The sequence below is a fragment of the Aegilops tauschii genome, chromosome 4 (assembly GCF_002575655.3).
Source record: "Aegilops tauschii subsp. strangulata cultivar AL8/78 chromosome 4, Aet v6.0, whole genome shotgun sequence".
NCBI classification, from domain to species: Eukaryota; Viridiplantae; Streptophyta; class Magnoliopsida; order Poales; family Poaceae; genus Aegilops; species Aegilops tauschii.
The window spans coordinates 137,535,610-137,606,776 of record NC_053038.3 but is presented as its reverse complement, the minus strand read 5'-3'; the positions used below and the strand labels follow the sequence as shown (position 1 = coordinate 137,606,776).

The 71,167-nt window shown below is 47.1% G+C and overlaps 3 protein-coding genes and 1 long non-coding RNA gene across 8 annotated transcripts; all 4 read right to left on the bottom strand.

Moving 5' to 3' along the window:
• Window positions 1–10,087: 10,087 nt before the first annotated feature.
• On the bottom strand, window positions 10,088–16,615 carry LOC109740442 (kinesin-like protein KIN-14P). Its single transcript, XM_020299505.4, has 19 exons — window positions 16,263–16,615; window positions 15,324–15,490; window positions 15,101–15,244; window positions 14,657–14,911; window positions 14,389–14,460; window positions 14,237–14,305; window positions 14,040–14,144; window positions 13,680–13,901; window positions 13,513–13,594; window positions 13,322–13,417; window positions 13,041–13,217; window positions 12,840–12,946; window positions 12,589–12,764; window positions 12,304–12,465; window positions 11,951–12,204; window positions 11,701–11,864; window positions 11,453–11,605; window positions 10,726–11,111; window positions 10,088–10,633 (listed from the first exon to the last, which is right to left on the bottom strand). Exons 1-19 carry the CDS (start codon window positions 16,420–16,422, stop codon window positions 10,486–10,488), a joined length of 3,099 nt encoding a protein of 1,032 aa, XP_020155094.1. The 5' UTR covers window positions 16,423–16,615; the 3' UTR covers window positions 10,088–10,485.
• A 2,349-nt stretch (window positions 16,616–18,964) lies between these two features.
• On the bottom strand, window positions 18,965–21,222 carry LOC109740441 (protein NUCLEAR FUSION DEFECTIVE 4-like). The gene has a single exon (XM_020299503.4). It carries the CDS (start codon window positions 21,085–21,087, stop codon window positions 19,300–19,302), a length of 1,788 nt encoding a protein of 595 aa, XP_020155092.3. The 5' UTR covers window positions 21,088–21,222; the 3' UTR covers window positions 18,965–19,299.
• Window positions 21,223–27,250: 6,028 nt separating this feature from the next.
• On the bottom strand, window positions 27,251–35,334 carry LOC109740437 (heat shock protein sti1 homolog). 5 transcript variants are annotated; one of them, XM_040386865.3, is made up of 6 exons: window positions 34,522–34,916; window positions 33,187–33,264; window positions 31,083–31,232; window positions 29,784–29,870; window positions 28,871–29,041; window positions 27,251–28,041 (listed from the first exon to the last, which is right to left on the bottom strand). In XM_040386865.3, exons 3-6 carry the CDS (start codon window positions 31,191–31,193, stop codon window positions 27,889–27,891), a joined length of 522 nt encoding a protein of 173 aa, XP_040242799.1. In that variant the 5' UTR covers window positions 31,194–31,232; window positions 33,187–33,264; window positions 34,522–34,916; the 3' UTR covers window positions 27,251–27,888. The 5 variants fall into 5 exon arrangements, 2 of the variants coding, with proteins under 2 accessions (XP_040242799.1, XP_040242800.1); XM_040386866.3 differs by lacking the exon at window positions 27,251–28,041 and adding an exon at window positions 28,199–28,770 and having other exon boundaries at window positions 34,522–34,913; XR_012181564.1 differs by lacking the exons at window positions 27,251–28,041; window positions 28,871–29,041; window positions 29,784–29,870; window positions 31,083–31,232 and adding an exon at window positions 31,575–32,446 and having other exon boundaries at window positions 32,524–33,264; window positions 34,522–34,915.
• Window positions 35,335–35,338: 4 nt separating this feature from the next.
• On the bottom strand, window positions 35,339–36,359 carry LOC141021240 (uncharacterized). Its single transcript, XR_012181565.1, has 3 exons — window positions 36,173–36,359; window positions 35,887–36,009; window positions 35,339–35,800 (listed from the first exon to the last, which is right to left on the bottom strand). It is a non-coding gene; the product is annotated as an uncharacterized lncRNA (long non-coding RNA).
• Between the last annotated feature and the right edge of the window lie 34,808 nt (window positions 36,360–71,167).

Genomic DNA, 71,167 nt, shown 5'->3' with positions numbered 1-71,167 from the left:
ACGAGTGAAAATTCGAAGGTGTGCAAGGTCTTCGGGAGGGACCGCTTCTTGAAGGATGAACAAAGCGGAGTGATTGTATTGGTTGTCCACTTCTTCTCTTGGGTGAAGTTGTTTGGATCATGCGGGTAGAAGCCTTGCTCAATGATTCTCCAAAGGTTAGTTGAGCAATGATTCAAATGAGACTTAATGCAAAAGATCCAATTAGCAAAATCACCCTTAACAAGCTTGGGAGGAGGACCATGAATATTAATGCGAGCTGTAGGGACCGGTCCTCCATAGACCGGGGGAGGGGAACCGAGGCAAAGGTTCCCGTCCCATTCTTGTCATGAGGGGAAGGAACATGAGTACCTTTAGCCGCTTCCTTGGCGGAATTGGCCTCCGACTCCGATGCCATGGGATTAACCACATGCAAGGGATCGGGAGTGGATTTCATCCCCTCAAGTAATTCTTTAAGCATGGACTTGACTTCGATCGTCATAGATGTCTTAAGTGAAGCCATAGCTTAAGTCATCTCAAGTGATCGAAGTCAACTCCACGGCCTCTGGCACTTCCTCCTCAGTGTCAACCATACTCTTCAGGTGGTGAAACCCTTAATAAAGAGACGAGGCTCTGATACCAATTGAAAGGATCGATATGGTTGACTAGAGGGGGGAGAATAGGCAACTACCAATTTTTAGCTTTTCTTAACAAATTAGGTTTAGCAACAAATAGGTTATCTAAATGTGCAACTAGGTGAGCAACCTATATGATGCAAACAACAACAACAACAACAACAACAACAACAAATGCAAGCAAATTATACAACACAATAATAGCTTGCGTAAAGTAAAGGAAAGAGATAACCACAAGTGGAACCGATGGAGACGAGGATGTGTTACCGAAGTTCCTTCCCTTTGGGGGAAGTACGTCTCCGTTGGAGCGGTGTGGAGGCACAATGCTCCCCAAGAAGCCACTAGGGCCACCGTATTCTCCTCACACCCTCACACAATGCGAGATGTCGTGATTCCACTAGTGGTGCCCTTGAAGGCGGCAACCGAACCTTTACAAACAAGGTTGGGGCTCTCTCCACAACCAAATTGGAGGCTCCCAACGAAACCACGGAGCTTCACCATAATGGAATATGGCTCCGAGGTGACATCAACCGTCTAGGGTGCTCAAACACCCAAGAGTAACAAAATCCACACAAGAAAGTATGGGGGAATCGAATATCCTTTGATGGAAGTGTAGATCTAGGTCTCCTCCTTCAATCCCTAGCAAATCAACAAGTTTGAGTGGCTAGAGAGAGATCGGGCTAGATAGCTTGAAAGGCATTAATGGTGGAGAGAGAGATGTAAGAGGTGAAGAGGGTATGTGGAAGAACCCCCTTTATATAGGAAACCCTAAGATCCAACCATTACAGCAGTTTTTACACTACAGCGGTACAACCGCTCCTCTCCCCGGTACAACCGGGAATCACGGATAAGCTACTGAAACCCTAGCAGGCGGTACAACTGGACGTCGGAGCGGTAGTACCGGTTATTAGGAATAACCGGACCAACCGCTTCCCTACCGCTCAACAACCGCCTTGGACCAGAGGGGAGTCACCCCCATGGGTGGTCGAGCGGTAGTGCCCCGGAACAACCGCCTGCTCCTGGTGCACGGGGTGGCTAAGTCCCGAGCGGTACAACCGCTCGGACACCCGGCAGTACCGGTATGCAGAGCACAACCGGGACAACCGGGCCACCACCGCCCAAGTACCGCCCCATCACAGAAGCCAGTCTGGTGGTTGGGCGGTACCCGGCCGGTACAACCGCCCATAGCACCACACCAGGGTTCTTCAAGTGGGATGGTGGTACCACCGCCCTGGGGCGGCGGTACAACCGCTTGGGAGGAACCTGGGAGGTGCAACCCCAGGGTATCACCCCTGGGGCGGTGGTTGGGCCGGTATAACAGGCCAGCGGTACAACCGCCCAGCTGGGCGGTACAACCGCTGAAGAGAAACTACTGCACCAGAAAGAACTAAAGGTAGCCTCTCTCTACACAGAACGGAAGGTAATGGTGGGTGACGAGAAGAGTGTACGTGCAATGATTCTCCCCACGCCTTCCGATGTGGATTCCCTCTTGATAGTATGGGTTTCCTACGACCAAGGAAATAAGCACGCAGAAAACTCCGTCTTCGATCTTTTTCTTTGAGAGAGAATGCCTAATTGATGCGAACCTGAGCATAGAGAACCTGAAGAACTTAACACATGATTAGACCACAAGGAGAGTTGTCATCATCACCCAAAACACAAAGACGGGAAATGTCCTAACAATTGATCACTCCTGAAGGTGGGACAGCGGAAGATGGTGGCGCATGCGGTGCGCGCAAAGGGTCCAGCTAGACCAGATGATGCCCTCGGCTTGCCAACGGGCGGCTTGGTGAGACACTAGAATATATGTTGTGTGTTGATGCGAGGTCATGGCACTTCATCGAGATTGTAGGTGCAGCGACAATAGTTGCCAGGAAGGTGGCTTTGGGGTGATCCATGTATCTGTTTTGTTGGATTCTGTGGAATAATATAATAAAATGATTGTGCGCATCGCTTCATGCAGAGGCTGAGAATAATCCTCCTTTTCAAAAAATAGGGTGGAGTCGTATGCCAATAAAAACTGCTTTAGGACAAATAAATTAATTTAAACCAATAATTTGTGTGTTTCACAAGATAACAAAATCATTATATCTCTGTTACTATGAGTACTGAGTAGATCCAATGGTTTTTCTGCCTAAGTAGTCACATAATATTTGGCACTGCTTCAGCTCAATTAGGTAAAATAAGTGTTCTGTTTTATGCCTTCCACAAAAGAATGTGCAAATCAACTATTGGCTATTTCAAATCTGGACAGTAACTTCATTGGAAAGCATAGGATGAACCTTCAGTGAGAAAATGTGTTATTAGGCTAGCGAAATGATGAAACTCTTTCCAGCACATAAGTGAGATAATTGATTTGCTTAAACATTGCATTATCAATCAATGTTATCATCTAAAGTTATCTCTATCCCAGCTGAGCCTTACAGTGGTGAGAAATTAGAAATAACAAATAATCTTATATCAATTGTATGCTTATAATCGCCTAGTGAACATTAGTTGTATTACTTTGTGCGCCGACTTGGCATGTCTAGGTGTTTAGGGATGCAACTTTGGAACCTACAGGGTACCCTCCGACCCTACTTAGTTCAACCAAATGAAATAAGTTTTCACAAGTAAATTCTGAAAATTTAGTTCCTTCAGTTGAACTAGTTAGGGTCGGAGGGTACCCTTTAGGTTCCAAATTTGCATCCCTATAGGTGTTCCTTGACGTGCAATGGGGACGAAGTAGGATAAAACTATCATGGAGCAACACACCTCTGAATCGATGTCACCTCAGTGATGAAAGCTTTCTAGTACCAGCAGAAAAGTCAAGAAAATGTCCAAGAATTGAATTTCTTAATGGATCTTTGCTGGGAAAAAAACACCGTTATCATCCCCATGATTGTGCTTTTTTGTGTACGAGTGGCAACTAAAAATAAATACACAAGGTTGGTACATATTAAAACTTTACTTCGTGACTTCCCATATCAAATTTTGGTACGCAATATAAGTAGGTGACGATATGATTTCTCAAGATGATTATCAACTAGACAAAGTGTTGCATTGTTACACTAATATTGAAAATTTTCCATTTGACTCCATCTGATGGAATGGTCAAGCGCTATCGAAATTCAGTTTCTCGAACCTCAAGTAAAATATATTTGTCAACACTCATGTGCAAAGCAACTTCTTACCTATTGGAAATATGCCCTAGAGGCAATAATAAAGTGGTTATTATTATATTTCCTTAATCATGATAAAGGTTTATTATTCATGCTAGAATTGTATTGACCGAAAACTTAAATACATGTGTGGATACATAAACAAATACCGTGTCCCTAGTGAGCCTCTACTAGACTAGTTCATTGATCAAAAGATGGTTAAGGTTTCCTGACCATAGACATGTGTTGTCACTTGATAACGGGATTACATCATTAGGAGAATGATGTGATGGACAAGACCCATCTGTTAGCATAGCATATGATCGTTCAGTTTATTGCTACTGCTTTCTTAATGTCAAATACATATTCCTTCGACCATGAGATCATGCAACTCCCGGATATCGGAGGAATACCTTGTGTGCTATCAAATGTCACAACGTAACGGGGTGATCATAAAGATGCTCTATAGGTATCTCCGAAGGTTTCTGTTGAGTTGGCGTGGATCGAGATTGGGATTTGTCGCTCCGTATGACGGAGAGGTATCTCTGGGCCCTCTCGGTAATACAGCATCACAAGAAGCTTGCAAGCGAAGTGACTAAGGAGTTAGTTACAAGATGATGTATTACGGAATGATTAAAGAGACTTGCCGGTAACGAGATTAAACTAGGTATGGAGATACCGACGATCAAATCTCAGGCAAGTAACGTACCGACAGACAAAGGAAACTACGTATGTTGTCATAAAGGTTCGACCGGTAAAGATCTTCGTAGAATATGTAGGAACCAATATGGGCATCCAGGTCCCGCTATTGGTTATTGACCGGAGAAGCGTCTCAGTCATGTCTACATCATTCTCGAACCCATAGGGTCCGCACGCTTAACGTTCGTTGACGATATAATATTATATGAGTTATGTGAGTTGGTGACTGAATGTTGTTCGGAGTCCCGGATGAGATTACAGACATGACGAGGAGCTCCGGAATGGTCTGGAGGTAAATATTGATATTATAGGATGATAGTATTTGGTCTCCGAAAAAGTTTCGGAATGCACCGGGTATTTATCGGATCACCGAAAGGGGTTCCGGGAAGGCCACGGAAGTTATTGGGCCTTAACGGGCCAAGGGGAGGGAGCACACCAGCCCACAAGGGGGCTGACGCGCCCCCATCCTGGCCGCCGGCCCTAGGGGAAGGAAAGAGGAGGGGCTAGCCCATCCTACCTTTCTCCTCGCTCAAGGAAAGGGGGGGCGCCTCCTCTCCTGCCCTTCTCCCACGCGCCTGGAATGAAGGGGAGGGGTGCCCTAGGGCTGGCCGCCGCCCCCCTTGGGGGCGCCCTAGGCAGCCTCCTCTCCCCCTCCACCTGTGTATATGTGAGGATGGGAGGGGGCAACACACACCATGATCCCCAAGCCGTGTGCGGCGCCCCCTCTCCCTCTAGTTCTAGTTCCTCCTCCGTCCACGTCTGTTGTGCTTGGCGAAGCCCTACGGAATAGTTTCACCACCACCGTCACCATATCTCGTGCTACCGGAACTCATCTACTGCTTCGCCTCTCTTGCTGGATCAAGAAGGCGAGGACGTCATCGAGCTGAACGTGTGCTGAACGCGGAGGTGCCGTATGTTCGGTACTTGATCGGGATGGATCGTGAAGGTGTACGACTATATATCAACTGCGTTGATAAACGCTTCCGCTTAGCGATCTACAAGGGTATGTAGATGCTCTCCCCTCTCGTAGCTATGCATCTCCATGGATAGATCTTACGTGTGCGTAGATTTTTTTGTTTTCCATGTAACGTTCCCCAACATTACCATCATAATGAATGCAAACCTGCTGCAAATTATCCAAGTTGGTGAAAAAGGCCCACAATCAAGCATACAAACATTTAGTATTCCTTTCTTCTTTGTTATAGATATGCCATTTGATCAGATAGAAAACGAATTAAGAGTGTGTTGGAACAACCAACCACGGAAATAATTTGCTTACGTTTGCGCATATGGATCTACCGTCCTAAGAGCATCTCCAGCTGCTGGCCCCCCAGGAGGCGCTAAAAATCGCCGCCTGGGGGTGTACCGGCGCTAAACCGCGTGTTGAGGCGTGATGCTCCTCAGTCGACGCGCCCACGTTTTTCCTGAAAAACAAAATCCGGCACAAACAAGGCGCAAATTCAACCAAACTTCGGCGAGTTCATAACATGTATAAAATATTTTACAAAAGAAGAAAAAACACTACTAGACCCGCCGTCACCATCGCCGTTCCTCGCCGCCCGCCGCCCTTGAAGCTCTACATGCCGAGGAGCCTATAGAACTACGTGTAGTCGCCGCCGCCGCCGCCGTCGTCGTCGTCGCCTCCTCCGCGGCCGCCGTCCCCGCTGCTCCCCTGCCCAAGGTCGCCGACGCGCGGCGGGTTGGACGGTCCGGGGGCGTCCTCGTCCTCGTCACTGTCGAGGATCACCACGTCGTTCTCATCCTCGCGCCAACGCTGGCGGGCGGCTATCTCCTGCAGGGCTCGGCGTTGCCGGACCATCTCGTCGTGGAGGTAGTCGTCCCGCGCCCACTTTAGGGCGTCCTCATCGGAGAAGCCGCGCCAGACTATGGCCTCGTACTCCGCGGGGAGGTCGGGCTCCACCTTCGGCCTGACGAGCCGGGCAGAGGTGGGAGAGGACTCGACGATGCGGACGCTGGAGCTGCGGGTGCGCTGGCTGATCGGCGTGTCCTGGGGCTCCGGCTTGACGGGGAGGAGGGAGGGAGAGCCGGACGAGCGGTCGGACGAGGAGGAGGACGTCGGGTCCATGCGTCTCGGCGTCCACGAGCTCCCACGCCGGCGGGAGAAGGAGGGGGAGCGGGGTACTCCAGCCTGGGCGTGTTGCCGCCCTCGATGTACTCGAGGACGGCCTCCAGCGTGCGGCCGGGCACGCCCCACCATCGGCGGCGGCCGTCGGAGTTGAGCCTTCTGGAGGGCATGACGCCGTTGGTGGCCTCGAGCTGCTCAGCGTGGCGGCACGGAAGTACGGCTCCCACAGCGGGCTGTCGGGGGTGTACCTCGGCCCTTCCCTCGCCGCCTACGGCAGAGAGGCATGGATACGGGCGATCTCCGCACGACGCGCCGCCCCAGTGGGCGGCGGTGGCACCGGGACCCCGCCGGCGCTAATCCTCCACGCCCCGGGCACCCGCATGTCCGGCGGGACCGGGTACTCGGCCTCATAGAGAAGCCGAGCTTCGTCCTCGTGAAGGTGGCGGCGGCCGAAGCCGTTCGCCGCCGCGCCATCGCCTGGAAAGCGCTTGGCCATTGGGTGAACTGGAAACGGCGAGAAGAGAGGGAGGAACGGGGGCGTCGAGGAACGAGGGCGTCGGCGGTGGAGAGTATGCGTCACCGGTGCGGGAGGGGGCGGCTTATATAGGCAGAGCCGCCATGTGTACGCGTGGCGGGCGAGGGACGCGCGTCGTCCCGTCTTCACTGCGCCGCCCGTGAGGCATCAATGGAGGAGGTTGACCGGCGCGGCAGCGCGCGGCAGCTTTGGCATTGATTCCACGCGGGAACCGAGGCGATGAGGACGACGAAGCGACGAGAAGAGCCGAGTCGCTGCCAAGGAGGGCCCGCCGATTTTCGCGCCAAAAACGATTCGGCCGGCGCCCCCAAGCGCCTCACAGCGCGCCGGGTTCGATCTGGGTCCACCGGCAACCAATAACCAATGACCACATTAAAGCAACCTATGGAAGTCGAAGATTTCACTAAAGGTCAAAATCTTCATGTGGTATCTTCGTAGGGGGGTTGTGCTAACCAAAGACAACCTCGCACGGCGCAATTGGCAAGGGAGTAAGAAGTGTTGTTTTTGTACTCATGACGAGACAATCAAACACCTTTTTGTCAATGCAAGTTTGCACGTTCTACGTGGTCAGTCATTCAAATAGCGTCAAATTTGTATCCGCCCACAAGTGTTGCTAATATTTTTGGTCATTGGTTGGACGGTATTCCAAATAGGTTCAAAACGCTAATAAGGGTGGGAACGTATGCCTTAATGTGGTCGCTATGGCTATGTAAAAATGATTTAGTTTTTAATGACAAAAATGCTTCTCCTCTACAGGTTATTTTTCGGTGTACGCACTCGCTTCTTACGTGGTCTATACTACAGCGAGCGGAGTACCAACCGTTGTTCAAGGCGGTGTGTACGCGATTGGAGCAGGTGGCTACGGAGGTTTTTTCCCAACATGAGTGGCAGCATAACCTCCGGATTGACCCACCACCACTTTTGACATAGGCATATATAGTGTCGGTCTATAGGACTCTACTGTTGCCGTTTTGTTGATTTTGATTCTTTTCTTTATGTCAAACTTTTTAGAGTTGGCTGTGTGCATCTTAGTTATGCAGAGGCTGGGTGTCATTCATAATGCTTTGTATCCGCTTGATGCTATATTTTTGAGTTAATAAAACGCCCTTTATCAGAAGAAAAAAAAAACCAGAACCAGTCCCAAGCACTTGGACGACAGTACCTGCAACAAACTAAGAGCGGAAAACAACATTAGCAGGAGCCCGAACCGACTGCAAACATTGAGTGGATAAGGAAAATTTACAACAAATTTGAAGATGAAGGGGCAATCTAGTGGAGAAGCATAGCTCCTGGGATGCTATGGCCGTAGGAAGAAGAGGAAGGGGTAAAATAACCAGGGAACGGGACAGAGCATATGTAGGCGGCGCAGTCGACTTGTAACTGACCTGACCTCCACCATCGATCACCGTCGCATCTCCACTCCATTAATTGCCTGCAGGAACGGCTGGTCTACTCCTCGCCTGAACGACGGATGAATTCCAATCGCGCACAACATGGCAGGTGAGAATTCATCGCATCGCCAAGAGCCGTCTGTCACGATTCGGCCCATCCGTCGAGTCACTCTGCGTCGGCTAGATTGTCCGTCCAAGCCCAGAGCTCAGTCGAGGGCCTGCCAACCCGCCCCGCCCTGATTGTAGCGTCGGCCGCCCGGCGAGGTCACTCTATTTTACTTTTGTCACTCTTATAACTTTTAACAATATACTCCCTCCGTAAAATAAATAAGAACATTTAAATCATAAAAAATGATCTAAATACTCTTATATTTCTTTACAGAGGAAGTATCACTTTTGCCACTCTTATTTTTCTGGTGATCACCCATAAATTTATTTCTTCCAAAAAAGAAGGGTACCGATCTTTGATGTCCATTATATTGTATGGAGTATTATTCAACAGAACCGAACAAAGCAAATACATTGATCAACCCAAAGCCACTTTTCTGACAACTATTGTTGTTACTTCTATAAACTTGATGATGTGCCCTGACCTCGCATCAACACAAACCATCTATTCCGATAGCCTCACCAAGCCGCTCCCCGGCAAGCCAAGAGCACCACCCGGTCTAACCAGACCCTCTGCGTGCACCGCATGCACACGCTCTAAAATCACCCGCCGCCATCTTTCGTCGTCCCACCTTCAAAAACGATCAACACATTCACCTTATCAGGCCATTCTGTCGTCGACGTCACTGCAACGTCAGACAGCGCCACCATTCTGCGTGTGTCCATCCACACACGCCCGTCGCCGAAACTCCGTTTTGCCACACCGCCAAGATCCTTTGTCCGCCTTGTGATAGATGTAACACCGCTCCTCCTCTTGTCTACTCCAGCCAACTCCTGCTCCAAAACGATGCTCCCAGAAGAAAGAACAACACCCAAAGCATCGTCATCGTCCGATTCGGGAGACCAGTATATAGGGTTTCCCCAGAACATTTCAAGCATGGTGACGCGACTATAACAATGATGTCTTGAGAAGAAAACGACGTTAGAGACGCCGCCATCATCTGCAAACGTCACCAACAATTTATTGGGGAAAGAGAACCTGCGGGAGCAGTTTTTATGGCCTAACTCCTCCAGTACCGGGATTTTATTAGAGAAAGGGAACCACCGGAGATGCTTTGTATGCATGGGATGCAATCATGCAAAGTTTGCACATCACCGTGGGTATTCTTCATTGTATGTCTTGTTTTGTCTTGAGCAATTATCTTGAATTAGATTCTCGCCAACATACATCTTTCTCACCAATGCCGAGATTGGATTGTCGTTTCGCAGCGCTATACCCAGTAAAATATACATGCCTCCATTTGTTGTTCTTTTTTCATGTGGAAATCAAGTGTGGCCGGTGATATACACCTGTAAAATAAATAAGGGTGCATAAAAAGATACACCGATTCCAAGCCGGGCCCAAGGGTGTGTGCCTGGGTTGCTTCTTCTTATGTTAATTCCAAATGCCTCAGGGGTAGTCCCCTGTTGGTCAATTTTTAAATAAAGTGCAGATAAAAAAAGCAAACACGCCGGGGAAAAGGTTGAAATACCCAAATGATGTGCAACTCAAACAACTGGGAACATCGCTCATGATTACAAGTAACTGATCACAAAGGTGTTGCTATGGCCCATGACATGACTACAATGTACATAGAAAATTACCCAGCTTCCACAGGTACACATATCCAAAACAAGTCCTCCTTGTTGATCATTTCTCTCGACCTCATTGTTTCTCTGGGCATCTTCTCTATTTGCACTAATGGAATGAATGAATGGATGGATAAATGATTAACCCTTTCCAGTAACCCTTTCCAGAGGGCCGGCATATCTAGCTGCCCGATTATCCTTCAGTAGGGCCGGCATATTTGTCTAGCTATCTCTGGCCATGGTAAAGATGGTCGCAACAAAATCCAGCTCCTCCCATATGTATTGCTTACTTCTTGGTGCTCACTTTACCATTTGGAGTTTTCTTTCCATCCACCCCACCCAAAGTTGATTGTTTACCATTCTTGATTGGGATATGAGCCGTTCCATTAGCCTTTTTCGGTAACGGAGATGTCCTTTTCGCAGGATTTGTCCCTCTGAAAGAGATTCAAAACCAGTGTAACTCACAACAGCAGTGCACAAACTTGATAATTGCTACAGAAATTCAATAGTTGGTAATTGAACTTACCTGATGTCTGTACTTTTTACACTCTTGGTTTGGGCCTTCTTTGCAACTGAGGCGCCCCCATTGGCAGTAACAGAAGCTTTTGGGGCGCTGGCTGGCCGCACCGAATCTTGTTCTGATGAGCAAGTAGTTTCAAATTCGCCGTCATCTGAATCCTCTGTCGCGACAGACCCGGCCCGACTCCATTGTTGGTCAGGACTGCTTCGTTGATACAATGCTAGATCATGTGTAGCATCAGGTCCCAATTCTGGTAAGGAATTGCTGCTCCTCAACCGGGTATTGTCGCCATTACAGCCATCAAGCCACGAAGATGGATCGCTCTCGACAAGCATGTCTGACAATTCGAAGTTTGGCTTGGTCTGCCTTGTAGGAGTACCATTGCTTCGGACCTTATTACAATGTAGAAAATTAGATTGATTATACTGTGTGCTAGCTCTGCTGATGCTTACGTTGTATTTAAAGTTGTTCGGCAAATGCAGTCAAGTATCTCTATAACTTCATTTTTGTAAAACAGAATGCCTTCACCCTCATATAATACATGCTACAAGATATATATGTATGTTCACTAGATAGACTAGCAAACACACCAAACTTTCAGGCAAAGAAAAATCATCCGAGTATATGAGTCCAATGGGATCTGTGGCTAGTTAGAACTATTTTTGCAGCTTTGCATTAAAAAAATTGATCAAGAAAAAGTTGTGCTATGAATTTCAGCTTGGAAAATGAATACCTCTAGACATCCAGCTTCTTCCCCTGGGTGCCCGGATGCGGGGGGTGCATGACTGATCCTAATGTCTCTTAATATATCTGGGCTCGAATGTGTACTTCGTATGCTTTCATTTTCTCCATCTTTGCTAGCCAAAGCTGCCTTGAGGCAAGCAATCTGCAGTAAGAGAAACATGAGCAGAAGTTGCTTTAGAGCCACCTAAAGCTAGTCCTTATGACAGTAACAAAGAGGAGGCTGGTAACTAAATTAACCTGTTCTTTGAGCTCTTTGACTTCTCCTCCTTCCTTGTTTGTCTTGGCTGCTCCAAGCTCAACACTGGCAACTCTGTCAGCAAACTTCAAAGTGCTTATTGATTCACCAATGGCATCCGGTTCGGGGGCTATGTGAACAAACATCAATGTTTTTGCTTGTCCTCCTGAGAATAGCACACATATTACTAGTATTATACATATTTTCGGCTCCGAGAAGGTGCAAATTAAGGATGTCGGGTTTTAGAGATACCAAGAGAGTCCTGCAGTAACTGAGTAAGTTTGCTATTCCGGTAAGGAACATGCGCATTTTTCTGGGCGAGGGACGCGATGACATCCCCTAGTGCTGCCAGTGACTTGTTTATGTGTTGTGCCTCCTTCAATCTGTCTCCCACAACCTCGGATTTATCGACTCTTTCGCTGCCAGCTAAATCCACAAGATGCATGCAGCCTCTTAGCACCGTGCCTGATGTTAAATCTCGCCCTTGAACATGGACTGTTACACAACTGTAAAGTGCATTCCTCAACCATCAGCTAGAAATACCACGTTCAGATTTATTTATTTTTGTTTGGCATGAAAGGCAACATTGAAAAATCAAGCATTACCTATGGGAGCGACTACTTCTGTCATTCATAGCCGTTGAGCAAACTGCACGGTTCTTTTGACCAAGATTCATCAAATCAACCACATCGGAGGTTGACGCGACCGGAACTCTGTTTGCATCTGGAACTGCAATGCCATTCTGAGAGCTATTTCGAATCTCTAATGTTGATTGATGTTAAGGAGATCAAGTATATCGTAAAAAGAAAGGAGATTCTTTTTTGTATTAGGATAACGATGACTACTGACAGTCTGACATGATTAGTATCTAATTCAGCAGCAAAGGATATTTCTTGTTTGGACCACTGTGAAGAAGATCTCTCACTTGTTCATTGTAGATCTCCATCATCTGCACAGAAATTTCATAACAAAATGTATCCCTCCTCTGTGCTTGAATATCGAACAGATCATTTAAAGCCCTATAATTGACACCAAGCCCTTCTTCTGTCAGTATTTTAGGACCGCTCTGCAACATCACAAAAATATTGTTTTGATTTTGCAATGAAACTAAAATTACCACAAAGATGGGAAAACTGTGTACCATTGTAAAGGTCTTCCCTGACCCAGTTTGGCCATACGCAAATATACATACGTTGTAACCATCAAGAACAGAACGGACTAAAGGCTGCATGTCAACGAAGACCTCCGCTGCAGTAATCGGAAGTATGCATGTCATTTTATTGCCAAAGATACTACTACTAGATAAAAGAAATAACATGGTAGAGCAACTTGTAGGTACAACCTTGTGTGGCTAAGGGCCCAAACACCCTATTGAAAGTAAAAGATTTCCGCGCATCTTTTCCTTGTTTCGATGAAGTCATGAGAGTGATAGTTCTATCTTCTATCCCAGCAACACTGCTTGAGGAACTTACCTTTCCAGGCAGGAAAGGTCTCACTCGACAGTACACTCTAATATTCCCTGGTGACAAAGGACAAAATGAAGTATCAGTATGCAGCGTTGCACCACGAAGGGTGTGTCTGCAATCATGAAGACCTCATTTTGTATGACTCAAACAATAGTACCTCTAAGATCCTGTATTTGGTTGTACAGCTTACGGTTTTCCTCGAGAACTTTATGATACCCAGAAGCCGCATGAGAAATAGTGCGCAGATGATTTCCTATTTCAACAAGAAAGAACATAAGATGGCTTCAATGATTTCAAAGAAAAATGTATAAAATATTATAAACGCCCAAAACTCAGGATTTGGTTTACCAAGCTTAGCAAGGTCTTCAGAGTATTGCAATTTGAACTGCTCTATCCCAGACTTAACAGTACAAATGTTACTTTTCATATCCTACAGAAAACATCAACACCCAGAGGAAGATAGTGGAAATGCAAAGTAACAGAAATCAGAAAAGAAGCTTGAACTTTACAAATACCTGGATCTGTTTCTTTTGTAGCTCAAAATGTATATCTGCCATTGCCTGTATCTCTTTTGCCACGCTATCACCGTTCACCAGCCCAGCAGCACTGACATCTCCCGTACTACCCACAGAATTGTGATCTTCGTCGTCCATCTTTACATTATTAGTGACACAACTGTTGTCTTCTTCGTCCGTCTTCACATGATTAGTCACAGACTCGTGATCTTCTTCGTCCATCTTTACATTATTAGCGAGTCAATGAAAAATACTTGGTTATTTATCCATTTCAGCCATGGAAAAGGGAATAAATTTCATTTCAACAGTATGTTAGATATGTCAAGATAACGATAGGCTGTAGCCCACAGAAATAGATACCTTCCCATGATCGCTGGTGGAAGTTGCCTCCATTTCCTGTGGTGTGTCTGATGACTCTGTTTTAGATAATGAGCTACTGTCATTAGGATCTATAGTGTATTTCACCTATTAAGAGTTCTCTATTAGTCCAGCAGCGCATGAGGTAGCATAACCACAACTACAAGGTCATCAGAACAAACTGAAATATGTGAACATACCAAATCATTCTGGTTTGCCATACGACGCTCAAATTCATGAATAACCTTGCTCAAGAGTGATTCTACAAGCTGCAAATTAGCAGAGCCCCTTATACAAAAATTGATCCTCGTGAATCACGTTGCGTAAAAAGTAAATTATCCAGTAGGCTCACCAATGGAACTTCTTCTGGTTTCTTATCTGATATAATTGTTTGAACAAGCATTCTGATGGAGTCTGAAGTAATCTACAATCGTGAATACAACAAATATAATTTCAGAGTAAAGAAAATCACCTAGTTTGAAGTAAGAGCCGCAAATATATACTCCCTCCGTAAACTAATATAAGAGCATTTAGATCACTAAAGTAGTTATGTAAACGCTCTTATATTAGTTTACGGAGGGAGTACTAACTATCATTTCTTTGAATGAATAGGTACTTACTGTTTCAGCGGGTTCTAGGGAACAATCAAGACCTAAAGTTTGCTCCGGTGATACGCCATCCCGGAGTAGCTCAGCTGAGTGACTTCTCGTCATCGCCTTCATAAAAGGTTCGTTCTTGCGAACAGAGCATTTTGCAGACATTGAAGGCTTTACAATGCCGCCATGTTTAAATAAAGATTGTTTGCCGAGTTTCTTAGTTTCAGCAAATGACTTGAGGGCAAGAACACAGTCTACAACTCGGACCCCTTGTCCACCCTATAGTTGAGTTTAAGATGAATTCGTTAAGTTCATTGTGGCGAAAGAAACACAATGCATGTTTTTTGCACAAGCTGAAGCAACATTCCTTTGAAAGTGCAGTATGAGGCAGGAGTTAACACTGCAAAACTGTACTCCCAAGGGGATTAGCCGTAGACGTCTAGATTTAACTGAAAATGATAGTGTCACCTTTTCCAGGTCGGACACCTCAAATGTTGGGAGACCTAAATCTTGTAGGCCTGTGAGGAAATTCCTCACATTTTCGAAGTACTGGTATGCACAGAGAGCTGAACCATCTGAAGGGATAGTAGAAACCGAGTGGACCTCCACAACCTAGAATCATCACACTCAGCATGCAAAATCACCAAAAGGGAACTTGAAATTTTAAAGATTTGAAGGGGACGAATGCAACCTTCGGCACGGTGCCAGGCTGAATCTTGTTGACTGCATTGCAAAGAATGATGCCATTCCTCAGGCCAACCCGGAATTCCTCCTCGGATGGTTCTTCGGCAAGGTTCTTCGCGCAGACTACCCCTACTGTCCTTCTCAACCAGTTGGCTGCTTCATTCCTTCTTACTGCTGCATTTATCAACCCGAAACAAGCACAACTTTCAAGCAATTCAGATATGTTAGCGACGACACTGCGTTAGCTGTAGAATTGAGGTGTTCAGGTTAACAGTTATATTACTGAGAGGCTGATGCTTGAATTCTGAAATACTGGTACACAACACATTGAACACTTAGTTCACTTAATGAGATTACATTTTGTCGTCAATTGGATAGATAATACACCTAGATCATGAATGCGAAATTCAACTGGATAGATAGTTTCAGGTATCATCACTGAGAGTGCAGGAAAAAGTTACTGAAGCATGGTCTAGCATCATTGCATTGGGGGGTGTCATCTGATCATCTTATTATCGAACAAGGTTTTCTTCTACTCCCTCTGTTCACTTTTATAAGACCTTGTAGACAATTCAGACATCACCCAAAACAGTTCAATGTCTTATAAAAGTGAACGGAGGGAGTAATTCTTTCCTCCACTTCCGGTAACAAGTTAAGATGAATCCGTTGTGCTGAACATGCAAAAGACTGTAATTCTTCATTACATGTCGGCTAAAGGTGTGGTTTGCTGCCATGCCCATAGGCATTGGCACTGTCTGAGCACAATCTAAGCTCCAGCCCAGAAAGAAAACACTAAACGTATGGAGTAAAAGAGTAATTCAATCCTTGGTTGAGATGTACCCCGGTCCAAGCATCATCAATCAACTAGTATAAGATTTCACGAAATCAAAAAAATTATAAGCCCCTAATGAAGAAGGGAAGGAGCCAAGACAAGAGAACAACTCACCGGCCACCTCGGCCTTGCGCCAGGCCATGTCAATGTTCCTCCCCATCACCACCGCTTCACCTACACCCCCTCCTCCCCCTAATCCTTCCCCGTGCATCCTCAGCACGTCCTCCACGATGGCTGTCGCCGCCACCGCCTCCCGCTCCGGCGACGCCGCCATATATAGAAGCCCCGGGTCAGCACTGAACCCGGCGACCCGAACACGGCTGGAACGCCCGGGAGGAGGCGGCGACAGAGGGGAGGCGCGATCGCGGGTGGATTGGGGGGAAGAAATCGGTGGAAGAGGAGAGGGGCGCTGTTCCTTCTCCTCCAAATGGTGGTGGTGGCCGTGGCGCTCACGAGCGGGTTGGTGTTTTCCTTTTTTGAGGTGGTGGCGAGGGTGGGGAGTGGAAATAGGAAGACTTTGAGGGTGTGGACTCCATATATCGCTAGGGGATTAGGGGCGACTAAAAATGGGAGCTTTTTTCTTTTCAAGACTATTTCTGGCTTTTGCAGCTCGTTTCCCTCGTTTGGGAAAACAAGAGTAAAAAAAAATCATGAATCAATCAAACTGTGTTGTGTATTTCGCAGTGCCGGAATAAAGATTTTGGGTAAATGTGTGGGCTTAAACGCACAGAGATTGGTAGACGGAAACTCTAAGCTAACTCGAGCGAAACTTCAGGGTGTGTTTCGTGCATTACCGAGATTTGGCTAGATGTATACTGACTGGATTCTCATTAATTTGGACGCACAGCTGTGTCCCGTGTCTCAAATGATATCTGTCATCGATCTTTCCCAAACATACGCAATATTGGTTGCGTATCTTTATATTAATACAAGGAAATAACGTGGTACCCCAAGAATGTTTACGCGACATAAACAAGTCATGCACGGAAAGAGCACAATGAAGAAGAAAAAAACACAATTAAGTGAGGCCTCGCTTAGCTAAGCATGGTCTAGCATTTGCCATTTGGTCACCTGTGGTTTGTTAGCACCAACGGATCTTCCCGTCAAAAATAAAAATACCAATGGATCTTTGTTACGTACGAGTTGTGCCTAATTTGTTTACTTCGTATGGATTGAGAAGGGAAACGTGGCAATTTTGTTTCCAAGCTGCCAATCAGTTGTAGTAAGACTTTGGTCAAATGGAGTCCAATTGATGTAGTTTATTGTTTGGAAGATAATTAAGGAGTAGCTCCGGTTACCCCAAAAGAAAAAAAAAGGAGTACCGCCAGCTGCAAAAGACCAGGTCAGCATAGTTCACGCCGGCCTCTCATTGTATGTACAGACAAAACAAAATGAAATTACCCTACATCGTCCAAACCTCGAAGCATCATGCTAGGTTCTAAATTAGAATATGGGAGATTTTCTCGTTCTATGATCATTGGATTGTCTCTTGTGCTGAACCTAGCCGTCAAAGAGTTATTCTTCGTTCTTTTTCGTCTGTGTTCGTTAGTTTCCTTTGTCTTATGGCCTCTAAGCCACCACAGGAGGTGAAGAGAACCCAGGCGTTGAAATACAATTTCAGTTTCTGCAATGCTAGGTTTGTGTGTCTTTGACTACGGTGTCACAACGATGAAAGCGGTGTCGCACCTATAAAGTCACACGGCTATTAGTTTTCCGGACAGCATTACAAACACTAGAAAGCATGTGGTATTTGGTCCCACTAATTGACGATCTCAAATCCTTTGAATTTTCGTCTTCTGCTTAGGCCCTTCTTGGCGGCAATTATGGTGTCAAATGAGTTTTGGCAAGTGGTTCTCTCATTTCAATTTCTGGGCTCCCGATCTTCTTCATTGACAATATTGCGATGAATCAGCTGTTTCACGAATGCCGTGCAAAGGGGTCTGTCCCAGATAGAGGTTTCTTTGGTGATATCAGGTTCTCACCTATTAATATGACTAGCTCAAGTGTTTATTCAATAACTTTGAGGTTACTGTAGATTGTGCATGTTTGGTCTTTTCCGGATTTTCACCCGAGTCATGGTGGGAAGTCGAGACGTAAAAGGTAAAACTAGAGACGACGACTTCGAAAACCATAATGTGACTTTAAGTTCTACCATGGATTTTTGGTGTTCGTCTTTGCTTTGATTAGTTTGATTTGATATACCGTTTTAACCATCAGTAATTTTTGCTTTTTTACTTAGAAAAATCAACACGAATCTCCGAACAAAATCAAATGACATAAGAGTTACGAGATTTTGGTAATTTTGTAAACTTAAATTCGTTGGAGTATATGCTTTCCTACATAGTCAAACTATCTCAAATTAAACTCCTCTCTGGAACTGTCTTTTGTTTAGTAATTTGCATCACTATCAAACGTCTATCAAAATTCAAACGAAATTCATGTCCTTTTCTATTCCTTGTCCTCTAACAGCAAACATTCCTTGGACTGCGCCTGTTTTAGCTCGACCAAGACACTCGCCGCCATGGGCAGAGCAACACACATAATAGAGCATCATTTCAAAACCACAATTTGTGAAATTAGATTCAAAATGCAAATTGAAATTGAAACATAAAAAATACAGTGATTGATTCAAAGTAGACATAACAAATGGTTCAAATGATTTGAAATAAACATAACATAAAGATTAAACATGCACCTAAACACGGACATCAAACATAAAGCAAAAAAAAAAACACGAAGATCAAACATAGAGCATCACTCCCGACTCCCCGAGGCGACGGGGCGGCAACGATCGGTGCCTCCTTCCTCCCCATGAGGCCGCTGCGGACGAGTCACTTCCCTTTGGATCGCCTAGGCCGGGGCAACGACGCTGACCGCGGGTGGACGAGGTCGGCGCGGTCAGAGGCATGGGGGCGCGGGGCGGGCGGCGGGGAACATGATTTGTTAAATCTCAGTCGACTGAAATTTAAACAAGCCTTAGCCGATGTTATATTCGTGGGATCTGATGTGAAGATCCATGCAAATTTTTCATTTTAGCTTTTTTTTTCATTTTTTACATGTCATATCATTTGACTTAGATTTGCTCAAGTCCCGGTCAATTGAGACCTAAAACCGTTCGTGAGTCTAGCAGTACAGGTTTTATGCTTCCTGTTTACGGGTGTTGACTCGACTCGTGCGGCCGCTGCTCAACCGCGCAAGCACCGTCGGATGACTCCTGGACGGCCACGGCATCCCTGAACTTGGCGTAGATGTCTCCCTTGTAGAAGCTCCAGGTCCTCCACACCAGCACCAGCGACACGAGCGCGCCGCCCACGGTGACGGCCGTCACGATGAGGAACGACTCCCTGAAGCAACGCACGCCCATGCACGTCCTGCTCTCGCCGCCCCCGCGCTGCCTCGCCGCCTCCGCGTCGTAGAGCCGCCCGGCGACGCACACGTTGAGCACGTAGGCGCCCACGGGGCTGGCCGCGGCGCCCAGGTTGTAGAGCGTGGCGTAGTACCTCAACCCGAACACCTCGGAGATGATGGCGTAGATGAGCGGCCACTGCGCGCCGAAGCAGAAGCCGACGATGATGGAGGCGGCGTAGAGCGACCGTGGCACGGCGAGGGCGATGAGTAGGTACCCGGCGCAGGAGAGGAGGAGCACCAGCGTGAGCGCGAGCGGCCGCGGGACGCCGTGCCGCGCCAGCAGGGCCTCGGACGCGAACCCGGCCGTGACCCGCCCGGCGTAGTTCCAGACGCTGACGAGGGAGACCAAGGTGTTGATGCTCTGCGCCGGGTACCCCAGCGACTGCCCGATCTGCCCTATGTTGTCGATCGCCGTCAGCGTCCCGCCCACGCCGCAGATGGTGGCCAAGAACAGCACCAGCATGTCCACGCTCACCAGCGCCTGAGGGATGGAGTAGTCCTCCCCGTGCGCCGGCGGGTTGAACATGTGCTTCCAGCAAGAGCCGAGGCAAGAAGAAGACGGCGGCGGACGCTCTGCCACCTGCACGACTTGAGCGCTTGGCTTCTCGACGGTCACCCATGTCGATGTCGATGACGGCGGAGGCTCTTGCTGGAGCTCTCTCTTCTTGAGCCAGTAGTAGTAGTGGTAGTACTCCTGCCGGACGACGACGGAGAGCAGGGGAAGGATGAGGAGAATGAGCAGCGCGGTGGCCGACGCGGCGTAGGCAGCGTGCGAGAAGCTGCTCTGCTTCTGGACCACGATCATCACGAGTATGTAGGAGGCGAGGGCGACAGAGATGTAGAGGAAGCAGAAGAAAGCTCCATCGTCGTTTCGTCTAGGCGGCGGCGGCTTCACGCGAACGACGGGGAGGAAGACGACGGAGACGGCTGCGGGGAGCCATGCGATGAGCAGCAGGATGGACTTGGAGTCGTCCCCACCGTAGATGGCGAGGTAGAGCTGCGTGAGGATGGCGCCGCTGAGGCCGACGTAGCCTTTGAGCAGGCCCAGCACGACCCCGCGGCCGCTCCCTGGGAAGCTCTTGACGCAGGTGATGAGCGCGCCGGTGCCGGCGAAGGACTGCGAGTTGGCCCCAGCGCAGACGTAGGCGCACATGAGCCAGAGCGGCGGGCGCGCGGTCCGGCCGGCGACGGCGAGGTAGACCATGAGATAGCCGGCGAGGTTCATGGCGGCGCCGACGGCGAGCACGGCCGAGGGCGGTGCGACCTCGTTGAGGAGGCCGGCGACGACGCCGACGTTGCTGCCGAGGTCCTTGAAGAAGGCGAGCGTGTTGAGCGTGCGCTGGTCGTAGCCCAGCGACGACTTGAGCGCCGTGGAGTAGACGCCGAAGGCGTAGGTCGCCCCCGACGCGGACAGGATGAGCAGGCACGCCAGCGCCATGAACCACCGCCCCGCCACCACCTGCCGGGCGAACCGCAGTGTCACCACCTCCGACTCCGACACGCCCGCGCCGCCGCCGGACACCATAACCATTAATTAATATTGGCGCCAAGAAGACCCTCCTCCGCACGTACGGGCGCAGTAGAGTTGGTGCGTTATGATTCACATGAAATGTGTTGGTTTGGTTATGATGATTCGTTGATTGATACTACTACTGGTAGTTTGTTTGGTCAGATTAATGAAACTGGAACGTAGTGCTGTACCAGTATGATACTGTGATTTTCGAGCGATTTGATTACTACTCCCTCCGTAAACTAATATAAGAGTGTTTAGATCACTGAAACAGTGATCTAAACACTCTTATATTAGTTTATAGAGGGAGTATTGTTTTTGCCGGCAATAATCAACTTGCAAGGATTAATCTTCTCTCTGTGGGAGGCCGGCAACAGACTAGACCTATGATTTTCTTTTCATAAACCCTTGTGGATGAGACGAAAGGATGAAAAGTACGGTTCACAATAAATAAAACAGTGTAACTCGAGACTACGACTCGCGGATTACACTGGTAGTGGTATCCATACCAATATGTGTTCACATGTCCAGTAATCTGCTTCTATCCATGTTAAGTAAAGACAGGCAGACACCCCCAAAAGGCGATCCGGCGAGGGACTTGTAAATTCTCACCACCCACACGATACGATAGATGATCAGCAACAACAATGGAAAAGCTAACAACATTTAGTTCAGTAAACTGAACCTCTTCTCAGCCCTCTCACCCTTGACAATTTCGCGTTCCGGTCGTTTCTGGCAGCTAGCTCATGGTGATTAGCAAGAGGACATCTAACAATTAACCTAACCGGCTACATGCCAAATTCAGCCAAACAGGGCGCCTCCGTTTCTTCAGTGAGTGGACCAAATCAAGGGCATGCGTACAAGTTTCTGGTAAGAGTATATATCTGGCACCTACGTCTACTCGCAGCAATCGCGGGTGCTGGTCCAGCTAGGCTAGTTAACTTTTTCTTGTTTTGCCACATATCTTCATGGACTCCAAGGCCTCCCTGCATATTTCAGTTCGGTTCCAACTCTAAGTAAGTATGGTGTCTACAGGGCAGGCTGTTCTAACTGAAAGATCACCGCGACAAGGAGTTGTCCAAGAAACATCATTGACTATCGATGGTTATCACAGTAAGTATAAAATGTAGCCAACAGGAACAAAGAGGATACCGTAACCCGTCTTCCATCTCGACGTTCCCAGGCTCCAACTTAAGACCATCAAGAAATGCACCACATGCCTTTTCATAGTCCTGAAGACAAGGAGTTTGAATTGTACATGCTGCTGTTAGGTTGATCTCTCTTCCGTTCGAACCCAACGGGTCGAACGGGCCCCTGACTCGCGCCCTGATCGGGGGGCGCCCAACCAAACCATGGTTGGTGGGCCCCTGTGACCCGCGCTATATAAACAGAGGTGGGGGCCGGGGCACGACTCACGAGGTTAATCGCTGCCACAATCCCCACCTACAATCCCTACCGATCTAGGGTTAGCACGGTGCTCATGGGAAGCTCCACCACCTTGCCCACTCTCCGCCATCGCCGTGCGCCCCAGCACCACAATGGCCTTCGGCTCGAGTTCATCCACTGCTGGAGAAGGTAGGTTCACCGGATCTACTAGCCTACTCCGATCCAAAGTCTATCAATGGTATCAGCCAGATCGGGCTAGTTGATTTCGGTACAAAGAAACAAAAACAGAAAAAGAAAAAGAAAAAGAGATCCCCTTCCTCAAGAACCCTAACAGCAAAAAGAGGGCAAAGACATCTCAAAGAAAAGTTGCGCCGCCGCTCCGGCCGCGCCGTTCCTCTCGATCCCGAATCGCATCGGCAAGCCGAGGATCCGGGAAGAAGAACCACCCCACACGGGGCAAAGGGCATCGCGAACAAACCGCTCGACGGCGGCGCGTCCACCGCGCAGCCGGCGAGGGGATGACCACGACGCCGTCGTAAGGTGCTCTGCCGTCGTCGAAAACGAAGGGGAGCAGAAAGGGCAAAGTAGCCTCGTCCTCTCTGCCACAGAAGGTGGAGATGGTGCGGGGAAAAGGAAGCGGGCTCGCGCGGCGCGGTGGCCTGACGCAGTCGCCGGCGGCCGGCGTGGCTGGCGGGCGCAGAAAAGCACGAGCGGCAAGGGGGAGAGGGCTTAGCAGTGCCTCTCTCTCGCGCTCGCTGTCAAAGGAAAGGACGGGGGAAAGGGCAGGCTCGCGCAGAGCGGCGCGGTGGCGCTCGCCGCCGTCGCCGGCGATCAGGTCGTCGGCGAGCGGGGCGCCAGAGAAACCGCAGCCCAGGAGCAGAGGAGAGCGGCGCGAAGGAGGAAAGGAGCGAGGGTTTCGCCAGGGGCCGCGTCGCTAGCTGGTTTTGACCCAGCGATCGGCGCGCTGGACCATCGGATCTGATCCGACGGCCACGGGCAAACCCTAGCTCAGCCTCTGGGCCAGTGGGCCGAAAGTGGAGGCCGGGCGCATTCGCCGCTGGGCCGTGGCCAGCCGCCGCGGGCGCGCTGGGTCCAGGCCGGCTGGGCCGCGCGCTGGGCCGAGGCCGCAGCCGCACGCCGTTGTTGCTCCAGATTTTGGGCAGATTTAATAGTTTTTCTATGCAAATTTTTTTCCAACGAAATTTTTTGTTTAGAAAATAGAAAAGCTAACAGAAAATGACTCTGAAAAGTAAAAGTAAAAAGTTCATGAATTTTTATTCATGTTTTTCCGCTGCGTAAATAATTAATAGTGCTCTTTTACAAAGAAAATAAAAGTTTAGATAGATTTAAGTTTTTAAGAGCATGTTAAAGTGAATATTTTAAAACGAATATGATTATGTTATTTTTATGACCAACGTTATTAATACCATGATCATGTTTTATTATTGAAATTTAAAGGTGCATTTATTTCTAATTTTTGCCCAACGGTAATATAGATTTAATTGCATAGATAATTATATGTTTAATTTGACCAACGTTAGATTAATGCATATGATTGTTATATTGATGTCACTTAAATTGTGATTTCAGGAGGCTTTCACTTGATGAGTTGCCTAAAAGAAGTTCCGACACTCAGAGGTGACAACCACACTGAGTGGAGGAAGAAAGTTGAATTGGCATTTGTTTGTGCTGATCTTGACTGGGTTGTGGAGAAACCACAGCCGGTCAGACCCACAGAGCCAGTAAGAGAGGCCACTGATGATGATGCTGCATGGGCTAAAAAGAAAGGGGACTATGCTCCTTTGGAGCAGTCCTACCTCATAGATAATCAAAAGTGGGTCAATGCAAACAAAAAGTGCATGGCCTTTATAAAGAATGCAATTGAGAGCGCCATTGTGGGCTCCATTGCATAGTGCACTTCCGCAGGGGAGTTGCTTTCAAAGATAAAGAGCCAGTTCACTGACTCTTCAAAGATATATGCCACCCAGGTGTTAGAGCAACTGGTGACAGAACGCTACACAGGTGGTAGTCATGGAATAAGAGAGCACATCCTCAGGATGAGCAATATGGCAGAAAAGCTCAAGCCCATGGATGCGGATCTGGAGATCAAACCAGCGCTCCTGGTCCACCTTGTCATGGCTTCACTGCCGAAGGAGTTTGAAGCTTTTGTTGTGAACTACAATATGTCACCTGGAACATGGGACATTAAAAAGACAATAGCAATGTGTGTCCAAAAAGAGGACAGACTCAAAGCCTCACATGGTGGTACACTCAACTATGTGCAGGGTCACAAGAGAGAATTACAATCAAAACAACAAAAGTTCTCCTTCAAAGCCACAAGGAAAAGCTTCCTATCAGCATCAGCGTCAGCAACAGCCTTTCTCAGTGGACAAAGACACTTGTCTCCACTGTAAGAAGACCAGGCATTACAAGAAAGACTGTCCTGATTGGCTAAAGTCAATCATGGCAAAAAGAGGTAACAATATAGTTTCATTTGTAAATGAATCCCTGTATGCACAGTTTTCAAAATCCACTTGGTGGATTGACTCAGGAGCAACTGTTCATGTTGCAAATTCTTTACAGGGATTCCATTCGACTCGGACTACGCTAAGAAGCGAAAGACGCATTGAAGTGGCGAACGGAGTTGAAGCAGAAGTTGAAGCTGTCGGTGATATCTCCTTGGAGTTAGCTGATGGATTCAATCTTCTACTTAGAGATGTTTTATTTGTTCCATCATGCAATAGAAACTTAATAAGTGTTTCTTGTTTGGACAAAGATAATTATGAATGTTATTTTGGACATGGCAAGTGTGCCATTTGGTTAAATAATGCTTATGTGGGTGATGCTTTACTACATGATGAGCTTTATTTGTTATCACTTCGTGAAAAAGTTTATTCCGTTTGCAATGTGAAAGAACATGTTTCCGCGTCGAATAAAGAACAAAAGAAAAGAAAAAGAACATTCGACTCATCGAAATTATGGCACTGTCGCTTGGGCCATATTTCGAAGGGGAGAATAGAAAGATTAGTCAAAAGTGAAATTCTTCCTCCGTTAGAATTTTCAGACTTAGAACAATGCATATATTGCGTTAAAGGAAAGTACGTAAAACAAATCAAAAATGGTGCAATCCATAGCACAGGCACACTAGAAATCATTCACACTGATATTTGTGGACCATTTCCGGTGAAAAGTGTGGATGGATATGACTCGTTCATAACATTCACAGATGATTACTCTCGCTATGGTTATATTTATCCAATCAAAGAAAGATCGGAAGTGTTGGATAAATTTAAATATTCAAAGCTGAAGTTGAAAATCAGCACGATAAAAGAATAAAGATAGTAAGGTCCGACCATGGGGGAGAGTACTACGGTCGACACACTCCATATGGCCAAGTCCCTGGACCTTTTGCGAAGTTCTTGCAGGAGACTGGCATAGTAGCCCAGTATTCAATGCCGGGCGAACCTCAGCAAAATGGAGTAGCTGAAAGGCGCAACCGCACCCTTATGGATATGGTGCGCAGCATGATGAGTTATTCCAACTTGCCATTGGGATTATGGATGGAGGCGCTCAAAACCGCCATTCACATTCTCAATAGAGTACCAAGCAAGTCGGTGCCCAAAACACCGTACGAGCTATGGACAGGAAGGATGCCCTCCCTACAACACTTCAGGGTGTGGGGGTGCCCAGCTGAGGCCAAAATGTTTAATCCAAACATTGCAAAGTTAGATCCCAAAACAGTAAGTTGCCACTTCATTGGCTATTCAGACAGATCAAAAAGTTTTCGTTTCTACTGCCCTGACAGATATACAAAGTTTGTAGAAACGAGACATGCAGTCTTCTTAGAGGACGAAATGATGAGGGGGAGCTTGGTAGCTCGGAAAATTGATCTTGAGGAGAAGAGGGTGCATGCACCTAATCCGATGATTCAGGAGCCATTTTTCTCACTACCAGTTGCAACTCCACCCATGACAGCTATGGGGGAAGACCCGGAACCTGTCCGTCAGGAGCCGACTGAACCCGTTGTTGAGCATGAAAGGGAGGTGCAACAGCAAATTTTAGAAGAAGTGCCAGAAGTTGAGGCACAAACTGTGCCAGAATCTGAGGCCCTTAGAAGGTCTACAAGACCAAGAAAGTCAGCTATTTCTACCGACTTTAAAGTTTATAACACAGAAATGGTTCATATGGAAAAAGATCCCACCTCATATGAAGAAGCCATGAGAAGCCCTCATTCATCGAAGTGGATGAAGGCAATGGAAGACGAGATGAAATCGATGAGTTCCAAAGATGTTTGGGACTTAGAGGAAATTCCCAAAGGAGCCAAAACAGTAGGCTGTAAATGGGTCTACAAAATTAAGTATGACTCTAAAGGGAATATAGAAAAGTATAAAGCACGACTCGTGGCAAAAGGATTTACACAAAGAGAAGGGATAGATTACAATGAGACATTTTCTCCAGTCTCATGTAAGGATTCCTTCAGAATCATAATGGCATTAGTTGCTCATTTTGATTTAGAGTTACATCAAATTGATGTTAAGACGGCATTTCTGAATGGTGATTTAAAAGAAAAGGTCTACATGAAACAACCCAAGGGTTTTATCATGGAAGGCAAGGAAAATATGGGATGCCGCCTGAAGAAATCCATTTATGGATTAAGACAAGCCTCTCGGCAATGCTATTTAAAGTTTAATCAAACGATTAAAAGTTTTGGATTTAAAGAAAATATTGAGGATAATTGCATTTATGCAATGTTTAAAAATGGGAAATATATTTTCCTAATCTTGTATGTGGATGATATCCTGCTTGCTAGTAGTGATGTTAGTCTACTACAAGAAACAAAGAAATATTTATCCTCAAATTTTGACATAACAGATCTTGGTGAAGCATCATATGTTTTGGGCATAGAAATTCATCGAGATAGGAACAATGGAGTCTTAGGACTATCTCAGAAAGCATATTTAGAAAAGGTTCTTAAAAAGTATAATATGCATGCGAGTAAAGCCACACCTGCTCCAATAGTCAAGGGCGATAGTTTTGGGAAATTCCAATGTCCCAAGAACCAGTATGAGATCGATCAAATGAAAGCAGTACCATATGCTTCGGCAGTTGGCAGCTTACAGTATGCACAAGTGTGCACTCGCCCTGACTTAGCTTTTATCACCGGGGTACTCGGTAGATATCAAGAGAATCCAGGCCTAGAGCACTGGAAGATGGTAAAGAAAGCATTGCGTTATGCGCAAGGCACGAAGGACTACATGCTAATATACAGGAGAAGTGATTCCCTAGAGATAAAAGGGTATTCAGACGCAGATTTTGCGGGGGACAGAGATGATAGAAAATCCACGTCAGGATACATATTCACCCTCGCTGGGGGAGCTATTTCGTGGAAAAGCTCCAAACTGTCGATAGTTGCATCATCCACGATGTATGCAGAATTCATAGCATGCTTCGAAGCCACGGGGCAGGCGATATGGCTAAAGAAATTTGTACCCGACTTGAAAGTGGTAGATTGCATTCACAAACCACTAAAGATGTACTGTGATAACCAGCCCGCAGTATTTTACGCTCACAACAACAAGTCGAGTAATGCTGCCAAAACAATAGAGATAAGGTATTATGTTGTGAAAGATAAAATCCAGGATCAAACTATAAGTCTCGAGCATATAAAGACAAAGGATATGCTTGCGGATCCGCTAACGAAAGGCTTACCACCCAATGTGTTCAAGGAACACTTAGCCGGCATGGGTTTAAGGGAAAGCCTTATGATTCCTGGATAGGCCCAAAAGGAACAGAATTTGTTTCTGAACATAACGTATGTTGTAGCTGTATGATTCTAACGACAATTAAGTCGTGACGATGAAACATGCTCTATGTATCAATATGTGATGAAACAAATAAACTAGAAAGTATAAAGTTAAAAGTAAAGTTGAGATCAAGGGGGAGAATGTTAGGTTGATCTCTCTTCCGTTCGAACCCAACGGGTCGAACGGGCCCCTGACTCGCGCCCTGATCGGGGGCGCCCAAGCAAACCATGGTTGGTGGGCCCCTGTGACCCGCGCTATATAAGCAGAGGTGGGGGCCGGGGCAGGACTCACGAGGTTAATCGCTGCCACAATCCCCACCTACAATCCCTACCGATCTAGGGTTAGCGCGGTGCTCACAGGAAGCTCCACCACCTCGCGCACTCTCCGCCATCGCCGTGCGCCCCAGCACCACGATGGCCTCCGGCTCGAGTTCATCCACTGCTGGAGAAGGTAGGTTCACCGGATCTACTAGCCTACTCCAATCCAAAGTCTATCAGCTGCATCAAATACGATTCTGTTGCCACAGAAAATAACATAACTTGTCTACTTGCATCAAAACGGTTTTCCCACACAAACAAGACACACGACCCATCTAAAAAACCGTCGCATCTCACCTTCAGTAGCATCAGAGCAGTTCCTTCACGGTGGCAGCCCTTGGCCCAGCCAGGTCGCATCATCCTGCAAGCTTGAGCATCCTTCAGGGCCTGCGTCCCATTACCGAAGCGAATCCAGCATAGGCTACTATTTGAGCGCAAGGTCGCATTAAAAGGGTCGAGCTCCATGGCCTACAACAGCACGCAACAAGCATCAGCACAATTCTGCACAATGTTTAAGATTTGCCAGCAACAAATCTGCCGTGCTGGATGAATCACTAAAACAATTTGAATTTTAATAATATATACGCGTGCAGTAAATACAAGTCATCAATGACATGATTACCTTCCATAAGCATGTGACAGGATATCTGCTCACCCATGCCATGCATACGTTAGGTATATTATATATCTCTTCTCCCTATCAGATCGGTCTTTTGGGATAGTTGGTTGATAGGTATATATCTTAACATAAACCAACTCCGAAACAATTCTATTATTCTTCCTGGACTTCATTGTGGTGTCAACTTGTTCCTTCATGCCCAGCCGCTAGTATTGGTCTCATGTGTCCAGTGTCAAATTCTATTTCCCCTACACGTATGTGCTGCTGTGTGGCCTATGTCCACAATGATGAATTGAATTACATGCAATGTATGATCTGTTCTACCACTGATCCAACTGCGTCATCAATAAAAAAATGCATCCTAAGAGATTACAAAAATAATAACCTGACAGGAAGGGCTTAGAGGAGCAATCTCTAACTAGTTCACAGCATTAGCACATCTGCAAAGCGCGCAGAGCGCATAATTTCCATCACACATGCCATTCCACGGAAGGAACAGAAAAACAAAACTAAAATGCACTATAGTCTTTCAACTTGTCCTAAGCAGTCAATAAGTCCATAAACTAGAACAAGCAAGATGCAAGAATGTACCTCTCCATAAATTCTTGCTGCAATAAGATAATTCCCATTCTTGAATGCCTCATGTGCTTTAGATTTTGCACTAGCAAGCATAGTTTTCTGAAACATTGAGAACAGTCAAATGAAATAAAGATTCAGTATCACATGTAATCCCTTCCCACATGCTCAGTAGAAAAAAAAAATCTCCTGAATATACTCAATAGTTCTATCACTTGCGAAATGGCCATGAATATTTTTACTCCAATGCAGTATCACATGTAATCCCTTCCCACATGCTCAGTAGAAAAAATAATAATCTCCTGAATATACTCAATAGTTCTATCACTTGCGAAATGGCCATGAATATTTTTACTCAAATGTTGAACCTCCTGTCTCCCAGATAAAATAATATTAAAAGTCAGTGTCACCAGTTGAAGAATTGTTTGATTCATTTCATTTCCACATGTTTCTACTGGCCTAACTATCAATATCACTGATAGAACTCGGTAGCCTCTTTTGTTTCAGATATACATATCACTCATTGTGGTCTTTGGAGTGAGGTATTAAACAACATTACTGATTACCGCATCTTCCATCCACTACATAATCCACAACAAAAACAATGAAGCCTTTACTCCAAAGCAAGTTGGGATATGCTAAGGCTACCGCTACAGAAATCCCACAAGACCACAATCTCATCATTAAAAACTAAAATTTTCACTTGGCCAATTCCCTGTACTTTATTTTAATTTAGAATCTTAAATGCACATCTCGACCCAAAATGGGCCAAAATCAACACTGGGGTTAATCCTGGCTAGGTTCATACTTACAAAAATTTAAACTTCACAAGAGTTCAAAACACATAGGCATGACAATAAACCACAATCCATGTTTGCATGCCACAGAATTAACACGTAAAAGATTAAAGTGTGATGTGCCATCAAAAAGTCACGTGATAAGGAATATCGAGTTGACCAGTTTAACAGAACAGGTAAGTTAAATACATTTAGAATCCTTTCAACTAAATCTTATTGCTCCGAAATGAGTTGGCATGCAATACATGTGACACATTTTTTGCTTACCGGCTCATAGCTAACCCATTGCAGCAAGACAACTGGCATACTTGAAATTCACGATCAATCTAATTCTCAGCCACTAATCATAATTCATTACATACAGAAGGGACACTCAAGTGCACGGTTTCAAGCTGTTTTTTCAAGTTCAGACAATGAATTGAAGAAACCCCAAATTCGGGAAATCTCGCAGCCAGCAATCAAGCATGCACACTCAAACCATTAATATAAATATGGTAGTGATGTTTTATAATTATACCTTTGATGAGGGCACTGAATTTACATTGCCAATGATTCCATCAACACTCCAGTCACGTACTTTAGGAATACGAGAAGTGACGGGAAATAGAATTTCAACATGTTCACGCATACCAGAACGTGCAGCAATTTCTATAGGAGTGTGCCCATACTGCCAAGACAACAAACAAGATTAACTTCACTTGATATTTGACAAAATAAAATGACGAAGCGGCCGAGAGCATGCAAGGTATGTAGACAACCATTGAGCAGACATGGTATAAACTTAAATACATTCTAGAGATTAGGATAAATCTGGCGCTTAGTTAACATGATCTGTCAAGAACAACATTTATACTAATACCGAATTGTTACATTATAATACTATCCCAAGTTCCCAACAATTTTCAGGATGAATAAGATAAGAAGTAACTCCTTGTGACGCCCCCGATTCAATCGTACACTAATCATACACGCAAACGTGTACGATCAAGATCAGAGACTCACGGGAAGATATCGCAACACAACTCTAAAATTAAAATAAGTCATACAAGCATCATAATACAAGCCAGGGGCTCGAGGGCTCGAATACAAGTGCTCGATCACAGACGAGTCAGCGGAAGCAACAATATCTGAGTACAGACATAAGTTAAACAAGTTTGCCTTAAGAAGGCTAGCACAAACTGGGAAACAGATAGAAAGAGGCGCAGGCCTCCTGCCTGGGATCCTCCTAAACTACTCCTGGTCGTCGTCAGCGGCCTGCACGTAGTAGTAGGCACCTCCAGTGTAGTAAGAGTCGTCGTCGACGGTGGCGTCTGGCTCCTGGGCTCCAGCATCTGGTTGCGACAACCAGGTAGAATGGAAAGGGGAAAAAGAGGGAGAAAAGCAACCGTGAGTACTCATCCAAAGTACTCGCAAGCAAAGATCTACACTACTTATGCATGGATATCTGTGTAAAGGGGCAATATCGGTGGACTGAACTACAGAAAGCCAGAATAAGAGGGGGATAGCTAATCCTGTCGAAGACTACGCTTTTGGCAGCCTCCATCTTGCAGCATGTAGAAGAGAGTAGATGGTAAGTTCACCAAGTAGCATCGTATAGCATAATCCTACCCGGCGATCCCCTCCTCGTCGCCCTGTTAGAGAGCGATCACCGGGTTATATCTGGCACTTGAAAAGGTGTGTTTTATTAAGTATCCGGTTCTGGTTGTCATAAGGTCAAGGTACAACTCCAAGTCGTCCTGTTACCGAAGATCACGGCTATTCGAATAGATAAACTTCCCTGCAGGTGTGCACCACATAACCCAACACGCTCGCTCCCATTTGGCCGGACACACTTTTCTGGGTCATGCCTGGCCGCAGAAGATCAACACGCCGCAGTCCCACCTAGGCACAACAGAGAGGTTAGCACGCCGGTCTAAATCATATGGCGCAGGGGTCTGGGCCCATCGCCCATTGCACACCTGCACGTTGCATGGGCGGCCGGAAGCAGAACTAGCCTAGCAGGCGTTCCAGTCCAATCCGGCGCGCGCCGCTCAGTCGCTGACGTCAAAAAGGCTTCGGCTGATACCACGATGTCGAGTTCCCATAACTGTTCCTGCGTAGTTGGTTAGTGCGTATAGGCCAGTGGCAAGACTCAGATCAAATACCAAGATCTCGTTAAGCGTGTTAAGTATCCGCGAACGCCGACCAGGGCCAGGCCCACCTCTCTCCTAGGTGGTCTCAACCTGCCCTGTCGCTCCGCCACAAAGTAACAGTCGGGGGCCGTCGGGAACCCAGGCCCACCTCTACCGGGATGGAGCCACCTGGCCCTTCAGCCCCCATCTCCGAACAGTATCATAAGTACTGTAACAGTTTAAAGTATATAGCATATGCCTGTGATCACCCCCGAAGTGATCACGGCCCAGTAGTATAGCATGGCAGACGGACAAGAGTGTAGGGCCACTGATGAAATACTAGCATCCTAACTAAGCATTTAGGATTGCAAGTAAGGGTAACAACTATAGCAACAATGACCGGCTATGCAGCAGAATAGGATTAACCGAAAGCAGTAACATGCTACACTACTCTAATGCAAGCAGTATAGAGAAAGAATAGGCGATATCTGATGATCAAGGGGGGCTTGCCTGGTTGCTCTGGCAAGAAAGAGGGGTCGTCAACAGCGTTGTCGATCGGGGCACCAGCAGCGGCGTCAGTCTCGTAGTCTACCGGAGAGAAGAAGGGGAGGAAACAATGAATACAATGCAAACAGATGCATAACGATGCATGACAAGACAAGTAGCGGTGCTAAGTGTGCCCTAACGCAGTATGAGGTGATACCGGTGAAGGGGGGGACATCCGGGAAAATATCCCCGGTGTTTCGCGTTTTCGGACAGATGAATCGGAGGGGAAAAGTTGCGTGTTTGCTATGCTAGGGAGGTGTGGCGGACGAACTGGCTGCGTATCCGGATTCGTCTCGTCGTTGTGAGCAACTTTCATGTACAAAGTTTTTCTATCCGAGCGACGGATGAATTACTAAGAATTTCCGAAGTTTAAGCAATATCCGCTCACTCTGAAATTCTGAGAACTGCCCAGTTTTTAAACATCACTTAGCTGGTTTCCGGAGGCTATAGCTATTGTTCTGTACATCCTATAACTTTGTGCGTTATATCAATTGTGAGCATTTTTCTGCGATCTACATGTTAGTAACACTTTACTCCATATTAGAGTTCATTTGCTTGACCATCAACAGCTCTAAAGTAGCTATGAAAATAAAGCTGTTTATCAGTTTTTCAGCTAACAGAACTTAGCATTTTGTGAATTTAATAGGATTTAATCCGCGCATCAAATGGATTCGGTCCAGTGGGGTAAAATGAAGTTTGTCAAGTGTACTTCCGTCACATATTATTTTTACTCATGTTAGCACTTGATTAGCTATTGTTTATGGGCTGTTTAGAGGGCTACTCATTGTAGAAATACAAAAGCTAGCTACTGCTACAGTAACTGAACATTACTGTAGCGCAGCAGCAGAATGCAGCGGCTAGCAGGCTTCAGCAAGCAAAGCAGCAGCAGCAACGCAACAACAGCAACGCGCAAGCAGCAGGCAGCCGGCAGCAGCGGCGCGAAGCGTGGGCAGAGGGCAGCGCAGCAGGCGTGCGAGCGCGAGGCGGCGTGGGCTCGGGCACGCGCGCGTGGCCAGAGGCCTGCGGGGGGCGGTGGGCGTGGCCGAGCGGCGGCGGTGAGCAGGCCCACGTGCACGCGGGGCGAGCCGGCGCGGGCGAGTGCGTGAGCACGGGCGTGCGGGGGCGGACGAGCGCGCGCGATGCCCGACGGTAACAGGAGCGACGCGAGTGGAGCCAGGGGTGGCTGTGCGCGTGCGCGGATGTAGAACTCCGGCGCGGCCATTGCGACGGAGCCCGCGGGGACGGCGACTACATGCACGTAACAACGCCGGGGAGAGTGGGATTCGGGGCAGAGCTCACAAGGGGGCTTGAAGAGGTCTTGGACAAGTCGGGGTGCTCGGTGTGGCGCGGATCCACGACGACTGTGGTCGGGCAGAGGCGGCAAAGATGGCGGCGATGCCGATGAAGCAAGGCGATCCCGTTCGCACGGCTCCGCGTAGACGATGAGGAAGGCACGCATCTCCTGGATGTGCTCCCGGGCGCCGGGGAGGCCGGTCGCCGCGACAGCGACGACGCCACGATGACGATGGCATTCTAGCGAGTGGGTCAGAGAGGGAGAGAGAGCGTGGGGGTGGGGATTGGGGCGCGCTAGGGTTCCTCCGCGAGGGAAAGGGGGCTGGGTGCGGCCTTATCCCCTCCGCGGACCGTCAGATGGGCGGCGCGTGGGCGTCGACGGCAGTGGCGCCGGTCGATGGGCGCCACGCCCTGTCTCCGCTCCTGTAGCGAGGAGGGAGGTGATCCGGTTGGGCTGGGCAAGGTCTGCTAGCTGGGCTGGTTGGCCCATAGGGGGGGGGTTGTTTTCTGTTTTCTGTTTTCTTTTTCTTTTATTTTCCCTTTTTGTCTTCTTTTATTTACCAGTTTATTTTTGTTTTATAAAATACAAAAGTTGTACCCAGATTATTATTTCAATCTAGTTCACTGCCACAAAAGTTGAACTCCAAAATAAAATAGTTTAAAATTTTGTTAATTATAAAAGGCATTTAATTACTTGTTTATGTTGCTGTTTTATTTATTTTAGAGCACTTCAATATTTTATAGGAATGTGGTTTCTTCACCACAATTACATATGAATTATTTGCTACATCTAGAACTTTTTAGTTTTGACTTTCAAATTTTTTAATTATTTGACTTTGTTTTAAAATTGAATTTTGAATCGGTTTGAACTAACGCAAGATTAGCAACAGTAATCGAGGTGATGTGGCATCATTAACAGGGAATTACTGTAGTCTGATTATTCGGGCGTCACACTCCTGCTGATTTTGCAATCGCAGCTTCATTTTTTCTCAAAACTGATGATGGTAACTTATATATTTCATCCAACAATCCAATGTTCTTTGTAAGTTCGAAATTGGTCAAAGTTGGAACTCCAAGGTAAGTTCTTCCTACTTAGTAGATAGCCTAGAGCCATTACATGCTTCTCCAAATAATCAAACAGAATAGGGTCTTGAATTTAAAATGTAGCTTCGCTGTTATGGTAAATCTAAATGGACCAAAAATGCACAAAATAGAATTCATCAAGACATTTGTTTTAAAGTTTACAAACTGAAGATGGAAAACCAGTAATATGTTTAGCAATGACCTGCTAAACGAACCGTGTATTAGAATATGTCCTGCTAAGTTTTGACGAGAGCATCCATGTAGCAGTAAGGTAAAAAAAGAGCTTACACTGTCAGTAACATTAGCATCTGCACCAGCCAGAACTAAGCACTTAAGGATGTCAGTCGAGCCAGCAAGGGCAGCAATTATTAAGGGTGTATCTTTACCAATACCATCCACATCAGCACCAGCCTAACAAAAGATGACAGGTTATATACTTCACAAGAACAAACATACAAATTGCAATTCATCATTGTCATAACCATTTTAGGAAAATTACAGAAACTAAGTAATATAACCCTTTCTTTTCACATTAGCACAGTAACCTGTAAGTTGATGTGAGAAGATGACATACCTCAAGCAGGAGCTTCACACATTTTAGTGAGCACGCGGCAGTAGCAATAACAAGAGCTGTAGAATCAGTACCACTCAAAGCTATCTTATGCTGTTGGGAGATGCAGAAATTAGAAATTCCATATAACTACAGTCAGCATAAAATTTAAATAAGGGCTGAAGAACTACAGTTGAATAGTGATATACAGTATATATATATATATAATTTTATCCATCAACTCAAAGTATTATATATAATGTCATTGTGAGTAGAAGCTTTTGACACAAATAAGAAATAACATAATTAGCATGTACAAACATCGCAAATTAAATGAATTAGCCTCTCATGTTATCTATTTTTTGAGGAAAATGGAAGTTGTATTGCCGATGCATTTCAGAAGAGAAGCAAGTATAGTTGAGTTACAGAGAAAGGGATCATGGCTCCCAGTGGCCCTCAAAACAAACTTAAAATTACAGCTAATCAGACTCTGGATCAGGCTCGTTTTCCCTAAATGTGCTCCAGGAGATACGCGAGTGAGCCAACAGCATGTCCTGCTTGATTACTCCAAGCACATGATCCTCAGAGGAGACAATATTCTAAGTTATTTATGAAAAGGTGATATTAATCCTATTAATCCGTCTGGGAGAAGTACCTCTGACCATTCCCCAAAAATTCAAACGAAAGAAAGGAAGATCAAAAGAATGAGTCTCCCCAGCTCAGTAAAGTCAATGGCCAAACAAATGACAAAGGTCGAACTTAAAAGTCAAGCATGTTAAACTTCAACTTGCCAGGCTATGTCAAGCAAGAACAGTAGAAACTAAAAGCACTGTGTACATTTTATAGTCGGATTATGTGTATGCTGGAGAAACAGAGAGCATGTTACACTCAAGTCTCTGGACTCCACCTGGACACTGGTGGGACCATTGCAATAAAACAAGACAATTCAGCACTGAAAAGGAGACTACAGGTCGATGTGTATATTCGAGAAACTGAATTGGACAAAGAGCAGCAATTTCACTCATGTTACCAAGACAAGATACTATATATTGAGACTATGTTTGAAAACTGGAGCAGGTGAGATTAAATTAGAAGGAATGAAAACTGAAAAATACGGGTGTAACACACAAAAGCCAGTGACATGAAATAAATACAGATAGGGAAAAGTTGCTGGATAGGGCAACAAATGAAATAACTATTACTGTGGACTTAACCATTCTAGGGAAACTAGTTTGTAAAAAAGGAAAATATGAGAGTGGCGCTTACATTCTAGTAAATTCTAGTAAATCCAAAACTCGTATGAAATTCAAGAAACTTGGCATGCTTTCATGGAATGGCATCAACATGCCGTGGTAAATTTTTTTGTCCCATTTGGGGCAGGTTTGGGTATATGCTTCTCACAAACCAGAGCTTCTCACAACAAGCATGATGGTTTTGGTAGGGAACGCCCCACCTTTGGGGACAAAACGATATCCATTGCCTCTTATTGCTTAAAAAAAATTCTCGCGTCAACATAGAACAACAGGAGTGTTGTGCTATTTTTTGTGATTTTTTGGGGTTCGTTTGGACAGTTTAATGAATTAAGTGAGTTTTCAATGCATTTATGTGCATAATTCAAATTTGAACTACATGCACATGCTCCAGTGCATATAAATTGGTTGAAAAATCAAATCTTTGTCCTTGGGTGCATGCTTAGGTCCCATGCAAGAAATGAGAATGAATGTCAAACACCCTTCCACCGTCACTCGGCCGCAAACATTGAGATACCTGGTTTTAAATTCTAGTAAATCCAAAACTCGTTTGAAATTCATGAAACTTGGCATATGCTATCATGGAGCGGCATCAACATGCCGTGGTAAATTTTTTGTCCCATTTGGGGCAGGTTTGGGTATATGCTTCTCACAAACCAGAGCTTCTCACAACAAGCATGAGGGTTTCGCGAGGAAACGCCCCACCTTTGGGGACGAAACGATATCCATTGCCTCTTATTGCTTTCAAAAATTTTCTCGTGTCAACATAGAACAACAGGAGTGTTGTGTTATTTTTTTTGATTTTTCGGGGTTCGTTTGGACATTTTTATGCATTAACTGAGCTCTCAATGCATTTATGTGCATAATTAAAATTTGAACTACATGCACATGCTCCAGTGCATATAAATTGGTTGAAAAATCAAATCTTTGTCCTTGGGTGCATGCTTAGGTCCCATGCAAGAAATGGGAATGAAGTCAAACACCCTGCCACCGTCACTCGGCCGCAAACATTGAGATACCTAGTTTTTAAATTCTAGTAAATCCAAAACTCGTCTGAAATTCATGAAACTTGGCATGCTATCATGGAGCGGCATCAACATGTCGTGGTAAATTTTTTGTCCCATTTGGGGCAGGTTTGGGTATATGCTTCTCACAAACCAGAGCTTCTCACAACAAGCATGTGGGTTTCGTGAGGGAACGTCCCACCTTTGGGGACGAAACGATATCCATTGCCTCTTATTGGTTTCAAAAAATTTCTCGTGTCAACATAGAACAACAGGAGTGTTGTGTCAATTTTTATGATTTTTCGGGGTTCGTTTGGACATTTTTATGCATTAACTGAGTTCTCAATGCATGTATGTGCATAATTCAAATTTGAACTACATGCACATGCTCCAGTGCATATAAATTGGTTAAAAAATCAAATCTTTGTCCTTGGGTGCATGCTTACGTCCCATGCAAGAAATGGGAATGAATTCCAAACACCAGGGCACCGTTGATTGCCGGCAAAACGTTGAGATACATGGTTTTTAAATTCTAGTAAATCCAAGACTCGTCCGGTGCGCAGGTTCACCGGGAAGCGTGGGAGATGTTCAACGCAGGATTTGTGCATCTCTTCAACTCAAACGGTTCAGTGAAGCAGTAAAGCGGCAGAAAATAAACCAAAAAATATGTGTGCTGCCACAGGCCCAATGTGCCGTGTGAGCAGGCGTGAGTTGACAGGACGCATGCGAGCAGTTCGCCGCGTAGGCAGACGGGGAGGCGTGCGTGCATGTGTGTGAATTGACGGGGAGGCGTGCGAGTAGCTGTGTGAAACGATGGTAGGAATGGCAGACGTCCGCCGCGTAGGCTCACCGGGAGGCGAGACAACTTTTGACCGCAGCCTGCCTTGCTCCCACTGGTCCGTATTAATTCCGCGCCCGAGCCGCCGGCCATAATAGGCGGCCGCACCCCTGGTCCACAGCGGTCACCAACGTCTGGACTCTAGAGTGTATGATGATGCCGCCGAAGCACACCATCGGAGGGAGTGGCGACGCCGGGGCTGGTGAAGCACCCGCACAACGCATGAAGCTAGCCACAAAGGTTTCCGTCGCCGCCGACGAGGTCTCACGTGGGCAGTAGCACGACCTTGACTTTGTCGGCGCCGTTGTGCCCCCCTAGCCGGAGCCGGAGGTCAACAGCTACTCCGGCAACAACTGCGACTCCGACGGAAAACCGGTTACTCATCTATATACCCATTTGTGCGGCAAACATATCAAGTGTTTTCTTTGGTTAATCCCCCCACCCCGCCCCTCTATAATTTTTCTGGAATACAAATCCTATGGTTATGTTCTCTCAGTCCATGAAATCAGAGTAATTAAGATCCGTTAGATGCACGTAGTGTATTGATTGTTTAAATGTTATCTGTATAGAGTTAGTGATTAATTATTTGTTCTGTACAAATGATTTTTGCTAATAATCCGACTAGGGTTAGCTTGCATGCTAATATTTCATGGCTAGATCTTGAGAATTGATTTTGAATGTACTACATATATGTTTGTGCCTTTTTTCTTCCTGATCTTGAGAATTGATTTCGAATGTCCTACATGTTATGCCATTTTTTTCTTTCAGATTAGTATGTACACAGATGAGGCTCCGACCAGCGCCGCCGCCGGATGTAGATCTTGGACCCAGCTGTGCGGCCAGAAGCGCCCCCTGGACCTGAGGAACCAGTAGAATCTCCGACGGACCGCATCAGCGATCTCCCGGACGGAATCCTTGGGGAGACCATCTCCCTTCTCCCCACCAAGGATGGCTGCCGCATACAAGTCCTCGCATCTCGGTGGCGCACTCTATGGTGCACCGCGCCTCTTAATCTCGATTGTCGTCACCTATCTGTCGATGATGATTCTGAACTCCCCGGAGCCATCATCTCCTCCCACGAGGGCTCCGTTCAACACATCTGAATCCCGACATGCTACCTGCTGGACATACCTTGCATGGTGGCCGCTTGGCTAACATCCCGTCAATTCGATAAACTCCAGCAGCTTGAGTTCTACCATGACTATGTATGTAACATACCACGAACCGATGTATCTGTGCCCTCACCACCGATGTCCATCACGTGGTTTTCCTCCTCTCTCCACACCGCCACCTTTGCCAGGTGCCATCTAGCAGACAATCTGGTACAAATGCTTCGACTCCCACTGCTAAAAAAACTTGCACTTGTGGTGTTTGATCTGTCGGAGGCCGCACTGCACAACATCATCCACTCCAGCTGCCCTACCCTGGAGCACTTGCTGCTTTTTTTTGCAATGGAAATTCATATCTTTTGTCTCAAAATAAAGTCGCCCCACTGAAAGGATCAAGAAGAGGTGTCTAGGGGGGGGTGAATAGACTCTTAACAAGAAAAAGTTGCAGTTTTTATTTTCTTCAAGTTAAGGTGGAGTTTTAGCACAAAATTAAACATTCACAATACATATCAAGCAAGCATGACAAGAGTATATGAGCAGCGGAAAGTAAATCATGCAATTTGCAAGAATGTAAAGGGATGGGATTGGAGTGTGCAAACGCAATTGGAGACACGGAGATTTTTGGCGTGGTTCCAATAGGTGGTGCTATCGTACATCCACATTGGTGGAGACTTCAACCCACGAAGGGTAACGGTTGCGCGAGTCCACGGAGGGCTCCACCCACGAAGGGTCCACGAAGAAGCAACCTTGTCTATCCCACCAGGGCCATCGCCCACGAAGGACTTGCCTCACTAGGGTAGATCTTCACGAAGTAGGCGATCTCCTTGCCCGTACAAACTCCTTGGTTCAACTCCACAATCTTGACGGAGGCTCCCAAGTGACACCTAACCAATCTAGGAGACACCACTCTCCAAAAGGTAATAGATGGTGTGTTGATGATGAACTCCTTGCTCTTGTGCTTCAAATGATAGCAACTCTCTCTCACAGATTTGGATTTGGTGGAAAGATGATTTGAGTGGAAAGCAAGTTGGAGAAGGCTAGAGATCAAGATTTATGTGGTTGGAATGGAATATCTTAACCTCAACACATGAGTAGGTGGTTCTCTCTTAGAAAATGTATGATGGAAGTGTAGGTATGTTCTGATGGCTCTCCCCACGAGTGAAGATTGGGTGGAGGGGCATATATAGCCTCCACCCAAAATCTAACTGTTACACATAAATCACCAAACTCGGTGGGACCGAATCAAAAAACTCGGTCGGACCAATTTAGTTCATAATGTGACCGTTAGGCATTTCGGTGGGACCGACATGATCAACTCGGTGGGACCGATGTGCTAGGGTTAGGGTAAAACCTCATCTCGGTTTGACCGATTACACAAACTCGGTGGGACCAATTTTGGTAATAGGCTAACCAGAGAGTTGGTCAGGCAAACTCGGTGGGACCAATTACGAAACTCAGCAAGACTGAATTTAATGCAACAGGAACCAGAGAGTTTGCAAGCCCATCTCGGTGAGACCGAGATCCCATCGGTGAGACCGAATTGATTAGGGTTTCTGGCAGTGGCTATGTCAACTGAACTCGGTGGCGCCCGATAGAAAGATTCGATGGGGCCGAGTTTGACTTTTGGTTTGGGACATATGTGGATATGAGAAAATGGTTGAGGGTTTTGGAGCATATCACTAAGCACTTTGAGCAAGCAAGCCATTAAGCAACACCTCATCCCCTTTTAATAGTATTGGCTTTCCTATGGACTCAATGTGATCTTGGATCACTAAAAGTAAAATGTAGAGTCTCGAGCTTTTGAGCTTGAGCCAATCCTTTATCCTTAGCACCTTAAAGGGGTTCCATATCCTCTTGTCCACGCCACTCCATCTGTTGAACTCGTCTGAAATATACTAGATGAAAACATTAGTCCAACAAGAGATATGTTGACATTAATTACCAAACCACCCAGGGAGCACTTGTGCTTTCACCGACCTTGTAAGCATGGGAATTTGTTTTTTGGACATGATCTCATCATCGAAAATGCCCCTTCACTTCAAAGGTTGCTCCTTGATTCTGGTATAGTACCTTCGCAAATAACTATAGTCTCTACGCCTAAACTGGAGACCTTGGGTGCAATTCGTGATCCTTTTAGATGGTTCAAGATGGTGTTTGGCTCCACACCTATTGAGGTACTGTATATTATTCACGTAAACTTTTGTAATCTGCCTTTTTCATTTGTGCGCATAAGTTAAGTATCATCTTGGACTACACTTTTGGTACTAATATTATGTTCTATGCTCAATGAAGAGCTTGTCCATCCTATCAGTGGTAGTGAATTCTGTCAAGACCTTACATATCAGTATGTGGTGTTTTTATCTGAACATGATTATTGGCTTGCTGCAATGCTTTCCATGTCTGGAGAATTTGTATATAAAGGTGATGATTTCACGCACATTGAAAGCCCATATATAATGTACTATAATTAATCGTTGAGCTATCACTCTTTCAACATAATCTTTTTAGACATTAACTGTTTTCAATCTTCATATCTATTTAGGCACTAACACGTGGAGAAAAAGGTATAACCAATCGATGGTTCAAGAAGCACCGGGATTTTCTCAGATCTCATGACATTCGTTTGAAGACAGTAACACTGGAAGGATATGCATCCCACAATGCAAACACTAGCTTTGTCACATTGTTCATGTTGAATGCGAGGGCACTATTGTCCATGAGGATTAAGTTTTTCGACAAGAATTTTTTTACGGCTATAAGTGTTGAACAACATAAAAAGAAGTTTCAAGTGGACCTAAGGGCTTCTGATCGTGCTCGGCTTCTATTTACAATAGCTTGTCATCATGTACCAGTAGAATTTCTGGCCGGGGATCTTGATTTTATGGATCAGACCGATCCATTTGATTGTGACTGCCGAAAACTTTGGTTGAGTTAGATGTCATTGTCCTGTTCAATCTGGATTTTGTCTAAACCTGATGAGCAATTAATCCTTGTGCTTTTGTACTGTTTCTAAGCTGGAGTTAGATATTGTTTCCCTTTTCAACTCGGTTTTGACCCATATTTTCTTTCATACTGGGCCAATGGCTTGCCATTTCTTTAATTAAGACATAAATATTATAAGAATTCACAACATAGGGAAAGAACATCACTCTCGCGGGATCCTCGAGATCTTTGTTCATTATAGAACCCGCAAGTTCTTAGCGCCCACCAGCACCCACAAACTTATTTTCAGCTAGCACACCAAATGGGTTGTAATTCTTAATAAGAAAGGTAGCATGGTAGTGACAGATTTGGATTTGTCATTTGGGACCCACGAGGAAAAAGCCTATCCAGGGCAGTGCCGACTCGACAGCAAACATTGAGAAACCTGGTTATAAAATTACTGTAAATCCAAAACTCACCTCAAAATCACGAAACTTGGCATGGTATCACTGGTGCGCGTCGGTCCTAAACAAACGGTTTTTTACCCCTTTCCGTGACGGCATTTGGAACCGTCGCCAAGTGAGTGTGGGCGATAGGGTGGTCCTTCCCACACGACCCAGAAACCATCGGGGATAGGGAGCCTTGATGCATACAGTTGTCCCTATATAACTGTTTCTGATATCTCGAATATCCCAAACACTTCATCCATGCTACTCGTTTGTGCTCGCATTGCCATCGCAGTCGGAGTTTTGTGGTTCTGCCTAAAACCAGGCAGATTCTAGGCACGGGAGCTTTCCAGGTAGATTCTAGGCAGATTCCAGGCACGGGAGATTTACGATGCCTGGCACATCACAAACAGTTCATGATTATAAACCGTGTACGATAGGTAGACAATCACACACATTTAGTTTTCCTGCACCATATGTGATAGTGTCTGACATCACACAGGCTTTGCGAACGGCAACTGTGTGCATGCTTGCACACGTTTCCTCTCTGTGAACCGTCTCGGATTATGGTGTATATCGCAAACATATGTGTTTTACCAACCGTGTGTGCCGTAATGACCTACACAACGTAATTTCGCCCTAATTTAATTGCTGCTATTTAAAATTGTACCTAATTTAAACTTGAAAGTAGGCTATAGCTTTATTCATATCCATCAGGTTCAAACAACCAATGCATTATTCGATTCACAGGTACATATGTTTAAGAATTGCAGAAGCACCAAATAAAGAATGATGTACCAGGGTTCTATACTTGTACTATTACAGATGGTAAAGAAAGAGGCGACATACATTCCAGTTACTGAACAAGGTGAAGCGGAATGGCCCTATTGTGCTCTCCTGGATGCAGAAGGCATGCAGGACTCTAGTCCAACCCCATGTAGTTTGAGAGGTAATCTTGAGTAAACTGCTTCAGGATCCACTACAAAAGAAAAAAGATTCAGATATTGTCATCTAACACAACTCATTACGGGCAGTAAAAAGAAGGCTACAGGGTTCTTACTTACCATCCTGCAGTTCACTGTTGTCTTGCATAAAGTGTAAACAAATAGTTCGATTGACATCTTTTGACCCATTTTAGTAACAATCTTTATCAGTTTCCTCACTTGATGCTGGTTCATGAATATCTCATTGCCCCATACACAGAAAGGGTCGAAGTGTGGATCTTTGGCAATGATATATGTACCTAAAAGCACCAAGTTAATATTAGAAGCTAAAAAACAATTGAAAAATGATGTAGTACAACACTCCATCCATCCCATTATATAAGATTTTATTACATGTATATCTAGACATCATCAGAACATTAAGGTAACACTCTTCCTTGTTGCTATGTAGCCTGGGATTGCATATTTAGTCATTCAGTACAATGCATGTTGCTAAACAACAATTGAAAAACGAAAAGGCATGTTAACTGCAATATCCTTAACAGCAACCAAATATCATAATTCATAGTGGTATTGTTGAAACTGTTATTGATGAAATTGAACTGCACAACAAATAGTTGCACATATAGAGCATCACATTGTGAAGAACTGAAATTAACAAGTCATAAGGACATCTCTAGGCGATCCTTAAAAAGTTAAAGGAATAAAACCCTTAGTGGATATATATATACTCCAGCAATTTTTGGCCTTTTCTAGTCGATCCCCTAAACTTAAGGTTGTAAACTTCAATTTGATCAAGTTCAAAGCAGGTTCAACCAAAAGTAGCATGCACTCAAACATAAACATAGATAGTCTTGCATAACCGAACATAAAACATAAATTTAAACTAAGCTAAACTACTTTCGGTCGAAGTAGAGGTCGAGCCAATCCTTCCTCGTCACATACGGTGTGCCGCGAGCCGGGTCCGGGCCAGTATTGTCATCGGGGTCGTTGGGGAAGGCACTCCTCCACTCTTCGACGTCGATCTCCTCGTCCTCAGGGCCCACCTCAATGCCCTCCGCCCCGTCGCCGCCGCCTTCGACCTCGTCCTCACAGGAGAGCGCGATAACCTCACTGCCTTCCGTGACGCCGTCCTCGCCGCCTTCGACCTCATCATCGGAGGAGAGCGCGATAACCTCGCCGCCCTCGGCGCCGGCAAAGATCGCCCGCTCCGCCTCCACGAGCTCCGGGTGCTGCCGGCGGAGCTCTTGCATGTAGACCTCGTCGGCGGCCTTGGCCTCGAGACGCTCCCACGCCTCGTGGTCCTCCCGCGCCATAGCCGAGCTCACCACCCTGGCTCCGGTGAAACGAGGTGGACCGGACGTGTGCCGAAGGGGAAATTGAGCCTAGCCGCCGCGCCGTGGTAGCGGACCTGCCAGCGGTCGTACTCCATGGCCGCGAGCTCGGCCGTGTGGAAGCTACCGAGCCACCGGCGGGTGTGGGTCTCTCGATCTGTAATCTCGGCGACCCACGTCCCCCACCGCCGCTGTCGGACCCCAAGGTATCGGCTGCCGGGTCCAAGGGAGGACAGGGAAGTCCTCGAACCGGCGTAGGGGCGCGGCGGCGAGCGGATCGGGGGACCGGTGACGGCGGATCGGGCCCGCAGAGGACGACGGGTACACCTCGGCGGCCACCTCGCCGGCGTCGGGCGAAAAGGCCGCGATAAACCTATTTTTGGCCATTGGCTCCTCGAGCTCCCCGGCACACGGGCAGAGGTTGAGGATGGAGGCGCCGATGATGGCGGCGACCTACCAATGGTTTTGAGGGTTGTGTGTGTCTGTGTGAGAGGAGGTTTTGGGGTGTGTGTGTGGAGGGAGGGGGGAGCAAGGTTGTGTTTGAGGAAATACTGCGGCAACTGAAAATTTTACTAGGCGGGAGTAACAAGGCGGGGATACTGAAAATTTGGATCAAGGGCGAGAAGAAATTTTTGAGATTGTGAGGGATGTAGAGGCGGGAGTAAAATGCCGGGGCTACTGAAAATTTGAATCAAGGGACTGAAGCAGAGCGGGAGTAACAGACATCGCACACAGTCTGCACATACTAATCGTGTGCTATCAAACATTAATACCTTCCAGGCGGTAGATATTTTCGATATTGCAAGGGATGCAGAGGCGGTAGTTTTTGGGGAGTGAGCTAGTGTGCTTGACACGCCGGCTGTGGACTGTAGCCGACGCACCTTCTCGCGTAAGCCATAGGCGTACTATACACCGACGGTGCTCCAAGATATTTTGTACTACATCTCACATGCACTACAAAAAAAAGACACATCCGTGACATTTTGGGCCGAACGAAATTTTTTTCTGTCATACATATGACACTTCTATGACGATAATTGTGACAAAACCCGGTATCATCATAGATGTGGTGGGCTCCTACTTCTATGACAAAAAATCATGAAAGAAAATGGGCTTTTCGTCCTGGGCGGGCCGGAGACGCAGCTGCATGACATTCTTTGAGCCATCCATGACGGAAAAAACCGTGGTAGAAGCGAGGGCGAGGAAAATTTCGGGGAGTTCCCGGTTACGGTGGGAGGTCGGGGGCCGAGCGATGCGTGTTTCTCTCGTACACGTATGCGCGTGTGTGCGAGGCATTGGCTCTAACTGAACCCGAGCGAGGCATTGGGCTCTAACTGAACCCAAGCGATTGCACTGCAGGCTACGCGTTACTGAACCCGAGCGATTGATTGATGGCTGTTAACTGAACCCGATCGAGCGATTCCTTTGCTACTGCTGCTAACTGAAGCCGATCGATGCTGCCTCTGGGATGACAGTGAGCGTTGCGGGGGGGGGGGGGGGGGGGGGTTGGATGAACAGTGAGCGGTGGCGTTGCCTCTGGATGAACAGGACCCCGTGGTGTGGTGGAGGGCTGGATGAACAGTAGACGATGGAGGGGTGCCCGTGGAGGGGTGGTTGAACAGGACCCCGTGGTGTGGAGGGCTGGATGAACAGTAGACGGTGGAGGGGTGCCCGTGGAGGGGTGGTTGAACAGTAGCCGGTCGAGTAGCGCGCGGTGGAGGCTGGATGAACAGGAGCCCGTGGAGGCTGGAGGAGGTCGACGGTAGCCCGTGGAGGTTGGAGGAGGTCGACGGTGGAGATGAATAGTATCCCGTGGAGTCCTGTTTTGTGGTACGCCACACCCCTCCCGATGAACAGGACCCCCGTTTCGACTGTAGGAGGTCCGTTTCGTCCGTTTTGCGGTACGCCACACCCCTCCCTATCAACAGGACCCCCGTTTCGACCGTAGGAGGTCCGTTTCGTCCGTTTTGCGGTACGCCACACCCCCCGATCAACAGGACCCCCGTTTCGACCGTAGGAGGTCCCTTTCCTCCATTTTGCGGTACGCCACACCCCTCCCGATCAACAGGACCCCGTTCCGAACGTAGGAGGTCCGTTTCCTCCGTTGTGCGGTACGCCAGGCCTCGTTTCCATCGCCTGTTCCGTCCAAGCCCTCCCGATGAACACGACCACGCATTCCGTTCCGACCCAGCCGGTTGGCTCCCACGCGTTCTGTTGCCTCCCGATGAACACGACGCATTCCATTGCCTCCCCATGAACATGACGCATCCCGTTGCCTCCCCATGAACACGACGACGACGTTGTTTCTCCATTCCGACCCAGCCATGTACACGAGCCCTGGCCGTACGTATGCGCGAGTAGGCGTTCGAGACCCCGCCCGTATGTACACATACGTGGCCGTATTTTCTTTCTTGCACCCTGGCCGCTGTACGTACATGTACATGCTACGTGCGCGCCTCTACTACGACACGTACGCGCCTCTACTACGACACGTGCGCGCCTCTACATCCACCAGTATATATGTACGTACACTTCGACCAGGTGGGTCCCGACTGTCAGGCACTTCCTTGCCTGCGAAGATGTAGCTGGTGGGTCCCAGCAGTCAGGGGGGCGAATCGTTTTTTTTGCCCGGACGCACTTCCTTGCGTGCGAAGATGTAGCTGGTGGGTCCCAACAGTCAGGGGGAAACTTTTTTTCACAAAATACAGTGGCCCGTCCGGTGGGTCCCAGCTGTCAGGTGGAAGAATCATTATTTTCCGCGTAATAAGGAGGCACTTCCTTGCTATGGCCGTGGACCCAGCTGTCAGCCTCTCCACATACAGTCCACGTCCGATGGAAGTCGTTCCGTGGCCATGTTGACCACGCCGCGCCGAGAGCACCAGGGCGGTGGACGACGGCGAGGCCTAGGAAGGGGACGATGGGGAGCCGGGGAAGACGCGGCAGTGGAAGCCCGCACGGAGAGGAGTACGAGGGTTCACTGGTTCGGCTGCGGTGTGAGGCTGCCGTCGCCGCAGGGCCTGGCCAGCGGTGGGAATAGTAGGGGGCGGTGAGGCCTCCGCGGCAGCACAGCCGGCCACGGGAGGCAGGAGCATGCGGCACGACCGGCACTGCTTTGGGGGGCTGGAGCAAGAAGACCAGAGGTTGAAGAAGCACTACGGCCGTTGGATGGACATCGTACGGTCACTGGAGCTAGAATCATTCATATTGACTAAAGTTGACAAAGGACCCCGTCCCAGTCAACTTAGTAGGCCCACAAGTCAGCCTCCCACCATGGTGGGTCCCAGCTAGCAGGGGGAGTATTCATTTTTTTTGTGCGTAGTAAGGAGGCACTTCCTTGCGTGCGAAGATATAGCTGGTGGGTCCGAGCTGTCAGCGGCGGTAACGTTTTTTTATGAAATACAGAGGCCCTTTCGGTGGGTCTCTGATGTCAGGTGGAGGAATCATTATTTTGCACGTAATAAGGAGGCATTTCCTTGCGTGCGGCCGTGGACCCAGTTGTCAGCCTCTCCACGTACAATCCACTTCAGATGCATGTCAGTCGTTGACCACGTTGACTAGGCTGCACCGAGAGCACCAGGGCGGTGGACGACGGCGAGGCCTAGGAAGGGAACGACACGGAGGCAGGGAAGACTCGGCAGTTGTTTCCCACGCGGAGGGGAGTACGATTGTACGAGGGTTTACTGGTTCGTCTGCCGTCGCCGGAGAATAACAACAGGTGTGGGTGAGTAGAGGGATGGCTAGGCCAGCGATGGGAGTACGGTGGGGCGGTGAGGCCTGCGCGGCAGCAGAGCCGGCCGCGGGGAGGAGGGAGCAGGCCTAGACGGGGCAGCCCAAAACCACGTCCAACACTTGCTAAAACTTCGTCCCTCGTTTTCTCTGTGTTTCGCACACTCGACATTGTGTGGGCATTTTGGCTGTGCATCATATGAAGATGTGCTATGCATGAATGTTGATCAGCATGGTTTTAACTAGCTGGTAGTTCCATTTTCGACCATGAATAAAACTTCCAACATGATGTTAACCCTGTTTGAAAAGGCCGTGTTAATATAAATGCTCTGCCTCTGAAAGTTGCAGTTTCTTATCTGAAACTGAACTTGCAGTTTCTTATCTGAAACTGAAACTTGAAGTTTCTTCTCTGAGAATCACATTGTCTGCACTTTTATACTCCTATGAAACTACATTTTTTAAGTGCTAAAAATAGATCTCTAGAATTCATAAAATACTTCATATGCTCAATACTGCAATTCTAAAATTCAAAAGACATTCATATCTGAAAGTACTCTCAAAATACACAACACAAAACACAATTCACAACCTGCAAATACTGACGACCCTAAGCTCCTCCTGACAATTCACAACCTGCCCGACTATTGGGCTGGGGGGGGGGGTGCAGCCCCCTCCTATTCCTCGGCGGCAGACAGCCGCCCCGTGAGACGATGTGAACGGCGAGGGAGACGATGGCGGGGAAGCGTCGTCGGGCCAACTGCTTTTCTCCTCTTGCAGTTGGGTTCGGTCGACGAAGACTCCATTGGCTCGCTCTGGTAGGACACCCTCACAAACGGCACCCTGTAGATGCTCGATCCTTCAATCTCTGGTGGATGCTCCATCTGGGATCGATACTCCCACCACCGCTCCCTCACGATCGGATTCGGTGAATCTGTTTGCTCCATGGCCCAGAGGAGCAGCTCTATGTACTCCGGCGCGACTCCCTCCGGGAGTATCACCGCCTTTTCGCTCTGTTGTAGATATTTGGCCATGGATGTCGCCGTCGCCGCTAGTTGGTCCTTGTTGTCAAACCAAGACTGTATCTCCAACATCCTAGCTAGCTTCACAGGGTCGCCGTCTGCGATCCTCACGTATCGGTTGTACTCCTCCATCGATCTACTTCTCCACAGCACCTTCACCCGCCGGCGGTGGTTTTTGAATGGAAGAGGAGAGGAGCAGCGCTGATTTTTGATTAGAATGGGAGAGGAGCGACGCTGGTTTTGGACTGGAACAGGAGAGGAGGGGCGGTGGTTTTGAAATGGAAGAGGAGAGGAACGACGCTGCATTTAGATTGGAACAGGAGAGGAGCGGCGGTGGTTTAAGAGGAGAAGAGCGGAAGAGCGGCGCTGGTCTTGGAAGTATTTTGTTGTTGTTTTGCGTATTTTGGGTCAAAGTTTGACCACGTACTGTATTTGACAAGCAAAATGTGAATGCATGTCACCAAAAATTGTATCGTTTGGTTCTTATCTGAATGTACTTTCAAATTATATTATTTTTGCAATGTATAACATATATTTTATGTGCGAAAATCATGGTCAATTATGACCCAGAATAAAAGGGAGACTAGTTAATGTGGGGTCGCTTTCTTAATTGAAGGGTAAATTGATTTTGATTTTGATCCAGTCACAGCGCGCCGACCCTCTCGTCCAATCCTAAATTGCTGCCGCACGCTCCTCTCCCTCTTCTCCATTGCAAAACCACCTCCTCTCCTCTCCATCATCTCCATTCCAAAACCACCGTCTCGCCTCTCCCTCTTCTGATCTTCTCCATTGCAAAACCACCTCCTCTCCTCTCCATCATCTCCATTCCAAAACCACCGTCTCGCCTCTCCCTCTTCTGATCTTCTCCATTGCAAAACCACCTCCTCTCCTCTCCATCATCTCCATTCCAAAACCACCGCTCGCCTCTCCCTCTTCTCTATTGCAAGACCACCGTCTCTCCTCCCATCTTCCAAAGCTAGCACCGGACCACTCAGAAGGACATCTATGGAGAGGATGCAGCAGCGAATCAGGCAGATCGCCGGCGGCGACCAGGCAAAGTTAGCCAGGTTGAAGGAGATCCTTAGTTGGTTTGACAATGAGTGGAAGATTTTGAGGACGGTGCGGGCCATGTGGCAATGTATGCGAAAGAGCGAGACGGCGGCGATGAGGGCGGCGATGTACATGTACTCCTCGGCGGCAGTCACGCCGCAGTCCTCCGAGTTCATCGAGTATCTCCTCTGGGCGATGGAGCAGACATATTCGCCCGAGGCGACAGTCAGGCGGAGGTGGTGGGCGTACAGGTCGAAGGTCAAGCACCCAGAGGATAACGAATCGATCGAGTATGGTGTGCCGTTCGTGAGGGTGCAGAGCCAGCCGGAGCCACAGGAGTATTCGTTCTCCCACCGCAAGAGGAGGCCGGATGGCACGACGTCGCTTCCCCGCCGTTCTCCACGGTTCCCTCGACGCTCGCCTTGTTTCAACGGTGGCGGTAGGGTTTAAGGTAAGCTTCGCACTAACCTAATCTTCCAGCTGCTCATGCTTACAATCAGTGTGATAGTTAATGAAAATCATGCTTACAATCAGTCTCCGAGTACTACGCCAATCACCCTAAAATAGCTCTAGACCTTTGGGTCAAAGTTGTGACAGAGTGTACAAATAAAGAAAAATAGATTGGTGCTTCTTTCAGAAAAGAGTACTCCCTAGAAAACTGCCAATATAAGCTACTAGTATTTGGTTAGATGATTTGCTGCCGAGAAAGATCCGTCCACAGAGAGCGCTACACATCCCACTGGTGGTGGTGGATGCCAATGCGTGCATGCAGCATGGTTGGTGTCGGTAATTTTTACTTGGCACACCTTGCACTCTGCATATATGCCGGTTCCATACGTACATTTGTGCAGTTCCACCAAAATGCAGCTGAATAACCCTGTTTGCACAGATAATGAAAAAGCGTGATTACATTATAGTGGCACTAGTTGATGAAACACACAGAATAAATAGAAGAAAATATTGCGATTGTATCATAGTATGCCATGCTGCGAGGGCGAGATGGGCCCTGCGACGCCTCATACGGTACGCCTCATATTGGACATCGTCCCATGTCTCCCAGATACACCTTCTGCTAGTGATGAACATCAGTGTACAGCGGTAGTACAAGGAGACGCCTTGAGACATTCAAATCTCTATTTTTGTACATATCAACTAAAATTAAGCACCCCAATTTGCAGAAACGCTTAAACATTAACAATGGGACTAGTTGATGAAACATACATTAACAAAGAGAAGCACTTTCTTTATCTACATTGGAAATGAAATGATAGAGATGACACTCGCTCTATTTTAACTGTATTATTACTTCATTTTATCAGTGACACTAGGGTCGAGCAGGTGGCAAACGAGGTGTACCGTGCGTCGCAAGGATGGAGGCCGAGGGTGCTTAGACTGGGATGCTGAAGCTGGCTCTTTCAGTCACCAACATGGATGATTCAATTCATGGGACCTTTTGGTGCAGTTCACCTAAAATGAAGCAATGTCCCGTGAGCTAGCAGCTTCTTAATTTTTTTTAAGGAAAGGGCTCCAGCCCCGGTTCCATTCCCATCAAAAAACGAAACCCACAGAGCTTCTTCTTCATTAGTTGCAATAAAATTGAGCAACATCAAGGTTGGTTGTGAAGCTCCTGGAATGCTCAACTATAATTTGGATATCATTTGTGCAGTTCAACTAAGATCGAGCGTGAAATGTATATCTCTGTTTGCACAAAAAAGGTGGAAAGGAGGGTGACTAACAAGTGATGAAACATGCATCAAATGAAAAGAAGCATGTTCCTTATCTGAATGGCAATCCTACAATGACAATAGCAATTTCTAAAGCACTGGCATTGCTAGATATTAGTGTGGGCATTAGGATTAATTATGACAACCTTTAAATATGACATTACTTTGGGCACGGGAGAGTAGGCGGACCAGGACAGTTGCATTTCTAACGAAAAGAACCAACTTATCTTAATGGGAAATTTTAGCAGGACATGTAAAGAAGTGCCATTGATTCATATTACTGGAGGCATTACATTGAAAACAACATTGGTTTAACGTGTCCTTACTTTTAACAGTGCGACTGCTACATTCTACCAGTGGCATTACATAACAGTGGCTCAGGGCAACAAACATCAGAACAGGATATCTGGGTTGGTCCCATTTTTGTTTGGTATAGCCACCTTATACTGTGTGAGGCTAGCAAATCTAGTGCTGGACTTACTCTGTTGACTTGTCCCCCAGTCCCCACTTTCTTTCCTTTTTCAACCAATAGATCGGGTTTATATTGAGTTTGTACCGCGTTTCCCTTTATTTCCCTATTAGACCTAGAGGCCAGTTGGATAGCCAGTCTCTGCTACTTTTCGCCCCCATTATTTCCTCTTTTGACCAAGTCCTAGATTCAGGTAACAAATCCTCCCCCACCCCCACCCCCTTTCTTCCTTGTTTGAACCAAGTAGTACTAGATTCGAGTGCATGAACTAGTTTTACCTCTTAAACGTAAAAAAATTAGGTGGTTTTCGAACATCCGATCGATCCTATCTACGAGGGGGCCTGAGAAATAGTAAAAGATACAAATGCAGCGACGTCAGGAGCACGGGAAGTAGAGCAAGGCCAGTTTCAAAGGAAGTTATACCTGATGGTCGCCGGGATGTCGCTAGGTGGGCGGCGGGAGGCCGGATCTGCCCACACTACGACATCGAGGAAGAAGGGGTCGGAGGCCCTCCCTCGCCAGCGGTGCTTGGGAGAGAACGGCAAGGCAGGCTGATCGGGACGCGCCCAGCAGTGGGTAAGAGCCGTCGCCGAGGACGACCGCGTGAACGTTGCACCTTCTCACCTTCCCCGGCGGAGAGGATCCGGCTGGATCTGTGACCAGCGGTGAGCAGAGAGAGAGAGAGAGAGAGAGAGTGTGGCCACAGCTGTCGTGTTTAGATCTGGAGAGGCCGAGACAGTGTGAAGAGAGCAACACTAGCAAGCAAGCGTGGAGGCTCCTGCCTATATAGTGGAGTAGTACTAGTTTTCTTTTGTCTACCGGAGCCGGCTTGACCTCGTCAATGACTGTCGAGAAGTCTTCATGCACGTGGCTCGGAGGCGCAGTTGTCGTCATTTTGATCTGAAGCGCCGGATTATAACATATAACATGAAAAAATGCCACATGACAAGAAATCATAACCTCACTGCCCAAAGGAGACAACATGAATCCCGATGGACAAACTAGACGAGGAACAAAGCTCAAATTAAAGATAAACTCGTAGAAAAGGGGTCTGTTGATAGATGTCCTAATTAACATAGCCGGCTTGACCTAGATGGCAGCCGAGTAGTCACTGTTCGTGCATTTGCCCCCAATGACTAGCCCAACTCAGTTGTCGTTGTTTAACCCTCGCAGTGATCCAAAGCACATGACACCTAATTTTGCGAGATGACAAGAAACCTTTTTTTAGATTTCTCACCACAACTACAGCCATGTACAACACAGCCTGCACGATATGTAGACGATAGCCAATCTAGGCGTGTCTGCTGGAGTCAGTTCACATGCATGGACGAACTGATCTTCCGTGTCTTGCAGGGATCGTCCAGGCACCAACGTAGTACAACACTTCTCTAGTACTATCGCTCGTCTCCCTCTTCTATTAAGTTACCCGACTTGCGGGGCCGGGGAGTGTGCCTATGGTCGGTTCTCAATTGCCGTCCCACATGTGTGTGCAAACGCAATATGACGCGCGTTCCATTCGGAGAGCAGCGTGCCAGACTGAGCGACCGTCTGGGGTGCGACGCGAACGTGACGGGCGTGCTGTATACTCCGTACATGTGTACCGCCGTTTTCTAGACGCTTTGCTCATGGCGCAGGCGCAATCCATGGATACAAAATTAGTATACTATATACTATTTAAAAGTCGAGGGCGGGGCTTTTCCTGCGCGGTAGGCGGGGCAGTTCCGCCTAGTCGGTTCGACAGAGACGCGAGAAGATGAGGGAGTAGGCTGCTGCAAACGTAGGGCTGTGTGATTTGACAGCGAGTTACTGCTGGACAGGTGGGGCCCCGTGATTTGACTTGCCATTATCATTTTAACTGCGGCGCTACGACCGGCGTGAGTCTCCCGATTCCTGACCACCTCCATGCAGGTGCCTCTCCCAATGCTCCACCATGTAGTAGAGGCTGGCTCTTGCATGAGAGCCCACTTCTCCACTTTTTCCTTGCCTCTCTTTCCTCCACATATGCAAAAATGCCATGTAAAGCGCACTATTGTACTTACTTTTACTTGCTCCTACAGGTGCTTAAGCTTGCCACATAGGCATAAAGTCTGATGTGGCAAGTTAATCAAGAAGAGAGAGACTAGTTTGGTGACCCAAGGAAGAAACGGTGCTAAGCGCGTGTACCTAGGTGAAAAGACAATTTTGAGTCTATAGCTAATTAAATGAAGCAAACTTAGCAACACCATTTCATTGGAAGAGGTCACTCCTTGGCAAATGCAATAAATATTAGTACTCCCTGTGTCCCATAATATAAGAACGTTTTTGGCACTACACTAGTGTCAAAAACGTTCTTATATTATGGGACGGAGGGAGTACGAAGAAAGAGATAGAGAGGAGTAAAAAATTACACTTATAGCCAACCTTGTTGTGGTATGAGTGACTAAGTGATGACTATGTATGACATGCCAACATCAGATAGCCTAACGCACCGTGTTAAATCTCCAAGGGCGCGACCGCGCGAGCGACACGACGGTCGTGGTAGGCGCGACCATGATACGGGCTGCTGGCAGCCCTTGGATCTGAGATCAAACGGTCGCATGCTAAGTTGCTGAAAATTTGCAGAATAACCCTCCAGGATACGATATTCACCCATAGGTCTAGAATCACGCCATGCAACCGTTCGATCTCAGATCCAAGGGCTCTCGGAAGCCCGTATCATGGGAGAATGGAAAGCCACTACCCTGCCGTTCACACGCTGGCAGTTCACTCCTACTCATCCCCGCACGTCCTTCAATACTACGGCAGTTTGCTCCTAGTCGTCCCGTCCATTCACATTACAGCAGTTCCACTAATCCTAACCCTCCTCCCAAATCCATGGCGTCCCAAAACTCCACGATCGGTGGTGAGTACAAGGTTAGAACCATCACCGGCGATGAGTTCGACGTCATCTACACCCGTTCTTTCGCGACGGTGAAAGGATGCCTTTCTCGCTGCAGACTCATGTTCGAAGACTCAGATGATGAGTAGGTCGCTGGGCTAGATGTTGAGTACACCACAGTCCTGGGACGAGAGAAGGATCTAAAGGACGAAGAGAGGAAAAAGCCTGCCGTGATCCAGGTTTGCGTGCATGACTTATGCTTGGTCTACCACATATGCCATGCCGACGTTGAGTGCCAGGATTTTAAGGACTTCCTCGAGAGCAACCTAGTCAAATTCGTTACTATAGACTTTGGTAACGGCAAAGAAGTCCTGCGTCGGATAGGCCTCGTTGTAGGCAACACCTTCGACCTCCAGAAGAATTGGCTGGTGTCCTCTCGTCAGCCTTCAATGCTGACCCTGGCAGGAGCCATGGTTCATCCTTCGTACGGTAAACTGGAGAAACCTCCATACACGTTTCATCGTCATGCATGGCAGCGGAATGTACTAGATATAGACCACATCCACTACGCTGCAATGGATGGCTACCTTTGCTTCAATATCTACAAGGGTTGGATGAAGAGCAATAGCCAAGTGTGCGGTTCAAGCAAAGAAGTATCGGCCAAGAGGAAGAGGGACAAGGACGAAGTCGAGGACGTGGACGAGGACTCCGAGTAAGGTGGCAGTGTCGTTGCTCATGGTGGTTCTAATGCAGTGTCTACCGGAATAGTTGCAAAGTTTAATTTCAGGTGTGCTTAATTTAATTTGAGGGGTGTGTTGTGCTGAGCCCCCAGCAGAACTATGTTATGTTTCTTCTCGTTACTTTAACTCTTCAGTACGTACATAGTAGTATTTCTTACATTTCATCTTTTAGTTGGTATAGTACTACCACTCGTTTCTTCACATTATATACATACAATATATATGGCCAACATCATATAGCCAGCAGTTTAGTTGTCAAAGAATTTCAGGGTGCTTAGTTTTGTCCAAGAATTCTAGGATGCTTAGAGGGTGCTTGGATCCAAGGAACTTATTTTAGTCTGACTAAAAATAGTCTCTTTAAGAGGCTAAAGTTCCAAGCACCCCTGACTAAAGAGGGGCTAAAACTAGTCTTGAGACTAAATTTTTTAGTCAGGGGTACCCCTACTAAAATGTGGATTAGTCCTCTCTCTACTCATTTAACTCCTCTCCTTTAACACAGGCGAGTTCTGGATTGGAGGGTTTGGAGGATAATAAATGCTCAATAACTTGATTTTAGCCTTTTTAGTATTTGGATCCAAGCATGGGTGAGGCTAGCATGTTTTAGTCCCACTACTTTTAGTCATGTGACTAAAACGCATCCAAGCACCCTCTTAGTTTTATTTGAGGGGTGGGTTGTGCTGGACACCATTATTGTGACTAGCCTTTTTAATAGTACTATATGCATAATTTGGCGACGAGTGCTCTCTATATGTACCACCTTTTTTTTTAATTTCAAGTTTTGCTCCATGGCGCAATCCATCGATACTACTGCTGTACAAAAGTATACATTTTTTAAAAGGCTAGAGGGCGGGGCAGTCTAGCTTGGTCGGTTTCACGAGAGGCGAGGGCCTTTGTGATTTGACGGCTCATTACTGCTGGAAGGCGGGGCCTTGTGATTTGACTACTCGTATAAATGCGCCGACGACCTGATCAAGGAGCAAAGAACCGTGCGGTATACTCATGTTTTCCACTGGAGTAGTACTGCGACGGAGGAGCACGAAACACGGCAGCCCAGTGCCATATGGAGATAAAAAATGATCTAATTTGCTAGTCATCTCATTGTTAGCATTGTTCTATTCATTCCCTAAAAAAACATTGTTCTATTCATGCCTCGCAGAGAACGTGACACGTGCGGCGAAACACCCGATGTCACATCCCTAGCTTCTGACATTGCACTAGGCTAACTTCATGTGTGCATCATGTTTAAACTTTGAAAGAAACTTGAAATGGGGATTGCCTAAACCCTAGAATTAAAGGAATTCACTAGGTTCAACCAAAATATTTCCAGTAAATCCAAATGGCTTTCAAAAATGTTCATCATTCTTGGAAAATGCTGGAAACAGTAACCAGAGGTGATGCACATTTTTCCATGACATATTTGGGCTCTGGATTAAATCATACTCTATTTGCATTTGGGCATTTAAATGCTATTAAATATTTTAAATGCTCAAATAATCATAAACTAAAATGTTTACTCTAGGATATATTCCCAACAGTGATCATGAGTAGTTTCATGATTTTTGGAAGTGTCTAAGTATTTTTAATAAAGCCCTAAAGACTACAGAATATTAGAAAACAGAAACAAATAAAAAAAAGAGAGAGAAAGGAAACCTACCTGGCCTCACCTGTTGCAGCCCAGCTGGCCAGCCCACCTGGCCGGCCCAGCCCAGCGCCGCTGCCAGTCATCTCCCACCTCTCGCCAGTAGGACGAGAGGCGTGTGGCCGCCGTACGCGCCCACGCGCCCCGGCCACCTCCTGCTTGCCGCTCCTCCCTGGACGTCCCCGGAGATGCCACGCGCTCCCCTCGACCCCTCCTGCTCTCCCCCGTGCCCATTCCCTCCCCTGGACCTCTCTCTCTCACCCACCCGAACGGGTTCGTCACCGCCGCTCGCCACCACTGCAGCCACCGTGCTCCCCTCGCCTTCCCGTGCTGTCCAGCAGCTCCGTCTCGACGCCCTCGTCCTCTCACCCGAGTCAGGCAATGCCGAACAGCCTGCATCGCCCCCTGCACCCTCGACTTCGCCGCCTCTGCTCCGAGATCGCCGGCGACCTCCCGACATTGTCAGCCCGTCCCCGACCGCGCCGTTGCTTCTACGTGACCGCAGTGAGCTCCGCTACCTTCTCCCCCTTCTCATTCTCGCTCTCGAGCTCCGTAGCAACTGCACGTAGCTCACCCGCACGCGCCGCCGCCGAGCTCGTCGCCGACGAGGCTCCGGCCATCCAACGGTCGCACCACCTTGGCCGTTAGCTTCACCGCATCGCCAGGAGCCTGTAGCACCATCGCACGCCCCTCGCCATGCGCTCTAGCGACGGGTTCGACTACACCCGTACCCCGGAAGCCGCACAGCTCGTCGCCGGTGTCGATTCCGGCGACCCCGAGCTCCACCACCACCACCAATCGATGCGGCTCGTTCCCAGCTGCGTGTAGATGCTCTCCGCCGCCCATTTGGTCGCCGGAGCACGGATCCCGCACCCCAACGCCGCGTCTGGCCTCGCCGGCGGCTAAACGCCGGCGCGTCAGCCCAGTTGATCAGGGGTTTGACCTCCCCTGGGTCAATGACAAGTGGGGCCCGCCTGCTAATTAACCTGGGTTAGATTTAAATTAATTCTAATTAGTTTAATTAACTAACAGTGACACTGACACATGGGACCCACACGTCAGGTTTGACCTGGACGACCCCGCTGACCCGCTGACGTCACCCTGACGCATTAATTTAATTACTGGAATTATTTTTATTCAGGAAATTCCAGAAAATACCCTAAACTTCTAAAATTCATAGATATTAATCTGTAACTCCAAATGAAATAATTTATATATGAAAAATGATCAGAAAAATCCAATCTATCCATCTGTACTGGTTTCATGCATGTTAAAGCAACTTAACCCTGCTGTTTATATCAAAACATGATAAAGCACTATATAAATTCATAAGATGAGTTTGGGGTTGAATCTTTGGTTCAAAATGGCTCAAACCCATCTGGTTGTAGTTGCATTAGCCCAACACACTCATTTTGCTATGTCATGATCATGCATCATATTGTGCATTGCATTGATTGTGTTTCCTTCTCTGTTGCCGGTGTTTGTCCCCTCTCGATAGCCGTGATTCCGACGATGAGTTCGATGACACCGATGAAGAACTATAATATCTTCAGAAGTGCCAGGCAAGCAAAACCCCCTTGTTCATTCCGATACAATCCCACTCTCTCGCTCTGCTCTATTTTACTGCATTAGGACAACAACGATGCAACTGTTTCATGCTGCGGTAGTTGAACCCCTTATCCTCTGCATGACCTGTCATTGCCACAGTAAATAGATGAAACCCACTAGCATGAGTAGGAGTTGTTTGAGCCCTGATGTGCCTACTCATTCATGATTGTTTGTCATGCCTGCTATGCTTAGAGTTGTGTTAGGTCTGATTCATCGGGGATGAATTGGAATGGTGATGAACATGTCCTACTCTGTGTGAGCTAAGTGTGTGAGCACGATTTGGTAAAGGTAGCGGTGAGAGGCCATGTAGGAGTACATGGTGGGTTGTCTCATTGAAGCCGTCCTCAGGAACTGAGTTCTGTGTTTGTGATCCATGATACAGTTACTACCATGCATTGGGCCCGAAACCAATGGACCCTCTCAGCTTCTTAATCACCCTTGTCCTCTGTCCAGGAGTTGCAAGTAGTTTCTGGTGTTTGTAGTATGCTGGAGGCCGTGGACAGCGCTGACCCGAGGGGTGGGCTATGATGCGGTAGGCACGTGGCACGGTGTACCGGGCGCCCATTTGGTGTCTCGGGAACCCTGCACACATCGTTCGGGGCCGTATGTGGAAACCTCGGCCGGACTCCCTGCGGATGGAACCTGAATAGGCGATAAACCTGGATTAGAGACTTGAGTGTTTAGGTAGGTTGTGGCCGACACCCACGTTGGGCTTCCGCTTGAAGGTTGCCGAGTACATGTCGTGTAAACGACGGTAAGTGGTGAGAGCGTGTGTGACGAAGTACACCCCTGCAGGGTTAATATGATCTATTCGAATAGCCGTGTCCGCGGTAAAGGACTTCTGGGTTGCCTATAACAGTTCATAGACAAGTGAAAGTGGATACTCTAAAATGCGCAAGATAAGCGTGAGTGCTATGGATGGCGTCCTCGTAGGGAGATGGGAGCGAATCCATAGTGGTGTATTGATATGGTGAATATGTGGACTCGTGTGCGCCCCCTCAAAAGAGTTACTTGCAGTCGTAGTTCAAGATAGCCACCGAGTCAAAGCTGGCTTGCTGCAGTTAAACTCCACCACCCCCTTTGTTGATACCGATGCATATGTAGATAGTTCTGATGTAAGTCTTGCTGGGTACATTTGTACTCACGTTTGCTTATTTTATGTTTTGCAGAGAGACGTCAGTCTCGCTAGTAGTTCCGTGTGGAATTCGACGTTTAGCTTGATACCTCAGCTACGATCTTGTGCCCTCGGCAGGATCTAGTAAATAGTCAGGCTTCTCAGCCTTTTTCATTTGTAGATGTCTGTACTCAGACATGTTAAGCTTCCGCATGTGCTTTGACTTGTATGCTCTGAATGTTGGGTCATGAGACCTATGTTTGTAATATCTCGCTCCTCGGAGCCTAATATATAAGTACTTGAGTCGTAGAGTTATGTTGTGATGCCATGTTGTATTTACACATATCGAGCATATTGTGTGTATGATTGAAATGCTTGGTATGTGTGGGATCCGACAACCTAGTTGTTTATCCTTGGTAGCCTCTCTTATGGGGAAATGTAGTCTTGTGCTTCCATGAGCCATAGTAGTCCGCTACCGCCCGGGTTCACCGGAGTCCTGCTAGCCCAGCACTACTGCTCCGGAACACTTGACTGGCTGGCATGTGTTTCACTTCGTTCCTGTGTCTGTCCCTTCGGGAATATGTCACGCGGTGACATCTGGAGTCCTGCCTAGCCTGCTACAGCCCGGGTTCCCGGAGTCCTGTTAGCCCAGTGCTACAGCCCGGATTCGCACGCTGCTGACCGACATGCTCGATGTTGATTCATGTATGCCTGTCCCCGTAAGTTAGTGCCACTTTGGGTTCACGACTAGCCATGTCGGTCCGGGTTCTCTGTCATATGGATGCTAGCGACACTATCATATACGTGAGCCAAAAGGCGCAAACGGTCCCGGGCCATGGTAAGGCGACACCCGTGGGAATACGGTGCGTGAGGCCGCAAGGTGATATGAGGTGTTACAGGCTAGATCGGTGTGACTTAGAATCGGGGTCCTGACACCCGAAGCAAAAGATGAAACACAGGAGCAAAAGAAGAAGGAAGATTATCACCCCAAATGATCTAATTCGCCGCGGAGTCGTAACTGCTTCTTCATCGCTTCCACGACCTCCATCTCCTTGCGCGTCTCCTCCGCCATCTTCTTCATTCTGTCCATGACGCAGGATTTCTCGACGCGAGCCTTCATCATCTGTTCCACGGCCGCATTACGTACCTTGACAGCAGCCGGGTGCTCGATGCGGAGCTTCGCCAACTCCTCCTTCTGATCCATGAGGAGGGCCTGCAGCATCTTCATCGAGGAACTACTATTCTCATGCAGCTTCTTCCAGCCGGCGTTCTTCTCCTTCAATAGGTCGATCTCGTGGCAGAGCTTCGCCTTGTCCTCCTGAAGTCGCAAGATTTCGCCGGTCGCCTTCTTCTCCGAGGCAATGCTCTTCTTCAGCAGCATCACCAAGCCGGCGGTCAACTCCCCCTGCTGATTGAGCTCAGCGGGCATGTCGTCGAGGCTCTCCTTCAGCAACTCCATCAAGCCTTGGATGAACTCCTTCTGCTTATTGAGCTGATCGGGCATGCCATCGAGGGATAACAACTCCAGCTCCGCCGGCTCGGCATGTTTGCCTCCGCGGCTAGGGCGCTCCTGGGAGCCATCGCCTGCCCGTGAGAGATCTTTCGAGGTCTCTGCGTGGCGGCGAGCCCTCTCTCTTTTTTCCGCAGCCTTGGTTGCCGCTCCCTTATTACGAGTAGTTCTCGACCTAGAGCTCTGCTCACCGGCCATGGCAACGACGGACCAAGAAGAAGCACTTATGAGGAGGAAAGGTAGAGTAATTTTCGGTTAGGTAGTTCCCCTTTTTATAACCTAAGTACTAGCACTAGTACTAATACCTGCATAGTGGGAACACGTTCAGGTTTGGTACGTACTACTAGGTGTGAGCAGGCTTTCGAATGTGATGGGAACAAGGTAAAGATTAATTGATGGTTTTGGTTTCGAGGCCCGAAACGGCTCCCGATGAGTTTAGCGGAACATAAATTTCAAGTACTACACTGCTCAAATGCGTAAATATTATGTTACTATCAAAAATTGGCACAAAATACGACGGAGACCAATGGAAGTACTACTAACAACCCACGATTTAACTACTCGCATGCGCGCAGTGGAGTAATAATGTCTTTCTTCCGCCCTCACGTCCACTCAATTTGCATGCGCTGTATTAATTGACCATCAATGAAGTGAACGACTTTACACGCGTCAAATTATCACATGGGGTGGATCTTGGTACAAAATTGCGTCCGCCCGTGTACCCGCGTGTGCGTGTGAGGGAATGAGTGCGTGCATGGCGTGCGTGCACATCTTCGCTTCGTGCATGTACCGCCAGTATGGCTCAGGGAGGACGAGTACATTCTTCTGGAACCAGCAGCACGTCACTGTGATCAATCCACGCAAGGAGGTCGCGACAACGCCTCCACATGTGCCACGTGTCTTCATGAACTGTAAGAGAGACACTGTGTAGCGTGCCATTGGTATTCTAATTTACATGTTTTGCACATACTCGAATTACTAGTAAGGTACACGTGCATTGCACGCATCAGATTTTGCAACCAAATTATGAAAAAATACCACACTATAGCATGTAAGCTCTGAGTCATATACGCCTGATGTAGCCCTTCGTTTAGTTCTTATAGTTCATCTAATTCAAAATCAATTAGTTTTTATAAAAAAGCTAAGAACGCGGGAATAGGAAAAACATGGGATTATAGTGGAATGTCGTCTTGAATCCTACATGATTGTACGAGTGTTTGCTTGTGCATAGAAAAAACGCAGAATTCTTTCAAAGAGGTTTGAGTGGATGGGATGTTTCCTATGAAATCTAGTGCAAATGAATCATATGGAAAAATTCCTATGGTTTACAATCCTACGAATCAAACAACCAAGATAGGAAAAATTCCTAATGATTAGAATCCTCCAAAATTCCTTTGAGAATCCTTTGAACCAAAGAAGCCCTTAATCTATTTTATGATTCATGGAATTGTGCGTTGTAAAGCATAAAGTAAAAACAAATAATGGCAATTCAACTATAAATTTTTTTTGGGCAGTTATGATACGGAAGATTCTAGAACAAAAGAGAACCACTGTTGTTTTGAGGTTTGTGCATTATGCTTAAGTTCAACCATGGAGTCTGCTAGATTGTACATGTGGCAAAATCCGGTGGGGGCTAGAAGATGGTGCGAGGGGCCGAGTGGAGGGAGACTATAAAGGAATGCACAAGTGCGAGATCGATATTTAGAGAGAGGGGGCGAACACGTGCGCTGTTGCGCGCAGTGGCGGAGCCATGAAAAATAAATGAGCTAGGGGGCCAAGCATTGCTAATCCTTTACGAGGAGGGTCAATTCATGAACTTAAACCATTTTTAGCAGCAGTTGTCTAATGATCACATTCATATTAGCCTCGATATATAGTGATGTTAGGGGGGAGGGGGGCAGGGCCCTTACTGCCCCCTGTCTTCGCCATTGTGCACGCGTCTGAGAGATGAAGCGGAAGGCATGGATGATGAGAGGGGGACATTGGATATATAATTAATGTGGGTGTATTAGCTATATATGTTAATCCTATATAGAGAGGTATAGATTGATCCATGTGGACGTGAGAAAGAGGGTGAGACCTCACTGGATATATCGATTGATCGGTTTGTGTGGAAAACTATGAAAGACCTAGCTATATACACACATACATAGAGGAACATCGATTGTTGCACATGCACGCGTGAGAGATAAAGAATGCCCGATATGATGGAGAGGGGATGTGTATGGGTGTGTGCCTTCATGGGAGACTGACCTGAAGAAAAAGATTGTATGCATGCGATGGATAATGCCGACTGGTAGTGTGTATGCATGCATGCACGAGAGAAAGTTAGTGGTACAATTATAAAGAGAAGACTACTGTGTGGGTGTAAAAGAATAGGTGAGGTCATAATCAATGTAAAGTTGAATTCAGATATTTGAATAAGAGATCCCGATGTTTGAAATCCATGCATGCATGAATATAACGGAGATCTGCGCGGTGTGGTTTGGAAACGAGCATGTTGTAATGTATACACATTGAACAAGGTCAGACTGATTTGAATTTGAGATACCGATGGCAGACATCATTTGGCCACGTCGCATCCGTGCATGGACACACTATTCTAATTGGAGATGATGGGCGGCTTTCGCATCACATATCTATATCTATACCCCTATATATATTATATTATATATATTTTTATATTGTGTGCGGGTAACTTTAACTTTGAAAGATGGTCGTTGGATGAGGCGAATCCGATGGTCCAAAGATGGCAAATTTGAGCACTACTGGCCGTTGGATATCATCTAGATTCCACCAGATTTCGCCACATGTATAATCTAGAAGACTCCATGGTTGAACTTAAGCATAATGCACAAACATCAAAACACAAGCACTTCTTATTTGTTCTAGAATCTTCCGTATCAGAATTGCCCAAATGTTTTTCTACATGATTTGCCATTATTTGTTTTTACTTTATGTCTTACGGCGCACAATTCCATGAATCTTAAAATAGATTAGCTTTCTTTTAAAAACTAGATGATTTTGAATGAAATGAACTATAAGAATTAAACGAACATCTACATCATGCATATATGACTCAAAGTTTGCATGCTATAATGTGGTATTTATTCATAATTTGGTTGCCAAATCTCATGCGTGCAATGCACGTGTACCTTACTCTAGTCTAAATGGTGTTTGTGTGTGTGTTGTGCGTGTTGAGGTGCAAATTGTCTTTTTTGTGGGTACACGTTAAGCTTGTTCTTCCAAAATTTCAAGCCGCACCTTGTTATGCCGAAAATTCAAGCTAGCGTCTCTGTCTATCGTGCTGCGAAACTCCCGCCTCTTCAACTCGCGCCTTGTTAGCCTGAAATATTTAAGATATATCTTTGTCTCGTTGTGCTCCGATAACTCCCTCCATCTCAACCCGCGCCTTGCTATTCCGAAATGACAACGCGCGCGAGAACTCCCACCTCCTGTGAAATCCCGACACGCGAAATGCCCGTGGTACCCCTAAACCGAAAGAACCGCCTCAAATCGGTGGGGGTACTTTTGTAACTTACCCCACATTTCAGACAAGCGCGTCTCTAAGCCATGGTTCCCCACTGCCATCCCATCCGCCCACCCATTCGTACACCGAGGCCGCGAAAACTCGTGACGAAACCCCACACCTTGCTCCGTCCGCCACCCAGCCAGAGCCTCTTCCCCGACGACATCGTCCACAGCAACACCTCGACGTCCCTCATCCACCGTACCGAATGAGGATCCGTCGTCGATCTCATCGTCCCGCCGGTTCAGCCACCCCGTCCTCCACCTCCAAGGAGCTTCCCCGACGTTCCCCTTGTCTTTCGCGTCACCTCCATTCCCACACCGCCGTCTTCACCTGCACCACCGGAAGAGCATCATCATCACCGTTTCCTCGGATGAAGCTGCGGCCTAATCGGCGCCACCAAAGAGGTTGTACACTAATCGCCGCATTTTCTTCTTGATTCGATCTCACGGCGCTGCCGGCGCTCGGTCCCGAGCCGACACGGCGCGGCTCCATCCACGGCGGCGTCGCTGGCCACTTCCTCCATGGCGTCGCTCCCTCGGCGGCGACATCCACATTAGTAGGAGCTGCTGCTGCTTTAGCTCTCGCTCGCGCTGCTGCTCTGCTCTTGCTCTCGGTCCCCTGCCTGGTCTGCTCTTGCTATTGCTCTTGCTCACGCTGCTGCTCTCGCTCTTGCTCTTGCTTGCGATGCTGCTCCGATTTAGCTACACTTCAGTCGACTAAATCGACTTTTGGGTCAGTCGATTTTCAGGGGGTGGGGGGGGGGGCTCGCTGGGGTGAAGGAAGAACCAGCCGCAGTGGGGAGGGGGGCTCGCCGGAGAGGTACCCCACTATCTATCTTAGGGTTCAAGATGGGGGCGATGGTCGCCGGCGGTGGCGTGGGGATCGCCGGAGAAAAAGCTCGGCACGGGGGGGGGGCTAGAGGGATGGCCGGGGCGGCGGCGGACCGGCGGTGGGGAGTGTTTTCGGGGCGGGCGGGGCAGCGCACCGCCGGCCGCGGGCGGCGGGGGGCTGCTGTTTGGCCGGTGGTGGCTGGCGGCTCAGGGGGGAGGTTGAAGATGAACCACAGGCCCTTGATTTCGTATCCAACGGCTGCAAAATCGACTGACCAGAGATGAAAAAGTAAGTCGAGCGACGTGTAGCCTCACCTTGCTAGTGCGTTCAGTTTCGACAACAAAATTCAGTTTCGACAGTTAAGTTCAGTTTCGAAAGTTAAGTTCAGTTTCGACGGTTAAATTCAGTGTCGACAGTTAAGTTCAGAGATGAGCGGCTGATGTATTTTACATCTAGCACTTTGTGGTTATGTATTTTACGTCATGTATTGGAGATGCTATTAGAATTCCACTCAGGTTAACGTTGTTCGTTGTCTCTCTTGTCCTGCTTCAGCCTCGGCGTCGTACAACTCACCGGAGCTGCTCCAACGACGAAACCCTCCATCACAGCAGAGCAGTACCTCAGGCTCCATCTCCAGACGCCTAAGATCTTCTTCCCCTCCTCCGACAGCCAAGTCAGCCGGAGCATCCTCACCGGCCAACCCAATCACGCTGAGATCAACATGGCTTCGCCAAAGAGGTTGTACACTTGTTGCATCTCTTTTTTACTCTACATGTTATATATATTGTCCACTAAGCACTCGTAGTAACGGGAAATACGATTACTTTATCCTACTACATGACAAGCAGTGAGGTACCAGGCAACTTAGCTATCTGTGATGGACTCTCTTGAACGCCATCATTATTTATCTCTGCGCGTTTGAGCTGTGCATTTGTCGATGGGCCTGGGAGTTGAGCTAGTATGACAGTGGCCTGGGTCCAAAGTAATATAAGTAGCACAAAAACATTTTTTTAGTGTAGGATTTTCCTTGCTCAAGCCTGCCTACTAGAATCGCCAGTGCTTGAAAGGAAAAGTGAATGAAAAACATCGAAATTGGAAAGTTTTCCTATGGTACTACTTTTCATGAATTTGGTGCAAAGGAATGGAGCAAAGGAAAACTGTAGGATTTGTTCCTTTAGTGTCCCCTTGAAATAAAAACCGTAGGAATTCTAATTTCCACTTCTCCTCCTTTTCATATTCCTATTCATCAAGCACAAGACTAAGAGATAGTAGCATAATAGCATTATAACCGTACATTTTCTTGTGGTTTGACTTAATCTCACCATGCTTTTTTGCATCCTGTGATCTTCCAATTGTTGTGAATCAAACACCCAGATTGGCAGAAATCCTGTGTTTTTAAATTCTCTGTTTTGCACGTGCATTCCTATCCTATTCCTGTCTATTTCCTATCCCGGCATTGTTAGAATCCTCAAATTCAAACAAGCCCTTACTCAATTACTTCTGTTACAGATATGTGTCAAAGAAAACCTTGTGTGGTTTGTCCTGCTCCTGCGGCGCTGTGTTCCACCCCAGCTCAGCTGCTCCAACGACGGAAGGGTTCACCACAGCAGGGATCCACTCTCCACACTGTCTTTCGCCGCCTCAGATCTTCTTCCCCGCCGCCGGCAGCCACGGCAACTGCATTACCATCATCGACTGAGCAGATGACCTTGAGGACTACACGGGTCAGCAAGAGAGGTCGCACTCTTCCGTGTCTGCTTACGTTATGCGTCGCTTAATATGATGACATGCTACATTATCGTCGTGTTCACCTATTAGACTCCGAGTCAGGTCCAAACTAATGCTGAAACTTGAGTTTTTAAATGGTTGTGGGGTACATATTGGGGCAGCAATCAGTACTATCTGTCTACTATCTGGTTAATCTCCGGTGTCTACTATGAGTTTCATGTTGGGTGCAAAAAAACATTAAAGGAGCCATTATCTGTATTTTTTAACTAAAGCTATTATCTGCCTGCTATCATTGGTTTTGAGTCTATCCACAGTTTGCTACCATCACTCTGGATTTGTGCATGCACTCCTTACATAATCTTACTATGTTTTATTCCTATGCATGCCAGTTATTATACACAATGGAACTGATCATGTAGAGCAAAAGAGACGAGCCTTGCGTGGCAATAAAATTTCATGCAGACGTCGTTCCATGGTGGGCGCAAAGGCAGCCCCCCTCCACCCATTTCGGATCGTAATCAAGAGGAAGATAACTATTCTGAGGGGGATTCAGAAGGAGAAGACCACTCCTATTTACCCCATGAGGTCTTCGCTCTAACTTGGCATGCTGATGTTGGTAATATCATGCATATGGTGCCTTGCATTGCTTACTGTATACATTAAAGATGTCATCTGCTTAGTTTAGACATGCTTTGTGTCAATGTCATATGTTTAGTTTCTTTATCGTATATGTGAATCATGCAATGCCATCTTCTCTAGCCAGGCATCATATATGTGAATTTTGCAATGCCACCCTGGTTAGCCAGTCATCTTATATGTGAATTATATCATGCCATCATTTTTTTATTACGTGTTAAATTTGTCAACAATTTTAGTACATTCAATTACTCTTCCTGTGCATCAGCCATTCGGCACGGTCATGGAAAAATCTGGAGTGGAAACAAGGTCTTCAGAGCAGACAATGCTATCTGACGAAGCACATGTCTTGCTGGTTACTGATAGCTCCTCAGAGGAGGATTCAGAGACAGATGACCAGTCATATTCCCCCCCTGAGGTGCATGCCCTAACTTGGCAGGGTTATGTTGCTCATATCGTGCGTATGGTATCTTGCATTGCTATGTCATTTGCTTAGTTTAGACATGCTTTGTGTGAATGCCACCTGTTTAGTGTCTAATTACCATATATGTGAATTATGCAATGCCATCTTGTTGCAAGACATTATATATGTGAATTATGCAATGTTATCTTGTTGCAAGGCATTATGTATGTGAATTATGCAATGCCATGCTGTTTAGGCAAGCGTCATATATGTGAATTATATCATGCCGTCCTTTTTTTGTATTTCTCAGTGCTTTTGTCGACAATGTTTGTATATTCAACTGCTCTTCCTGTGCATCAGCCATTTGAATTGGTGATGGAGAAATCTGGAGTGAAAACAAGGTCTTCAGAGCAGACAATGCTACCTGCTGAAGCAGATATCTTGCTGGTTATAGATAGCTCTTCAGAGGAGGATTCAGAGGCAGATGACCAGTCCTATTATCCCCCTGAGGTGTATGCTCAAACTTGGCAGGGTTATATTACTCATATAATGCATATGTTGTATTGCAATGCTTAGTTTTTACATC

Excerpts from the sequence above, each read along its gene's own strand:
- LOC109740442 (XM_020299505.4), bottom strand. The coding sequence starts at position 16,422 with ATGGCGGCGTCGCCGGAGCGGGAGGCGGTGGCGGCGACAGCCATCGTG. Across the intron at positions 15,491-16,262 it reads GCGCAAGGCCGAGGTGGCCG|CAGTAAGAAGGAATGAAGCA; the intron begins GTGAGTTGTTCT and ends TGATAAATGCAG. Across the intron at positions 14,306-14,388 it reads AACCAGAAGAAGTTCCATTG|CTTGTAGAATCACTCTTGAG; the intron begins GTGAGCCTACTG and ends GCTAATTTGCAG.
- LOC109740437 (XM_040386865.3), bottom strand. The coding sequence starts at position 31,193 with ATGCGTGAACATGTTGAAATTCTATTTCCCGTCACTTCTCGTATTCCT. Across the intron at positions 29,042-29,783 it reads CAGCAAGAATTTATGGAGAG|GCCATGGAGCTCGACCCTTT; the intron begins GTACATTCTTGC and ends GTGCTGTTGTAG. Across the intron at positions 28,042-28,870 it reads CTGCTCTGATGCTACTGAAG|CATTACTCGACTTGTTGTTG; the intron begins GTGAGATGCGAC and ends TTGTTTTGGCAG.
- LOC109740441 (XM_020299503.4), bottom strand. The coding sequence starts at position 21,087 with ATGGTTATGGTGTCCGGCGGCGGCGCGGGCGTGTCGGAGTCGGAGGTG.